Below are 72,089 nucleotides of genomic sequence, written 5' to 3'. Positions count from 1 at the left end.
ACGCATCTCTCCTCTCTCTCTCTCCCTCGTCGGAGCATTACACACAAACTTGACTGCGTGGGTGTCGGGGACGCATCTCTCCTCGCTCTCCCTCTCCCTCTCTCTCTTGCTCGTTCTCTCTCTCGCATGATTTTCTTTTTTTAAATAAACCTTACAGATGTGTTCAATAGACTCACAGGAATTGTGTAAAGTTGCCGAAATAGTGCAAGGAATAGCAATGCATGTCCCCTTTAAATAATAATAATAAAAAAACAAATATATATTTTTTAATACTAATAGAAATATCGATAATTATCGACATCGGCGATATGAAACATTTTATCGTGATAAAATGTTTGGCCATATCGCCCAGCCCTATGACGTACAAGATATACAAATATACAGTACTGTTTATTTACAGACAGAGTTTATTTTTTTTTATTATTTTTTTGCATTTTTACAGCTTTATTGGTCACGCAGGACCGACAGAGGAGAGGGCGAACGGGAGGAGAGGTGGGGAAGACATGCGACAAATAACGACGGGAGCTGGGATCGAACCCGGGTCGGCCGCGTAGGTGCGCGAGGCACTATGGTATGCGCCACGAGGGCGCCCCTACAGACAGAGTTTCTAAAAGAGAATATATACATTTGAGGGCGAGGGAACTGTACATTGTGGGGGGGTTTGGACATTTACAGGGGCCTGTTTCGAATTGCGGCCTCCCGTAGGTGCCCTTTTAGAGCGGTTTTGAAGGTGGGTAGGGATTCACATTATTTTACGGCTGTGGGTAGGGCGTTCCACATTGTTGTGGCATAATTGCAAAACGTGTTTAGTCCCTTGTTTGAGCCGAATCTGGGTTGCACATGATTTGTGTAACTCCCTCTGGTGTTGTGGTTGTGGTATTCACTGACCTTTGGGAAGTATTTCGACATGTACATGGGTACCAGTGTTTCCCACAGGATTTTGTAAGACTGTGGTGGGTGAACCTCGGCCCCTCTCGGGGGGTCCGGGGGAATGCCCCCCTGTAACTTTTTTTTGGTACATTTGAAAGTTAAATGCATCAATCTGGTGCACTTTGAGAGCAAAATAAAGAGGCTAGATCTATGATGAACTTTGTGCTCAAAACACAAAATCGACTAGAGCTTCCCAATCCTCTCCTCGAAGCACTCCAGCCGTTCCATGTATTTGTTAAATTCCACCACCAGCACACCTGATTCAACTTAACTAGCCCTTTATTAGTTGAATCAGGTGTGCTGGTGGTGGAATTTAACAAATACATGGAACGGCTGGGGTGTCTCGAGGAGAGGTTTGGGAACCACTAGAGCATACATTTGAGCCATCGAAGAAATGAAGCAAAAGTGGTTACCTGTTGAACTGGGTTATTTTTTAGAAAATAAATAAATATACTGGATTACTATTACGACTACTACCACTGCCAATACTACTGATACATCCCTATTGGCAAACTTTATATTAAAAAAAAAAGTTGGTCCATTGTACAACTGTGGCGGGACTAATTAGACCGCCACAGTCTAGGTAATTAATGGGAAACACTGGGTACTTAGTGGTGTAGTGTATCTTGTAGACCAGGCCCATTGCAAGTTGCTGTACTCTGTCGTCTACTCTAAGCCATCCTAGGTTGTCAAAATGGGCAGGGGTGAGGTGGGTTTTAGGAGTAAGGTCAAGCAGTAGTCTGACCAGTTTGTTTTGTGATGTTTGTAATCTTGTTTTTAGGCCTTTGAGGTGCTTTGGTACCACGAGGTGCAAGCATAGTCCTTGCAGAAACGTTCCCAGTTGGTTATCATAACATTCCTGTAACCTTGCAGAAACGTTCCCAGTTGGTTATCATAACATTCCTGTAACCTTGCAGAAACGTTCCCAGTTGGTTATCATAATGTTCCTGTAACCTTGCAGAAACGTTCCCAGTTGGTTATCATAGCGTTCCTGTAACCTTGCAGACAGGGCCGCCTCAGGGGGTGTGCGAGCAGTGCGGTCGCACAGGGCCTCGCGGGAAGGGGGGCCTCGCAAAATAAATAAAAAATAATAATAATAAAAAAATATTTTTTATTTATTTTTTTTATTATTTTTTTTTATTTTTTTGCGAGGCCCCCCTTCCCGCGAGGCCCTTTTTCATCACAGACCTAAAATCTAGTTTTGCTTATATGCTTATATATTTCACATTAGACACGTTTGTAGAATGTGTCTGACTTCCTGCCTCTGCGGCTCTGCAGACTGCAGTTTTCCGGTTTCTGCGGATTTGCTGCTCTACAGATTTTAGGATAGTGTTTCCGGCCCGTCCGCCGTAATACCAAATAGAAGAAGAAGAAGACACGCGAGGTAGATAATTCAGCGCTATTCAGAGGAGCGAGGCGAGTGGATGTCTTTTCAAAAGCAGCATGGATCAGAAGAAATTACACCGTGGGCCAAGAAAGTCTCCTTCCAAATTGGCGCCGCATTGATACTGCGTTATGGTGAGTCAACCTATGATTATATTCCCGCCGTGGACCTGTCTCTCTTTCTCTCTCTCTGGAGCCAAACTGGTCGACTAGCTAATATAGTACTACTAGTACTAGCTAACGGTGTGTGCCTGGTGAGAGCACCTGGCTGTATGTAGCCGCATAGCTTGCTTCTGCGTTAGCTAATGGTTAGCACAAGCATCAAACGAACGTTCCCAGCTGAAGCTAAACAGCTAACTGGCTAACAGTTAGCTCAATCAGCTGTTAGCTAATTAGCTGTTAGCTTGTGCTAACCAATAGCTAACGCAGAAGCAAGCTATGCGGCTACATACAGCCAGGTGCCTGATTGAGCTAACTGTTAGCCAGTTAGCTGTTTAGCGTCAGCTGGGAACGTTCGTTTGATGCTATCAGTTAAGCCTTGAGAATAGCAGGGGGTTCTGCCACTCTGACTACGACATCATATTTGACAGAAGATGTAGTCGGGCCTGCACCATGACAAGGCTCTGGCCATAGCTTATTTGTCCCGACAGCGAGAGGCCTTTCGTCAACGTGGAGACCTGTGTTGCGGCCTTTCGCCCTGCGTTCCTTTTGTGCAGGTAAGATTAATGAAAATGTCATGACATTACCCCACTCTTCCTTCCTTCCCCTCCCGAATGTTTTGTTAATAACGATGTTTTTTTCCAGGCAAAACATATGCTACTTCACAACATTTGGAGATACGACATGTGCTGTGTGTGAATGTCTTGGTCGTTTGTGTAGCTTGGGTAGCGTTGGGCCGTTGGCCAAAGCTGTGTGTGGCCTGGTGTCACAGTACCTGGCTAGCCTATTTAGCTGATGTCGGCCATTGGCTCCTTGCTGCTTTGGTTTCTCTGGTATAGACCCTCTTCTTGTTGGATTTAAGTGTTGATCTTTGTCCTTTTGGATCTCTCATACATGCTCTAGTCTCTCTCTAACACACACACACATGACAAACACACATGTTCTCTCTCTCTCTCTCTCTCTTTCTAACACACACAGTCTGCCTATGGCGGCCTTTCTCGATGGCTAGGCTGTGCTCAAGGATCTTCAGTCACAGTGCTCAGGTATTCTGCCACTGTGTACTCTCTGTTTAGGGCCAAATAGCATTTCAATTTCTTTCCAATGTGTCTCTCTCTCTCTCTCTCTGTACACTGTATATTGACTGTAGAACGGGAGCTCTCTCTCGCTCTCTCTTTTGCTATATGTTGACTGTATCATGCCCCGCCTCGGGCAGCGCTATTATTTAAGAATATGTTGACTGTATAAAAAAAAAAAATATATATATATATATATATATATTTTTTTTTTAACCTTTTGGGGGGGGGGGGCCTCGCGTTAAATCTCGCACAGGGCCTCGCATTTCTCCCAGGCGGCCCTGCTTGCAGAAACCTTGCAGAAAGTGGGTTCCCAGTGGGTTATTATGTTCTTGTTGCTACCAAGAGCAGAGTTCTAAAATGTGAAGTGGGCAGGTCTGTGTCAAACTACATTAATAAATACATGTTATGCATCACTTTACTGATCACTAAAGGGCACAAAACAGAGGCATCGCTGATCCTGAAGGAACTGAAATGTTTCAATTTGCAGTAACAGACTAATTATAGGGTTATATTAACTATAACCTAACTATAACTAATTCAACACAGAACACAGGAATTGCAAGTTTAGAACTCTTTCAAACCAAATGATTACTATAGCTATATAAATAAAGTTTATTATATATATATATCAGGTCATCTTGCGAACATATTTGTGTTATCTACTTATCAACAAGGGTAGAATATTACAAGGGTAGAATATTACAAAGACCAATTTCAAATATGTTCTACCCATATACATACCCATGTACATGTCGAAATACTTCCCAAAGGTCAGTGAATAGTACCATGCCCACAACACCAGAGGGAGTTCCACAAATCATGTGCAACCCAGATTCGGCACAAACAAGGGACTAAACATGTTTCACAATTATGCCACAACAATGTGGAACGCCCTACCCACACAGCTGTAAAAAAAACTGGCCCCCTTAAATGTCCAACCCCCCCCCCCTCCTAATAGACAGTCTCCTCCCCACCGTATGTATATATTTTCTCCCACCCACCCACCCGCTCCTAATCCTCCCCATCATATATTATTTTCTGTTAGGATCTCTGGGTAACAGTACTGTATATTTGCATATCGTATATGTCACAAATGTAACAGTACTGTATACCTGTATGTCATGTATGTCCCTATGTCATAAATGTCATGATGTCATGTATGTTGTGTATGTCTGATGTCATAAATGTCACTATGAATTGAAAATGGGGGACCCTGATGTAAACAAGACAAACGTCTTTCTCTGGTCTGCATCCCCTTAGTAACAATTGTGTGTATTGAGCCGTAATTGTACCCATTCTGCAATGTGTTAAATAACGTTTTCATTCATTCAGGTTACAGGAACGTTATGATAACCAACTGGGAACGTTTCTGTAACTTAAGGTTTCTGCAAGGTTATGACGAAAGGGTTACAGCCCCACAGAGCTATCAGAGGTAGCTTCATGGTGTCTGGAGAAATGTAATGTTATTGTGAAGAGAATCACGTCGCTGCAGATGCTAGCAGTTAGTTTAGAAGACCATGGAGATGGTAAAGTACTACACATGTAAAACAGTTGGTATTTTTTTACAATTAAGCTGGGATTGTACAACTTCAACTTCAAGGTTACTCTCGAGTGGCGCTGCTGCAAGGAAGGAGCAATAAGAGGAAAACAATGTGAACATAATACTTACAGATGTTGTGGTGTCCACAGTCTGATCTCTGTTTCCACAAGAAGAAGGTTTTGATCCAGATGTGAAGTCTTGGTCCAGTACAGTTCTGCCACAGAGACGTTAGCAAGAGACTCGTTTCATTGTATCCAACATGTCTCTGGTCCGACTCACAACAAAGGCAACACACTTCTTGATCTTGTTCACAATCGGGTTAAAACTAAGTCAGTAATGTTTGCACGGAGGAGTTGACGGTGACCAATCACAAAGGTGTTCTGTTTAACTTGTCCTTTGATAAAGGTTTTGTACCAGAGAAGCGAGTTAAAAGCTCGAGCATTGTAAATATAGCCTGGCTGTAGATTAGAAACATTTGCTCTTGGTGTCCCCTGGCGATGACGTCATTTAGTTGGTAATCAGCTCCGCAGAGGAGTAGGGTATATCTGCAGAGCCGCAAGCCCAACGTCTGGGCGGTTCTTCGGGGCTTGTACTCTGTTTGACTGGGCGGGGCGTCGGGGCTTGTACCTTGTGTTGTTGGGCGTGGCTTCATAGTGCGCATGCGTGTGGACTGGAGCATGTGAGAGTATAAGAGTGTTTTTTTTCGCCCTCAAATCTGTGTTAATTTTTTATTTTGCATACCGCTGCTGTCGGGACAAAACCTCATAACTCCAAAAACCCAACTTTTCAGCAGATGAAAAAAACGAACACAGATTTGAGGGTGAATAGAGTTAGGAGGTTTAGACAGATGATCTGTTTAATGCTTTCCCATTGTTTAAACGTTGTAAAACCCACACACACATATGGAGGATGATCTACGGAGTTGATTTATATCAAAAAAATATATAAAAAAAATTTAGTTATGAGGTTTTGTCCCGACAGCAGCGATACTCATGTTCTGTGTCTTGATTCGTACTGTATTGTATTCTGCATCTGTTAATAAAGTTTCAATCTGTAAGAGCCTAAAATGTCCATGTACATTTAATAAGTTGTCAGCCTGTAACATTCCTAAAGTAAAGGCACAAGGGTAGATCAATGTCGTTGAAGTTGTGTAGACAATCTTTCCATTCCTGGTAACTGTAATGCATTCTACATTGTTGGCAGTATTTATAGTATGTGGAATCTAGAGATGGAAATATGCAGCATTGCACTTGATATACAGTACTTTCTCACATGGTTGATTATCAAAACAATCGCTTATCAAACCCATTGTGTAAACTGATATATACCATATAAAGAGTGGGTGTCAGACAAGAGGGAAGACTCAGGTTTTAAACTGTGGATACCAAACAGAAGGTAAACATTACTTTGAACTGTACAGTAATCCAGAACTATTTCATTGCACTGTAAATAAACTGATTTTATAGTATGTCACATCATTCATGTCTTTCCCATTCTACTAAAACTGAATCAAACCATAAACAAGGTGGCCTGTTGGGATGTTAGATCCTAATGTGAAAAACTGATTTTATATGTCTGAGGAGAAGACTGGTACTCATCATCAGGTCCACAGACGGGCCTCCCATCTTCGTCTCCACAAAGTACTGGGGGGGTCTACTGTATGTGAGACATAATATTTCCTTTAGAGTGAAAGAAAAATTATATATGTGAACAAGTATGTTGTGTGCCAGGTTTATGTGCAGTCATGGTAAAGTGAGAGGTGACGGGTGGACCACCACTTATGTCATGTGTCCAGGCAGGCCTCAGGTACAAGTCATTTTAACTCCAGCAGCCCATTACGTACCAACCTGTTAGGAATCCAGGTAAGAATGTTGAGTTCAGTTCAAGTATGGCATGGAAGAATGGAGACGGAGAGGGTGCTGCTCTTCTCGAATACGTGTTCTTTTTATTATCAGAAACACTTTGAGCGATAACAATACTTTACCAGGTAAAGCAGGAAGTAGTAATAAGGAAGGATACTTAGAAGACAACTTAAATAACAAGAGAGAACAGGGCGGTGAGAGATCCGACTTCTCGACCTAAAGCAAAGATAACATAAATCATGATAACGGGTGAGATATCCGACTTCTGCCCGTGGACGGCTGTTCCCAGTAACACTGCTGAAGAACCGACAGAAAGAGGGGCAAAGTATTACTATAAAGGCCTCAGTACAGCCAGCAGACCCAATCAGCACCAGTGAAATAAGGCACTAGAGAACACTTAAATTCATACCCTTTAATTAATGAAGCAAACTATAATAATTTATAATAATAATAATAATAATAATAATAATAATAATAATAATAATAATAATAATAATAATAATAATAATAATAATAATAATAATAATAATAATAATAATAATAATAATAATAATAATAATAATAATAATAATAATAATAATAATAATAATAATAATAATAATAATAATAATAATAATAATAATAATAATAATAATAATAATAATAATAATAATAATAATAATAATAATAATAATAATAATAATAATAATAATAATAATAATAATAATAATAATAATAATAATAATAATAATAATAATAATAATAATAATAATAATAATAATAATAATAATAATAATAATAATAATAATAATAATAATAATAATAATAATAATAATAATAATAATAATAATAATAATAATAATAATAATACGCTGTTTGTATAGCACCTTTCATACAAGAATTGCAGCTCAAAGTGCTTCACAGCAGTACAAAAAGACAGGCATAAAATTAGCACAACATTGGCAGATCAAGAGCAATGCATAAAGTGCAGACATAAAGCATAAAATAGATAGCAGTAAAATAGACAAAGTCAAGGTAAGACATAGAACATTAAATCACATCGGTTTTCATATTAGGATCTAAGATCTAGGGTTAACTCGATAAAATAGTTAGTAAAATAGAATAAAATAATGCAATAGTGCATTGCAATAAAATAGTTATCATCGTATTTTTTCGGGAGGCCGGTAAGGAGTGCATTACAGTAGTCGAGTCGGCTTGAGATAAAGGCATGGATCTGGTTTTCAGCGTCCTTTTGATTTATAAATGGCCGTACTTTAGCTATGTTTCTAAGGTGGAAGAATTATGTTTTTGTCAACTTGTTGATTGTGATTTAAAGCTTAGGTCTGAGTCTACCATAACACCAAGACTTAACTCACTCAAATACAGTTAGCAGCTGGATAGACTACAGATGGAAATTAGCTTCTGCTAAATCTGGTGCAAACATATTTTCATGTAACAATGATTAATTGTAAAAAAAAATAAAAAAAGTCATATAAAATCACAGTTTTTCACATTAGGATCTAACATCCCAACAGGCCACCTTGTTTATGGTTTGATTCAGTTTTAGTAGAATGTGAAAGCCATGAATGATGAATTGAGCACATAAAGTGCAGACATACTATAAATTCAGTTTCTTTACAGTGCAATAAAATAGTTCTGGATTACTGTTACTGTACAGTTCAAAGTAGGGGTGTAACGATGCATCGATTAATGGATTCTAATCGATTCTAATGTGTTCGATTCGATGCATCGATTTGAATGTTAGAATCGATTATAATCGATTATAATAAAAAATTATAATAAAGAATCTAATCGTGGTCAAATGAAGAGATTTCATGATGCATTGAATCGTTGCCTGAAGAATCGTAATCGAATCGAATCGTTGTGAGGTCGAATCGTTACATGTCGAACCTAGAACTGGGGAGCTTGGACTGGTCAGATGAACTCAGTGGTACACAGGTTGAAGAAACATGGCTTGGATTCAAAACCAAATTCACAGCAATACTCAACAACATGGCACCCATAAGAACCACCAGGGTTAAAAATCGCGCTGAGGCATGGATGCACACTGAAATACTGGCCGCTATGAAAACCAGAGACAAAAAATGCTCTGAACTTCATAAAAGTCAGACAAAGCTTTCCAAAAGCTCAAACAGTGAACTCCAAGCCCACGTGGTTGAACTAAAAATCCAAAGAAACAGACTAAGAAATGACGTAAACACCATGATCAGAACCGCAAAAAGAAATTTCATCAACGACAAAACCGAGGAAAACAAAAACAAACCCCGCAAACTTTGGAAATTACTCAATAATCAACTAGGCTGCAGTAAAAAACTTAAAACCAGATTCTCAAACATAAACATAAAGACGGACAACACGCTCATCACAGACAAGCTGGATGTAGCCAATTACTTAAACATCTTCTTCACAAACATAGCCACAACACTGGTAAACAAACTACCCTCCCACTCAGGGCATTATGGGGTAGAACACATAGTAGCATACTACAAAAACCTAGGGGTCCACAAAGACGACTTCAAACTTGAAATGGTAACAACCGATGAGGTACTAAAAAAATTGAGCGCCCTCCAACCTAACAAGGCCACTGGCCATGACAACATCCCCTCCAAATTCCTCAGAGACGCAGCAGCCGCCATCACCCCAGTCATCACACACATAATAAACCTCTCTATAAAACAGGGGCACGTCCCCAAGGACTTCAAAATTGCGAGAGTGACCCCTCTGCACAAAAAGGGCAGCAAATTAGACCCAGGCAACTACCGCCCTGTTTCTATTCTTACCTCCATCTCGAAAGTCATGGAGAAAATAGTCTACGAACAGGTCGAAAAGTACCTGGCGGAAAAAAATCGAATCTACGAATTCCAATCTGGCTTCAGAACGTCCCACTCCACTGACACATGCCTCCTCTATTTGAACGACCACATCAAACAAGAGGTGGACGCGGGCAAATACTGCGGCATGGTCATGCTGGACCTACAAAAGGCCTTCGACACTGTCAATCACTCCATTCTAATGGACAAGCTAAAGGCAATTGGTTTTGATAGCTTATCAGTGAGCTGGATGCAATCCTACCTGGAGGGGAGAGAACAGATGGTAGAGGTAAATGGTACTCTATCCCCCCCCCCCTCACAAGGAAGCTGTTGAGGAGCCACGAAGTGACCCTTTTATTTTGACATCCTGTTCTCTCTGTCACTTGTATGATGCGGTATATTGAGCATTTAACATGTATATATAGAGGATTAAATATAAGTATGTATTATAAGCTTGATAACAGGACAAGTAGGCATCTGATCTAAGCACCAAAATGCGCACTGAAAGTCAGTGATTTATGAAGAAGTTATGATTATTAATTAATTATTATAATTAATATTATTATTAATACATATTATTATTATGTATTCTTTCTCCCTACTTGTGTAAAACTGTAAGAACTATAGACTATAAAACTGTAACTTGTGTACACTACCATATCTTGTGTAGCCCTCTCTTACAGTTCTTGAAGCCAGGAATGTGACCTTGAAGGTGGATCGCTGCGGCAGGGTTTAAACCCTTGCAGTTATGGGGCAGAGAGCTATTATACACTTTAAAAAAACTACATATATGATGTGTGAACATATCAATCAGTGTTTAAGTATATGAGTATTGAATTGTACATGTATATATGCTATATCTGCTTTCTGTAAAATTTAGATCATTGCAAACATGCATAAACATGACAAGTGACGTAATAGGGTTTTTCCCAACAGAAAGTAATCTGTTACTTCTCCAGTGGCTGTGACGACTAGAAGGGGAGGAAGGTTCATCCTTACTGAATGTGTTATGTGTTATGTGTTGATTGGCTGGTAGAATGACATCACTGTATTTAGACCAATGGTGAGAGGTCTTGATATGATGCAGAACCTGGCTATATAAAGCCCGGCTCACTTGCTCCGAGTTAGATTTTAGATTTTAGATTTTTTGAGATCTTGTTTTAGCCCCAGGCAATGTTGAGCGATGTATGGAACATATCCTGGGAATTTTTCAGAGTGGAGTCCCTATGCCAGGGGTGGCCAACCCGCGGCTCGTGAGCCGCATGCGGCTCTTTGCCCGTCAATGTGCGGCTCTTCCATCCATAAAAAAAAAAAAAAAAATTACCTTTTTATTTTTTTTTTAACTTTTATTTTTTTATGTCACTCATTCCATAAGGACGTAGAATAAACATTTACAATTTTTTTTTAAATGGTCCATTTGCATGTTCTTGGTATCTGAATCTAGGGACATATATGGATCAGTGTCAGAAATAGTGTGTCTGTTACTAGGCTTGAGTAAATTGTAATGAACCAAAGGAGAATATCAATTCTATTTAAAAAAAAATTATCTTTGACTGTAAATAACACCATGCTAAAATTGACCATACCTGAAAAATCTAAGCAAATGAATAAAGGGAAGATGATTAAACAGAAGGTTTTGTAGATACAGTACTGAATTCTGCCATCTTTTTTATAATGTAAATTTCTCCACCATTTTTCATCATATTGCAACACCGTTTTTTGCAAGACGTTCACAGAAAGGTAGAGAAACTAACTGTGTTCTGTTTTATGGCAATAACGTTCAGGTTTGTGGGAGATAATCCCAAAAAATAAGAGAAATTAAAAAGTAAATCCAGAAGTCAGATGATTGACAGGGGCTGGTGTGAGCTGGGTAGGGTAGTTTGGTAGAAATTTGAAAGCCCTGAGTCTCTTCCTTCAAAAGACTACACTCACTTTTGGCTGTGCCACTTCCTCCTGTCAATATGCGCCGGTTTCCGACTCAATGCCCTGAGATTTCTATAATCTTATATTTCACTAATAACAGTTAAAATAATTGGTAAACAAACATAATGCTGAAAATATACACTTTTACTGTATATCTCGGGCTTAAGAGGTTAACCCTGTGAGGCCTAAATTAAAAAGAAATTAGCAACTTCAGAGGCCAGAGGGTGGGACATATAAACACATTTACTATCAAATAGCATTGTGAGGCTGAACAACAGGACCAATTGACTATACATGTGCTTAAAGGGGAACTATCTTATAAATGGCTTTTTTCAGTGTTTACCATTGTTTCTTAGCTATGTGGACTTATATTAATAGGATATATGTCTCTAATTCTCATATTGGCGAATTCTTCCAATTCTCCTCTCACAATATTCACCCTCACTGAACTGAGTCATCTGAAAATGTGCATATCTGTGATGTCAGAGATTTCTCAGCTGCATAATAATGTGGCAGTTGAAGTGGCAGTTGGCACCAGGCCACACAGTGGTTGGAGCCCAGCCTCAAAACGGCTTAAGATCTTGAGGTAGAAAAATGCGGTTTTTAGTACTTGATTAGAAATACAAAACAATGCATTTAAAAAAAAAAAAAACCTACTGTAGGTGTTCCATAGACTCACAGGAATTGTGTAAAAGTGCCCGAATAGTGAAAGAAATAGTAAAATAGTTCCCCTTTAACATTTTTTAAATAAACATTATTTTTTTAAATGGCTAAAAGTGATTTTGTAATTTTGCAACCGTGGGTCTCACAGGGTACTTTTAACCCTGTGAGGCCCAAATAAAAAAGACATTAGCAAACCTATAAACACATGAAGGGTGCCGTGACTGAAAAAAAAGGTTGAGAAACGCTGGTATATGGTGTGGCTCTTTGTGGTACCACAGTCATTTTTTTGTGGCTCTTAGTCTCTGACTGGTTGGCCACCCCTGCCCTATGCCAAAACTCTGTTTTTTTAGATGCTATGCTATGCTAGAGAGAGATGTTTTGTTTTATACTTATTTTTACTGGATTGGACATTTCCAAGACAGAATCTTTGTAACTTACTTTTTCTAATTAAACCAACTTTGTTAAAATACTTATTGAATTCGTGGACTGCTTTCTTTCGTGCTGTTCTATCACAATGTGTCACGACGCTGGCCTCGCCCTGCTCTCATCTGAGGTAACACGATATAGCTATATTCTGGAAGCCATGCAGATTAAATCAATTGCTGGTTACTGCTTTTAGCTAAAGTTATATAAAGGATATAATATATATATTAAGGCTGTCAAAGTTAACGTGATATTAACGCGTTAACTCCCGATTCTATTAATGCCACTAATTTTTTTAACTCAAGATTAATTTAAAAAAGAAAAAAAAAATTTTTTTTTACTTTTTTTTTTTTTTACTAGACTTCACTCAGGTGTATTATTGATGCTCTCATTGATACTATGTTTGTTTCTGAAGTGTGTGTGTGTGTGTGTGTGTGTGTGTGTGTGTGTGTGTGTGTGTGTGTGTGTGTGTGTGTGTGTGTGTGTGTGTGTGTGTGTGTGTGTGTGTGTGTGTGTGTGTGTGTGTGTGTGTGTGTGTGTGTGTGTGTGTGTGTGTGTGTGAGATATAGAGAGAGAGGGGGGTGAGAGAGATGAGGAAGGGGCAAGAGAGAAAGAGAGCTGGGAGAGTGTGTGTGTGAGAGAGAGAGGGGGTGTGTGATTACTCAGCCCTTGTGTGGGTGAATGTAACAAGTTCCTAACGTTTTCTTTCCCCTATTATTTCATGCACACTTTATTCATTGTTTTAAATTATTATTTTCTTTTAAGTTATTTTGTGCATCACTCTGTTTTGAATTTGATGCAAATTTGCAATGCATGAGGGTCATCCTTTTGTGTTAAATGGCTGCATAAAGCAAGCATTTGTTGACTCGCATGTTGATAAGAGTATTAAAACTTGGAACTTGAAAAATATCTGTTTAAGGTAAAAAAAAAGAAAAAACGATTAATTTGCGATTAATCGCGAGTTAACTATGGACAATCATGCGATTAATCGAGTTAAATGCTGCAGCACCCCCCAGCACCCCCTCAGTTATTGCAAAAAAATATATATATATATAATTTTCTTTTTTTTTATGTTTTTTTTTATGACAGTATTTATATATTTGTATATACTGTAACTGTATAACTGTAACACTGTATATTATAAGTTTATCCTGCTCAAAGCACTTCACCATTTTAATATTGTGTGTATTGAGCCGTACTGTATTGTAGCCATTCTCCAATCTGTTAAATAAAGTTTTCATTAATTCATTACACTACTGTATGTACACAATCATACGTGTAAAACCGAGTAGATTTTCGAGTGATGACAGACTGTAAAAGACTGATTGAATGACAGGTGAAACAACTAATTGTATTCACCTCCCGTCTCCCGCCCTTCCCACGCGCCACGAACCACTGAGCTACTGTGATACAGTGCTTGCGCAGTCAGTCGATTTTAGCTAGTAGTCAGACTTTGCTAGCACAGAATGTCTCACTCGCAGAAAAGAAAAATATCAGATTTATTTTCTAAACGTCCCGCCGGTCCCAGTGACAGTCCCACTAAATCTGATAAACGTCAGAGAGAGACAGAGACGACAGGTTCAGCCTCAGCATCAGGTATTGAAGAGTTAACTGAGTCTGTTCCCCTATACCCCCCCTCGGGCGCCAGGGGCTTCCACTGAGGGGTGATGCAAATAGGGATGGGGTGTTATGGCAGCTCATGATGGAAATAGTGCGCACCGAGTCTGATCCCGAGTTGAAGAATTGGCTCCAAAAGAGAGACAACTGGATGTCCAACAACATCCAAAACGAAATCTTACAGCTGTTTGCCCATGATATTCAGCGACAAATTAGAGGCAAAGCATCCAAAAGCCCATTCTTTGGCTTGAGCGCTGACGGAACCACTGATGTCACTCAATGGAAAAGAACAATTCTCGTGTAATATACAGTTCGCCGATGACAACTTGGAAGCTCAGAACTTCTTTTGGGGTTTTTACAATGCCCGGCCCAGACACAACAGCCGAGACGCTGTTTTTGTGTATAAAATACTTTTACGCCTCGACCTGCCCATGGAGAGGCTGATAGGATACTGTTTTGACGGGGCCAGCAACATGTCTGGGGGGTACAGGCTAGACCAGGGGTTCCCAAACTTTTCAGGCCGCGACCCAAAAAAAACGGTGTCAGAGAGCCGCAACCCCCACTATTATAGGAGGTACAAATTTAAACGGAAATGTATGGTTGAAACATGCAAACGTTCAAACGCACACACACTAATAAGCATTGGAGGCTTTTAACCAGGGCCGGACTGGGGAAATCATTCAGGCCAGGAAATATAGCCCCAGTCAGGCCACTTTTTAAGCAGGGGGTCTGGGGGTTGTTACAAAGACTTAATTTCCTGCATTCTGGTGCAGGATTTTTTTTTATTTGTACCCTTTAAATGCCAGTGTTTGTGATGGCATCACAAATTATTGTTAAAAAACAGGCTAGCATATGTATGATTAGCAGCAAGAGTCCATTCTCTTCGGTTCAAATAACAAACTCAGCAAGACCGACGGCTTCTCAGTTACAGTGGGTGACAATATTGTCACAAGGAAAGAAGATATTACCTACCTGGGTTCCATCCTAGAGGCAAATCTTTCCTGTGACAAAATGGCATCCAATGTAATAAAAAAAGTCAACCAACGAACTCGATTCTTGTACCGGATCTCCTCACTGGTAAACAAGAATACCCTGAAGACTCTAGCAGGAGCACTCATTCAAGGGTACTACGACTATGCTTGCACCTCATGGTACCAAAGCACCTCAAAGGCGCTAAAAACAAAATTACAAACATCTCAAAACAAACTGGTCAGACTACTGCTTGACCTTACTCCTAGAACCCACCTCACCCCTGCCCACTTTGACAACCTAGGATGGCTTAGAGTAGACGACAGAGTACAGCAACTTGCAATGGGCCTGGTCTACAAGATACACTACACGACCAAGGTACCCATGTACATGACAAAATACTTCCCAAAGGTCAGTGAATACCACGATCACAACACCAGAGGGAGCTCCACAAATCATGTTAAACCCAGATTCGGCTCAAACAAGGGACTAAACACGTTTCGCAATTATGCCACATCAATGTGGAACGCCCTACCCAAAGCTGTAAAGGAATGTGAATCACTACCCACTTTCAAAAACACTCTCAAAAAACACCTAAGGGAGACTGCAACTCGAAACTGGCCCCTGTAAATGTCCGAACACAACCCCCTCCAATGTACAGTAAATTACCAAGTATGGTCTTGTCAATAATCCAATGTACAGTGTTTGTTTGTACAGGTGTACAGTGTCCCCCACCCACCCCTCCTACCCAACCCCCCCCCCCCCCCACACTCCTACCCAACCCCCCCCCCCCCCCCCACCCACCCATCCACCTCCAATGTACAGTCCCCCCCCCACCCCCACCTACCCAATCCAATGTACAGTTTCTACGTCTAATGTATATACTCTTTTCTTTCTGGACTCTTTTTGTATCACAAACAGTACTGTAATTGCAAATCTGGTATGTCATAAATGTATAGATGTAGCAGTACTGTCTATCGGTATGTCATGTATGTCACATATGTTACGATGAATTGAAAATGGGGGACCCTGATGTAAACAAGACGAAAGTCTTTCTCTGGTCTGCATCCCCTTAACAATTGTATGTATTGAGCTGTACTGTACTGTACCCATTCTGCAATCTGTTAATACAGTTTTCAATCAATCAATCAATCACAACACAGATATTTATGGATTTTCAGTTTTTTGTAATTGATAAATACAATATTTTATTCAACTTCAGCCCTGATCATAACACCACATATTCATTTTATAATTCTAACCCTTTAAGGCTTTTACCGACATCATTGACTCTGTCGGTCTCATTCAATTCGTTGACCAACCCACTCACAGTGGTGGGAACACCCTTGACCTAGTCCTAGCCCGCGGTTTCACTGTGTCAAATTTGACCGTCTCCCCCTATGTTCCTGCTCTCTCAGACCACTACCTCATCAAATTTCAAATTGATCTGACGGTTTCTTGCCCAGACAGTGTAGAATCCTACATGAGCCGTCGTATTAACGCCTCAACTGTCCCAACTCTAGTTAACTGCCTACCAGACACCCTCTCTCCCTTCCTCTCTTACTCTGGCCCCCTTGATCTCTTTACAGACAAACTTAATGCCGCCCTTCGTAGCACGCTCGACATTGTCGCTCCCCTTAAGCCTAAAATTAAACGTGCTCCGCAAAAACTAACTCCCTGGTTTACGGAGGAAACGCGCTCCTTTAAAAAGGCTTGTCGCAAACTTGAACATAAATGGCGTTCGACCAAACTCGAAGTATTCCGCCTCGCCTGGAATGATAGTTTACGTAACTACAAAAAGGCACTCTCACTTGCCAAAACCTCATATTTTTCCAGGCTCATAAATGAAAACAAAAACAACTCAAAGTTTCTGTTTGACACAGTTGCAAAACTTACGCAGAAACAACCAAGTGCCCTAAACCATGCGTTCTCGGCTAACGAATTCATGAAATTTTTTACCAAGAAAATTGACCTCATTAGAGATGAAATTGTTGCTTTACTCAACAATCAGAGTCCCTCCCAACCTCTGACGGGCATTCCCCCTGACTTTGATTCCAGCCATACGCTATGCTGCCTTGAAAACGTCTCACTTAGTGCCCTCTCTAAACTGGTTGGCGCGGCTAAACCCTCAACCTGTCTGTTTGACCCTCTTCCAGCAACTCTCATCAAAAAACTCTTCCCAACTCTAGGCCCTGCTCTACTCAATATCTTCAACACCTCCTTGTCTACTGGCGTGGTGCCCCTGGCCTTTAAATCAGCTACTTATTAAACCACTACTTAAAAAACCGAACCTCGACCCTCTAATATTGAAAAATTACAGACCTATCTCCAATCTTCCGTTCCTATCCAAAGTGTTAGAACGGATCGTCGCAACGCAACTTACTGACCATTTATCAAACAATAATCTTAATGAATCATTTCAATCTGGCTTTAGAGCCTTACACTCCACCGAAACGGCGGTTACCAAAGTCACAAATGACTTACTGCTCTCTCTTGACTCAAACCTCACTTCTGTGCTCTTATTGCTTGATCTCAGTGCAGCCTTTGACACGATCGATCACTCGATTCTTCTAGGTCGGCTTGAGAATCATGTTGGCATTCGGGGTCTCGCACTAGCTTGGTTTAAATCCTATTTAACTGATAGAACACACTGCGTGGTCTATAATGATTTAACATCTGAGACCCTCCCAGTGCAATGTGGTGTCCCACAAGGCTCTGTCCTGGGCCCTTTGCTATTTTCGATTTACATGCTACCCCTCGGCGATATCATACGCACATTTGGCATAAACTTTCATTTTTACGCTGATGACACCCAATTATATATACCTATTAAGCCAAATGATTCCTCCCAACTACAAAACCTTGAGGCCTGCTTGCTTGCCGTCAAAAAATGGATGTCGCAAAACGTTCTACTCCTTAATGCAGATAAAACTGAGATGTTAATTGTTGGCCCCCCAAACCACAGAGGCCTGTTTCAGGACATCTCCCTCAACTTTGATACCTGTCATGTATCCCAGAGCTCCACCATAAAAAACCTCTGAGTCATTATTGATTCCTCCCTCTCATTTAATGCACATATAAAAAATGTCACCAAAATTGCATTCTTCCATCTTCGTAATATCGCAAAAATTCGCCCCATTTTAACTCTGGCTGATGCTGAAACCCTGATTCATGCTTTTGTCTCATCACGTCTGGACTACTGTAATGCACTTTTTTCAGGCCTACCTAATTCATGCATCAAAAATCTTCAACTCGTGCAAAATGCGGCTGCACGGATACTAACTAGAACTAGAAAATTTGATCACATCACACCAGTTTTGTCCGCCCTACACTGGCTTCCTATCCAAGCCTGATCTGACTTTAAAGTTCTACTCCTCACCTACAAAATTTTAAATGGGCTTGCACCGCTCTATCTATCCGATCTCATCTCCCGATACTCGCCCGCTCATGCTCTGCGCTCACAAAATGCGGGGCTTCTATCGATCCCTAGGGTTAAAAAGAAATCCGCCGGCCACAGAGCCTTTGTCTACCGCGCTCCCTACCTGTGGAACAAATTACCTGACGTCATCAGGGGCGCCTGCTCTGTCGAAGCTTTTAAATCCCTGCTTAAGACTCATCTTTTCTCTCTCTCCTTCAACCTACCCTGATCTCACCTGGTCGGGGACTGACCTTTAGATTAATCTGTCTAGTTTAGTTAGGGTACAGGGTACTACATGGTACTACAGGGCACTACAGGGTACTACATGGTACTACATGGCACTACATGGCACTACAGGGTACTACATGGTACTACTACATGGTACTACAGGGCACTACAGAGTACTACATGGCACTACAGGGTACTACAGGGTACTACAGGGTACTACAGGGTACTACATGGCACTACAGGGTACTACATGGTACTACATGGCACTACAGGGTACTACATGTCTGCTCTTTTGCAGCACCACAAACATGGGAACTCTCTAACTCTCCCCCCCCCCCTCCCTGCGCCGCCCCTGTGCCTCAAATAGATCCGCTATCAGCTCTATCTTTAATCTTTCAAAATGTTCATTTGCTATCGCTATTAGCTCTATCTTTAATCTTTCAAAATGTTCAGTTGCTATTGCATGCACTCATCTGTGTTTCACTACACACATGAGTGCATGCTTACCAACTGTCCGTCTGCAATACTACTATCACCAACATCTAAGAAGGGAGATCCCCCCTTGAATGGCCCTTCTAAGGTTTCTCTCCTCCACACTGCCTGTGGAGCTTTTTTCCCTATTGTTAGGTTTTAGTGAGTTTTTCCTTACCTTTGCGTGGGGTATGTCTGGGAGTGCTTGCATTCTTTCATTTATTTGCATTTATCTTAAATTTTTTGGACCTTATGGTGTTCTTGTTCTGTTCTTGACTTATTGTTATGTTTTCTTCTTGACTTGTTTAAAGAAGACCTGTACGGCCCATGGGGACATTAACATGTGTTGTCGGGCCTTATAAATAAATTTGATTTGATTTGATTTGATTTGATTAAATGCCAGTGTGTGTGATGGCATATATTTGCAATATATCAAATGCAAAGTACATTTTTCTGGGGGGGATTATTACAGGCTACACAGGAAAATTCGCAGAGTCAAATTTACTCAAATTGAGTAAAATTTTACTCCCAAAAAGACAGTATTGGCTCCGACTCCAAATAGAGTGAAAATGACTCTTGTCACAGAGTTAAATCTTCAGAGTTATTTCTACTCCATTTAGTGTTAACATTTAACTCTACAAAATACCAATTTACTCCATTTAGCATAAAGTAAAAACAACTCTAACATCATTTCACTCAACACAGAGTTGTATTTACTCCGTAGAGTTGTGATCCCATCAGTAATTGCCTCAATATAGAGTTATAATTCCCTCAATATGGAGTGTTTTTTTTTATCTATAGCGTTATTTTTCACTCAATATAGAGATATTTTAAGTTATATTTCACTCAATATAGAGTGGTATTTTAATCAATATAGAGTTATATTTCACTCAATAGAGTTATATTTCACTCAATATAGAGATATTTTAAGTTATATTTCACTCAATATAGAGATACTTAAAGTTATATTTCACTCAATATAGAGTGGTATTTTAATCAATATAGAGTTGTAATTCCCTCAATATGGAGTTGTAGTTCACTCAATATAGAATAGATTTCACTCGATATAGAATATCATATTTCACTCAATATAGAGTGGTATTTTAATCAATATAGAGTTGTAATTCCCTCAATATGGAGTTGTAGTTCACTCAATATAGAATAGATTTCACTCAATATAGAATATCATATTTCACTCAATATAGAATTAAATAATAATTTACTCTGGAATAATACATTTAAAATAAACGGGGGCAAAGCAGAAATCAGTATTTAACAATGCACTTTTATTTGCAACATGCAGGCATATCCTTTGGGATGCAAACAGTTTTACAACAGCGTGTGAGAATCATGACTTCAAGGGGCGATCGATAGAAAAAAAAAGGTCATTAATAAAATAAGATTCATCAATAAGCTTGTGCAATCTTTGTTTTCAGTTGCCAAGAAATTTGAAATTCCTAGTACCTTGGACTTAAAGGTCTATGATGACTTAAAACACTGAAGTCGACAAGGAGGCGTTTCAGTTAAAGAAACCAGACATGGGTGTGTTGGAGATTTGTTCACCCCAAGTTGCTTATTAACATGGAGCCTAGCCTCATCCAAAATGTCACACAGGTACTGTATATGTTTGTACTTTGAAATGATCTTTGTTTCTATACGCCCAATGTAATGTAACATAGTAAAAAAAGAAAAAAAACACGTCTGAGGAAGAACTTGCTTGGTGTGGATCCTTCCTAATCTTTTTACATTACACTTGTCACAAACATTCCTCTCTTGCTAATCACACTTGGTATATGTCTACGTGATTGTTAGATTCAGTGAGCCCCTCTGCAAACAACTCCATTATATACAAAAATCACCATGACTTCAAGGCTTCATGGGGAGAGTAATCGATAGAAAAAAGGTCATAAATAAAAGACAATTACATTTTGGCCTCTGTAAAGTGACAGCAGCATCTGCACCCTTTTAAAAAGGGATAGCTCACCCAAAAAAAGAAATCTACCAATTACACACCCCATGAATCCTTGAATTCATGGAGATTTGTTTGTTTGTCGCATTCCTGAGCCAATAATTCAAGCCAGTCATCAAATTATTGGCTCAGGAATGCAACAAAAAGAAATCACCATGACTTCAATTAAGGCTTCATGGGGAGAGTAATCGATCAATTACATTTTGGCCTCTGTAAAGTGACAGCAGCATCTGTACACCCTTTTAAAAAGGGATAGCTCACCCAAAAAAAGAAATCTACCAATTACACACCCCATGAATCCTTGAATTCGTGGAGATTTGTTTGTTTGTCGCATTCCTGAGCCAATAATTCAAGCCAGTCATCAAATTATTGGCTCAGGAATGCTCTTTGACATCAACTACATGAGGTCCATCTGTAGTACACACAACTTTAAATGCATAAAAATGGTCATCCAGAGACACGGTTTGTAGTGCAAATGTAAACAACAGTAACCTCTCATCTTTAAGAACAACACGGTGGATTTTGTGAAAAACTGGAACCTCACTAAGAACTTTAAGACAAACAACTAAACCTGGACGATACATATTTCCATGGTGTTTGGCCCATCTAACATTTAACACCTTGGTGTCACTTGGTACCTGAAGAGTCTCCGCTATCTCACAGCCTCTGTCCATCACATTTAATGCTACCATTTTACTTGGACCAAGCACCAGTCTGTTGGGATCAAATGTCTGCCAATTGTATGCTACTTGACTTTGGTGTTTCTTTGCCAACGTTTTAGTTATATTTTTGAAGCTTTTTAGTTGTTTTTTAAAGAAATTATGCTTCGCTTCATAGCGCATGCACCAGACATGCAAAAGTGGTCCAATTTTACGAATACATGTAGGATAGTGCACCATAAAATGATGCTTTGGTAGTAGCCTCCTGTTGGGAAACAAATGCTTGAATAACCCGTGGTGCTCTGCAATCAAGTGTTTTAAATAAATAGTAATGCCAGTTGATAACCTGGGAGAAAATACAATATCTGCTATTTGAAGCAACAGCAGAAGCAAATACCAGTGTTGATCATTTGGACAAACCAAGTCTCCAAAGATAAGTGGTAGATTGCGAAGTAAACACCAAGATTGGATTGCATTTAACCCCAAGTCATTTGAGGTCTCTACTAACTTCAATGCAGGTGGCTTGTTGTTTTGTTCCAGGTAACCATAGTTAAAGCTCTTAATTCTCAAGTCTATTTCCTTTGATGTTGTGTAGTTTTTAATCAAGTGTAGTATTAGCAGTTTCATTTCATATTGTGCCACGCCCTCCAAGATATCATGCATAATATCGACAGAGAAATTGTCACATGTATTGAAGTACTGCAAGGAATTTAGAATGCAAGAACGTTTAACTCCCATCACATAGGGAAGACCAATAGTAGTCTCCATTGTGTGGCAGTGTTCTGCATGAAGTGCTTGAGTTCGCATAACTATCTTGGGTGAATCTTCTTTGAATTCTGTCTGAAAGTCCTCTTTCTCAGCAAGACAAAAGCGGCAACAATATCTGGCACTGAATGATTCTACGAAACCAAACAAACCGTGAATACCAAGGTTGTCACCTGTAACTTGGACAATAGTTCCATACACTGGCTGATCATACAATGGGACCTTAATTCCATCCTTCTCCAGTATTTTAATATCTTCCACAAGTGGAGCAAGTATTTTAGAAAAGCCATGTGTTTTAATGTCTTGGGCATGGAATAAAGCGACCAAATGAATATTAAGCAGAATTGAGTTGTACTTTGGAGAAAAATTACGCAAGGTGAAATAGATTGCTCCTAATTTATGTATTCCCTTTTTACTCCCCAACGGATTCGCGCATTCAAAATCATCATAGAAAAGCTGCACCTGAATTGCATGCTTCTGTTTTGAAAATAGAGGATGACTCTTGAAAAACTCTCCATCACACAAGTCATTAAGAAGATCTTCTCTTAAACTGGAATCACTCTGCATCATCTCTTCTATATTAGGGTGTTTGTAAATAAAGTCTAATGTTTTCAAAATTGGGATATAAACACATTTATCAGTAACAACAGCCTGATCATAAGTTCCAGTAGTCCGATTGCGCAGGGTATCAAATCTTGTACCAAGGACATATTCAACTGGGTCTACCCTTCCCCACTTCTCTGTAAAATATTGCCTTCTCTTAGTTTCAGAATTTAAGATACAAAAGGGATTTTCAATTTCTTCAAAACACTGATCAATTTTACACTCAACCTCACTTTTGATAGGTTCCTGTAAAGATAGACACTGCTTCACATATTGTTTTGCTTGATTATGGATATTATCAACAATCACTTCCATTGAAGTTACCAAAGAGTTGATTATTGTTTCACCTACACCTGCCACTTTAAGTTCAGCTACTGTTGCAGCACAGCTGTCTACAAGACTATTATTAAGAAGGACTGGAAGGACTGGGTCAGAAGGGGCACTGCCTGATGGAAAGTCATCAACATAACTTTCAGCTAAATGTTCAGCTGTAGAGCGGCCTTCACCAGGATCATCACATGGTTGATGACGTGCTTTAAGATGCTTTCGAAACCCAGAAAAAGTGCAAAAGACATGTAAACAACCAGGCTGACCACATTTAAGACGAAGTGTCCTTCCTGAACAAAGTCCGTGGATCATCCTCAAGTGCCTCATCAGTGAATTGGCATTTGCCTGAGAGTTTTTGCAAATGAAACACAACATCTTATCAAAAAACACTGGAGCATCAGAGGCCTCAAGATAAAATATCTTCTCAGTATCAAAAGTCTGTGCAGCATCAGAGGCCTCAAGATAAAATATCTTCTCAGTATCAAAAGTCTGTGCAGCATCAGAGGCCTCAAGATAAAATATCTTCTCAGTATCAAAAGTCTGTGCAGCATCAGAGGCCCGAGATAAAATATCCTCTCAGTATAAAAAAGAAATCAGTGCAGCATCCGAGCCCTCATCTCTTTAACCCTGGGGTTGACATTAGTGGTAGCAGCATCGATCTTGTAAATGGCGGTTTGCAAGAAGTTGTACATATTGGCCAGATCCCGGTTGTATGAGGTACCAAAGACAAAATGAGCTTTGAAAAGCTCATCAAAAGAGGCAAGAGAGTCTGGTGATTGCATGTGATTGCATGTTTGTCAATCACAATGAAGTACTTGTGAATCACACTCCTCTGGGTCCCCACAGCAAGCAGATAGGGTTGAAGGCTCTCCGTGATGCTGTCCAAATGCCCCTGGATACTGGTCCCAGTCTGTGACAAGAGAACTTCATTAGTCTTGCTATTAAAATTAGTTACGGTTTGCAAACCGTGGTCTTTGCATGATTTCAATCATGCAGGTCAATATCAGGGACAGAACTAGGGATGCACGATAATTATCAGGCCGATATCAGCAATTATGACGTCATCCCGATAAAAGTATTGATAGCTCTGATAATAAAAAAATATATATATATTTTTTTTACTTTTTTCTTTTCATGTCAACGTTCACACGCACAATATATGCTTATTTAGGATTTGACTTGATTCAACAACAAAGCAGTCGGGGCAATGGCAAGCCAAAAACGGTCGAAAATGTGGTTATTTGAAGTTTGGATTTTTTTCTTCTCACAACTGAGGTAGGTAGATTACATTTTTAGAGACTAAAGTACCGAAAAAGGTACCGTTGGGTACCGGTATCGATTCACAGGTACCGGTACCGTATCGGTTCAAATGTGAACAGCATCCCTACTGACAAAGCACAATACCTGTTGGTTTTTAGTTGTTCAGGGAAACACATTGTTAATGACATTGACGGATTGTGAATTTTGTGATCGACTCAAATTATATTTATTTGGAAAAATAAATAGTCACTTTATTTGAAGAGTCAAAACTGTTCTCTTGGCTTTGTTTTGTTCATATAGTAACGCTCATGTCATGATAAATCTGGTTAGGTCAAAACTACAGGAATATACATAAAAAAATAAATAATTATAATACAATAAATATATATATCGGTTATCGGTATCGACCTTGAGGAGCAGAAAGTTATTGGTATCGATATCGGGGTCAACAAATCAATATCGTGCACCCCTAGACAGAACAGTGATCCTTCTTATACTTTAATTTAACTGTAACTAGGGATGCTCGATATTGGCTTTTTTACCGATATACCGATATTGTCCAACTCTTAATTTCCAATACCGATATCAACCGATACCGATATATGCAGAGTTTCCCCCCCAAAAAACTGAATAATTTCAGGTAATTAACATTACATATGTCTTGTTGTGGAATTAACATAACATTATGCATACTTTTGACAATAAATAAAATCAGAATTTGTTCTTACTTGCCTGGGTAAATAAAGGTTGGTTATAGAAATGTAAAAAGAATAATTAATTTTTTTTTACCGATATTTTCCTATATCACATTTGAATGCCAATATCGGCCGATAATATAGGCAACTATAACCTTACCTTTATGAACTTCACAAGGGAGTCAATGGCTTCTCTGGCTGAGAGCTTTCCCGGTCTCTTGTTGCGTCCCTGAGGTGATGGTGGCAGGAGGTGGACAAGGAGCAAGAGGGAGGACATCTCACTGTCCCATGCTAAAAATACAAAAAATTTAATAAAAAAAATCAGAAATACATTTGACTAAAAGCTGTGTTTCCATTTGTTTAAAAAACAATTCACCCTTCCATTATTATATTCCTTTAATTCAAGCATACCATTGTTCAGTTCTATTGTGTCTGTTGTGGATTCAGCATTCTGAAGCAGGTCTTGAAGGTCGCCGGTCTGGGTGAGGCCACGGCTTTGTTCAAGGACTTTCTGCCTGCAGAAAGTAGGCCACTTCTCCAGGAACTTTGCAGAGATGTCATCACCAAACATCAGACTGAAATCCTGCTCAATCTGCAGACAAGATGGAATAAAACATGGTTGACATTTTTTTGTCATACATTGTTAAATAGTAGGGCTGACCCCTATTAATCGATTAGTCGACTAATCGGTCGAAAGGGGCCGTAGTCGACTGGCCAACCTCTTAGTCGAATATAATATTATAAAAAAAAATATATATATATATATATATATATATTATAATTTTTTTCAAAAGAAAAGAGGCATAGAAGCGTGGCTAACGCTAATGGCAGGCATACCAGAGGCTAACTGCCTACGAAAACAGGCACAGAGGCACTGAAAGAGGATTTCATCAGTGGACCAATTGTATGCTTTTGCAGAGGACAAGAAGCCTTCAGTTGACTCCTTCAGACATTAAGCACCCCCCACAGCCCAAATGGAATGATAAAAAAAAAATATATATATACTTTATTTTTTATTTTTTTTAACAATCCTAGTCGACCATCCAAATCCTTAGTCAGGGACAGCCCTATTAAATAGGTTCACCCTATGACCAGGGATGTGATCTAAATTGTTTAAAAAGGTCATTTTTAATTTCAGTTAGACTTTAATGCAAGCCACATACCATTCCTGTGATGTCTAGGAATCGTGGAAAGGTGGTGAATATTTCAGAGGACTTGATTGGGTCATGCATCATTTCTTGGCGATGGGTGAAGGTCTGTTTCATCTTCTCCTTGATGATTGCTTCATCAGTTGTATGCTTCATCAGTGCACTGGCCTCACGAAACTGGGTGTCTGTGGTTAGCTGGTTTTCCTCAGAGAAGGGGGCTCTGTCGCCAGAACTTGGACCACCTGTAACAGTGTAGAAACCACACATACTGCTGCAATACTTTCCAGTGATATGCATTTACTATAATGATCCATCTTCACAGTTGCTAGATAAACAGTGGACTGGGACAATCAAAATTACATACCGATCAGTGGCTGAACATTACGGCTCTTCTTTTGTCCCTCTGATGCTATATTTTGAAGTGATTTCACCCTCCATGCCAGAAACCCACTCCCATCTACTGGATTGTAATACTGCTCCTAAAACACAAGCAGTAAAGAAAAAAAAAAAGTGTTATTTGGTTTAAATGGGCATGTGTAAATGTGTTTATTTCTCTCCTTAAAACTTAACACATGCCCTTCTCTGAAGAATTGCTAAAATCAAGGTCAACAGGTAGGACATCTGTGGTTCTGAAATTGTTGAGGTTAGGAGAAATGGTCAGCATACAGAAATGTTAACAAATATTTAGTTGAAATCGTACTCCGCACAGCCCTTTTAAGCAATTCCAGAGAAGTGAGGAGTAAAGGGGTTGGTGTTTTATGTACCATGCATGTGATTGGATAATGTTATGCATAATGTTGTGTTAATTCCACGACAAGAGATATGTAGCCTAATGTTAATTACCTGAAATTATTCCTTTTGGGGGGGGGGGGGGGGGGGGGGGAGAAACCCTGCATATATCGGTATCGGTTGATATCGGTATTGGAAATTAAAGAGTTGGACAATATCGGTATATCGGATATCGGTAAAAAAAAGCCAATATCGAACATCCCTAGAAATTATATAACAAGAATGACCTATAAACATAATAATTGTTAGACTAGAAGTCTTTATTTGTCATGCAGTTTTAACACACACGCAAGATGGGCGACCCACAGGAACACACATGCACTGAGTCGCCGATGAAATGTCTCTCTGCACTTTTCCCTGATGTACTTACATATCCCAAATTGCCCTGGGGATCGGCCAGGTATGGGAATAAGGCAGTGATGCCCTTTGCGTAGTCTTCTTTAACACGCCTTGAAGGACTCGTCCTACAGTGCACACATACACAAGTATGAGATCCAAACAAAAGTATTGCTGTGCCAATGCCTTCTGCACAATCTATGTAAAGCGCTTTGGATAACCATTTATCATTTACCAATTCTGCAAAAAGGAGGATCTTAGTAAAACCAAAAATGTGTATTGGGTGCGTAATGTTTAGATGACAACATAATTACCCATGCTCTTTTGCCATGTGCGCAACCAATATCTTCACCATGTCGCGTCTTCTGGTATCCGTTAGGGTTTTTGTCCGAGCATAATCGGCAATGATCCTCTCTCCTCCAGCTGTGTCCCTCAGAATCTTTTCAGTCATCTAAGCGGGAGTAAAAAGGGGGGGGGGGGGGGGACACACATGGATAGACAGTCATATTTTTAAGCATTGTTCCCACAGGCCCCTAAATTTGGTGGCCAAGTATATTTAACCCTTTCACTGCCACACTACAGAAGGTTAACCCTTTACTATCACACTACTGACGGTTACCGTCGGTAGTGTGATAGTAAAGGGTTAACCTTCTGTAGTGCGGCAGTGAAAGGGTTAACCTGCTGTTGTGCGGCAGTGAAAGGGTTAAGGTGACAAATGTAAACCATGACCCCCCCCCCCCCCCCCATTTTCTCCCCAATTGTACTTGGCCATCCCCAATGCCCATGCTACCCCTTTATCAGAGTCACCATCTCCATTTCAAACAGTCATATGCAAAGCTTACCAGAGTGATACGAGTCAGGTCAGCACCGTTTCTTGGAGCAGGACTAGACTGCAAAATGATGGTGTCATCAGACTCCCCCTCATTGTCTGCACCAGAGCTGAGAACGGAGCTTTGGCTGGAGTTGCTTGCAGAGGTCCTCACTGAATCTAACAATCATGTAGACATATAAGTGTGATTAGATAGGAATGTTTGTGACAAGTGTAATGTAAAAAGGCCACATTAGATTAGGAAGGATCCACACGTTACATTGGGCATATATACAAAGATCATTTCAAAGTACAAAAATATACAGTACCTGTGTGACATTTTAGGTTAGCCAGGACACATAGCCTTTTTACAACGCATCCGCGTTTCCGGCGCTCTGATTGGCCAGGTCATGTGACATGTGCGCCCAATAGCGTGTTTGCCCATTTCCGCGTCGAACAGCCTGCAAACTACCTGGCGTTCTATCGCCATGCTCTAAGACAAACTCTAACCTTAACCAACTTCGAAGAGTGCCCTTAACCAGTGTAGAAACTTGCCGTCCCACGATTGCCGCTCATGTCACATGACCTGGCCAATCAGAGCGAAAAAAACGAGAACCCGGAAACGCGGATGCGTTGTAAAAAGGCTTCAAGCAGCCAGGACTGTATGGATGAGGCTATAAGGCTCCATGTTAGCAACTCACCTTCAGGATTTGAGTCTTGGGGTGAACAAATCTCCAACACACCCAGGTCTGGTTTCTTTAGAAGAAATTGAAACGCCTCGTCGTCGACTTCAGTGTTTGAGTCATCATAGACCTTTAAGTCCAAGGTACTAGGAATTTCAAATTTCTTGGCAACTATAGACAAAACAAGATTGCACAAGCTTATTGATAAATCTGTTGTGCAATTTATTTAATTTGTATTAATTAAAATGTCATAAAATGGGATATTAAAATAGCCACTGAAAATGTGATCATATGAGGAAGATTGACAGCCTTAATTGACATACTTAACACCGGTTCCTGACAGGCAGCGAGCGTGCGAACTGGAGACGAAATCGTGCGCGACACTGTCCTGATATGAGGCGGCGCGTGTCCGTGTGTGTCTGTGTGTGTGTTACCTGGAAGCACACGGGGGCAAAGCAGCCTGCGATTCTTGACCAATAAAAAGTGTTTAGGGGTGTGACTCGGCCGCGTAATCGCTCAACTAGAGACACAGCGAGCGAATATTTGAGGGGGGAACGACATCGCCGCTCAGTTTGCTGTCGCTCGCGTCAGGATAGTCTGATTGAAACGAATACATTTTAATCATTTTCGCAATCACGCTCGCTCGCGTCGCTGCCTGTCAGGAAGGGGTGTAAGACATTGATTGGTTCACTCTATCCTAAATAAAATGGATTGTGCTTTGTACTGTAGGCCTACAGCTTAAATTAACATGCAGGGAAAGCCTAAACTGATACCCAGTATGTTGTTGCATAGGGCAGTGGTTCTCAAACATTTCATGTCAAGGACCCCCCCAAATTGACAATTAGCCCACAGACCCCCATTTGAAAAGATGTGCCATGGACCCCCATAAGACAATATTTGTACGGCTCTAGCAGTGATTCTCAACCATTTTAATTCCAAGGGCACCCATTTAATGGCATTTGTATCTTTGGGACCCCAATTTATATTGTAAAATCAATGTTAATTTAACTCTTGACGGTGTACAATGGACATTGGGGTCCATTTGTACACCGTCAGAGTTACAGACCAATAAGGGTCCATTTGGTTCCTAACTATCAAGGCGGACGCCATTTTGAGAACCAACGGCACGCTGTGCAAAATGTTTCACTCACCACACTCCAAAAAAGTTGTGAAGGTCAATTGGCCCTCAAAACAGATGAATTTCTGCCGGTCAACGTGTTTAACACGTACAGCCTGCATCTGATGGCAAATAAATAATAACAGTTACTAAGATGATACATATAGGGCACAACAACTCATGCATTATGAGGAGTGTTACAATTAGAAAATATTACAAAAGCACCATACAGTAAATTTCGCTGAGTACATTTTACTCAAACTGAGTAAAACTTTACTCACGTCTTGGGCTCAAATTGACTCAGTTTGAGTAAAATTTACTCTGTGAAATTTACTGTGAGGCTATCTAGTTCCACAAGTTTCCATTATATTATACATGGAGGCAGAACACACATACCTAACATTACGGTGATGGAGCGTCTCACAAATCTTTGTGCACGTGCACCCATTAACGAGCGACAGTGAAAAGTGTCTGGGCGGAAACAAGCGCTAACAGTTTGGTTCCGCATTAAGACTAAAGAGTCAATCCACAATCTAGAGGCGAATTGTTGGGCATTCATTCAAATTAGTCAACCCAGTACAATGGTTCAAATAAACACTTGTTGAACCGAACAGTGCGTCAAATTAACTTGTTATGTCCATTTACCGCTAGTAAAAACAGTCAACCTACAGCACATCGCGGCAAATTTACGTGACTCTATTTAGAGTAAAACACACGTTGTCTCTGCCGCCGTTTCAGCAAAGTCCGCAAACATGTAACATATAATTGTTCCGTCTCCTGTACTATGTCTACTTGTCTTGTATGTTCTTAATACGTCCGTTTTTGTATGAATAGTTATATCACTACTTTTAACAACAGCCTAGGCCTACAGGTATGGTCTCAGGCCTATACAGGTATAGCCATGCAGGTGAAAATTAGCTTCTGGCTAACACTAGCTCATATACATTTTACATGAAAACCGACATGTTGATTAATGTGCACTGTCCCCGATAGCAATACTGTTGATAATTGAATACTCGTGTTGCACCGACGTACCTGTTCTTAAGTTATTGTCCATAAAACTGTAAAACGTTTATTTAATAGCGTGCGTGCTAGCAGCTAACATGCTAACATCGTGATAGATGGCTCTGTGGCTGTAATGTAACAACAGCCTACAGCCATGGTCTACAGGTATGGTCTCAGGCCTATACAGGTGGAAATTAGCTTCTGGCTATACACTAGCTCATATACATTTTACATGAAAACCGACATGTTGATTAATGTGCACTGTCCCTGATAGCAATACTGTTGATAATTGAATACTTGTCCATAAAACTGTAAAACGTTTATTTAATAGCGTGCGTGCAAACGTATAGCAGCTAACATGCGAACATCGTGATAGATGGCTCTGTGGCTTAGCTGTAATGTTGCAAATTAGTTACACACATTGCTGTTTAATAAATTAACAAATAACAATAATAATCTTACCTGGTATTTGGCATCCAACTTTCCAAGGAAAAATATCGCTGTATTGCGCTCTTGCTGCACACCGGAGCTTGAAGCGACGGACTTGCCGAGAGAGAAAGATGGCGTCCTCACATTTGGAAATTATATTGATAGTAGGCGTGACCAATGCTGTATTACTCCAATAGAAACTCTTCTGGAACTTTACTCTCACTCTATTGGCCACAGGCAATGATTATGCCCCAAATGGAGTAAATATGACTACTTGAGAGGAAAATAATAACTCCGTAATAATTACTCTGGGAAAATGACTCCCCAGTTTTTCCTGTGTAGCATGTCTCAATGATTAGCAGTTTTTCGTAAGGATCCCGCCTCCACCAATCACATGCGGCTCCCTTTGTGTGTGTGTGAGAGCAAGAGAGAGAGAGAGAGAGATAGTTCTCCAACTTGTGTGAGTTGCAGTGATCTCCTGGTTGTTCCCCACCTAGGTTATCTAACTATTGCGCTGGTGCAACTAGAAACACTGGCCTGGCCTGCTTCTAAGTTCAGTGGCCTGACTGCAAAAAAAAAAAAAAAAAAAAATGACATTTTTCTTTTCTTTTTTTATCATCTGGCGACCCCCCAGCACCCCCTACCGATTTAAAGTTCCAACGTGGCTGGTCCCCTCCCCATCATATGTATATACTCTGTCAGGATCTAGGGGTAACACAGTACTTATTTGAATACCGTTTAAGTCACAAATGTATCAGTACTAAATACCTATATGTCCCTATGCCATAAATGTCATGTATGTTGTGTATGTCATAAATGTCTATATGAATTGAAAATGGGGGACCCTGATGGAAACAAGACAAACGGCTTTCTCAGGTCTGCATCCCCTTAACAATTGTGTGTATTGAGCCGTACTGGATTGTACCCATTCTGCAATCTGTTAAATAAAGTTTTCATCCATTCATTCATTCATTCATTCATTCATTCATTCATTCATTCATTCATTCATCATTCATTCATTCATTCATTCATTCATTCATGATGATGTCGGGTGGGTGGGGAGGATCACACGTGTTAGATATCAATCTGATTGACAGTACAAGAAAGCCAATGGTAATCATCCATTAGAAGAATATATTGGTCTACAATTGTGTCCATCAACGGGTTTCGTGACCATCAGCCAATGGCCATGCAGTATCGTGTGGCCCGGCCTTCAGAGGGCGGGTTCAGTTCTCACATATAAACGGGGAGTCCTCTGTTTCGCGCACTCTCAACTCGTCTTCCCTTGTTGTGATAGGAGTCGGACTTGTTCTTCTACCTCCAGACAAAATGAGGGAAATTGTCCATCTCCAAGCCGGTCAGTGTGGAAACCAGATTGGAGCCAAGGTTAGTAAATATTTGGTGTTTAAAAGTCTTTCTCTGGTCTGCAGCTTGTGACTGCAACTTGTTCCTGTTTGCGGACGACTCAGCCCTGCTGGTCTCTGACAAGAACAAGTTACAGGTTGAAAAAAACCCTCAGCTCGGAACTAGGCAGAATCTGCATATGGCTCGCTGATAACAAACTATCATTACACATGGGCAAAACAGAGTCCATTCTCTTCGGTTCAAATAACAAACTCAGCAAGACCGACGGCTTCTCAGTTACAGTGGGTGACAATATTGTCACAAGGAAAGATGAAATTACCTACCTGGGTTCCATCCTAGAGGCTAATCTCTCCTGTGACAAAATGGCATCCAATGTAATAAAAAAAGTCAACCAACGAACTCGATTCTTGTACCGGATCTCCTCTCTGGTAAACAAGAATACCCTGAAGACTCTGGCAGGAGCACTCATTCAGGGGTACTACGACTATGCTTGCACCTCATGGTACCAAAGCACCTCAAAGGCGCTAAAAACAAAATTACAAACATCTCAAAACAAACTGGTCAGACTACTGCTTGACCTTACTCCTAGAACCCACCTCACCCCTGCCCACTTTGACAACCTAGGATGGCTTAGAGTAGACGACAGAGTACAGCAACTTGCAATGGGCCTGGTCTACAAGATACACTACACGACCAAGGTACCCATGTACATGTCAAAATACTTCCCAAAGGTCAGTGAATACCACGATCACAACACCAGAGGGAGCTCCACAAATCATGTTAAACCCAGATTCGGCTCAAATAAGGGACTAAACACGTTTCGCAATTATGCCACATCAATGTGGAACGCCCTACCCAAAGCTGTAAAGGAATGTGGATCACTACCCACTTTCAAAACCTCTCTCAAGGGACACCTACGGGAGACTGCAATTCAACACTGGCCCCTGTAAATATCCTAACCCAACCCCCTCCAATGTACAGTCATTTACCTAGTATGGTTTTGTCAATAGTCCAATGTACAATTTTGTTTGTTTGTACAGTGTCTCCCCCCCCCCCCCCTCAATGTACAGTGTTACTTGTTTATACAGTGTGCCCCCCCCCCCCCCCCCCCCCCAACCACCTCCAATGTAAATTACCCAGTATGGTTGTCAATATCCCAATGTACCCAACCCCCCCCACCCAACCTCCTCCAATGTACAGTTTCTACGTCAAATGTATATACTCCCTTTTCTTGACTCCTTCTGTATCACAAACAGTACTGTATTTGCAAATCTGGTATGTCATAAATGTATAGATGTAGCAGTACTGACTATCTGTATGTCATGTATGTCATATATGTCCTGATGAATTGAAAATGGGGGACCCTGATGTAAACAAGACGAAAGTCTTTCTCTGGTCTGCATCCCCTTAACAATTGTGTGTATTGAGCTGTACTGTATTGTACCCATTCTGCAATCTGTTAATAAAGTTTTCAATCAATCAATCAATGCATCCCCTTAATAACTGTATTGTGCTGTACGTACCCATTCTGCAATTGATTGATTGATTGATTGATTGAAAACTTTATTAACAGATTGCAGAATGGGTACAATACAGTACAGCTCAATACACACAATTGTTAAGGGGATGCAGACCAGAGAGAGACTTTCGTCTTGTTTACATCAGGGTCCCCCATTTTAATCTGTTAATACAATTTTCAATCAATTGGGCTTGGAAGAATAATACGTTTTTGTTATTGCTCGTATATTATTGCTTAACCTTCTGTGAATTGTCGCAGTGAAAAGGGTTAACCGTTTGGTAGTGCGGCAGTGAAAGGGTTAATGCTTACCTAATTCAATGACTTATCTCTTTCAGTTCTGGGAGGTGATTAGTGATGAACACGGCATTGACCCAACGGGCTCATACTGCGGAGACAGTGACCTGCAGTTGGACAGGATCAATGTCTACTACAATGAAGCATCGGGTAACTTTTAATTTTGGGAATTCCTAATTGGATGATGATGACATTCCATTTAGCCGAGTTCAATTGCTGTTGTGTTTTTCTGACTTGCTCTCCCCTCTCTTTCCCCTAGGTGGTAAATACGTGCCCCGTGCTGTGCTTGTCGACCTAGAGCAGGGGTCAGCAACCTTTAGTATCAAAAGAGCCACTTTTCCCCCATCCCACAAAATAAAATGCTCAGGGAGCCGCACAACCTATTTACCCTTGAAATGAAGATAACAGTGTATAACGTTTTATATATCCCTAAGCATACCCCACATTTAGCATAAAATGCCTGACAATTGCATACCCAAAGTAATTTGCGATTTATTATACTTTATACTTATAGCACACAGTTTGTTGCATTAATGGGATTATAAAAGCAACAAAAAGAAAAATGTTGACTTTTTAATTGCTGTTTTTACCTGTTATAACAAAGTAAAACCTCAAACTCGTATGAAGAGGAGAAAAAATACTGGCTGTGTAGACCTATTTTTTAATAAAACACAGAAGAGGAGACAAAACACTGGTGTCTGTAGACCGACTTTGAAATAAAACCCTGAACTATTCAGGTATATTTGAGTCCTTCCCTTATTTGTGGAACATTTATCAAATAAAAAGTAGTCCACTTTGAAAAAAGACTACCATGTGTAGACCTACTTTGAAATAAAACACAGAAAAGGAGAAAAAACACTGACATCTGTAGACCTACTTTGAAGTCCTTCCCTTATTTGTGGAAAATCTATAAAATTAAAAGTACATTTTTCGTTGTTCGCAAATTTTGCACCACATATCAGGCATACAGGCAAGCCTTTTGTTGACTAAATATCTTAGTTGATGAAATATTGTTTCATTTCAGTGTCACAGTATGACATCGATCTCCAAAATAAGAGAAAAAAAAGCAAAAAAAAAAAGAAAAGTAAAAAAAAAAATTTTTGGGGCCAGGGAGCCGCAGCTGATTGGCTAAAGAGCCGCATGCGGCCTCGAGGCCGCAGGTTTCCGACCCCTGACCTAGAGCCAGGGACTATGGACTCGGTGAGATCCGGACCCTTCGGCCAGATCTTCAGACCAGACAACTTTGTGTTCGGTAGGTAATGAAATTGTCATAGATTGTGTGACAGACATCCCGCTTGGGGACCAGGTTTCCATGGTGCCAGTTACCCAGGTGGGGTATCTCCCAGGCCTTTCTGTGTGGAGTTTGCATGTTCTCCCCGTGCTCGCAAGGGTTTCCCCCCCCGATAAGATAAACCCAATGGAAAAACATGCACAACAACAAGATCGCTAACGCTGTGGCGTCCTTGACGAAGACGGACAGGAGCACTTGGATTGGTCTCCTGGCGCGGCTCACGTTGTGCCTGTCTGCTCCCGGCTGCCCTTGGGGGGGAAGGACGACGGGATGGGTTAATCGCAGATACGAATTGCATGCATGCATCGCATGTGTGCCAATTGATGACCTCGGAGCAGGTCCTAAATTATTATTATAATGTGTTTGTGTTATAGTTGCAGTGCCATGTTTGGCCACTAAGTGGCGCTCTATTGTTTGTGCCTGATGTAGCTACAGGTTTAATTTGATTTAACCTGAGCCAGTGACTTCTTCACTTCCCGTTCAAACTGACGTCAGACGGCAGCATCAAGCATAGATATATATAGAACACTAGATAGCTTAAGGCGGAGTCACCAGCGTCACTGAACCGCCGCCATCTTGCCCAGGTCAGCCTTGAGTGAGTGAGCTGCACAGACAAAAATACTCATAACTCGCTGAAATATTGACAGATTTACAAACTGGTTGGTTTGCTATAAACATCAAAGATGTAGTTATGATACTGCATACTTATAAAATATAAATATACTTATATACATATAAATTAATAATGCTTGTAATAAACCAAACCGTTTGTAAATCCGTCAATATTTCGAGTTATGAGTATTGCAGCTCACTCACTCTCACTCACACCAGTCTGTGCAGCTCACTCACTCTCACTCAAGGCTGACCTGGGCAAGATGGCGGCGGTTCAGTGACTTCGCTCTCCATTGGCCGGCAGCGCAGGTAAGCTATCTAGTGTTCTATATATATCTATGGCATCAAGGGTCAACTTGTTATAGTAGTTTCCCTAGTAACGATGTGGCTAGTCGTTTTAATATAGTTGTGTATATTGAATAATGCTGTATGGCCATAGTCCTTATTGTATAATTTGTAAATAATAAACGAGTTTGTGCCAAATCCCAAAAGCAATGTCACTCTAAGCTATTGTGCTAAGCTATCCTGGTACTGTTCATGCTGACAGTTGACGTCACACAGCCAGACATGTTACATTTAATGTTGCCACATGTCCTGTGCAATGGTGTAAAGTATTTTTACTCAAAAGCACTGTACCAAGGTAAATTTGAGGGAACTTTGTACTTCTACTGTACATTTTAATGAACATATTTTTCAGTTTACTTTGAAGAAATATAATTTGTCATGCGAGACGTGTCATAGATGAAGCTGATTCACATTTTAACTTGTCAAACTTCAAGAGGACATTGATGGGAGCAACCATAACTGTAGTAGAAAAGACTCACGCACATCCCAAATGTAGTCACGGGTGCTAGACTCGAAATAGATATGTAATGTTTGTGGAAAAAAAAGTCTGCACACCGTCTATAGTGTTCCCAAGTTTTAATGTACTTGAACACAACGTTTCGGCCTGTGGCCTTTTTCAAGTGTCAACGACATGTGAAAAGGGGTGGGGTATATATACATATACAAATTAAAGGTCAAGGTTGAGCCAGGTCAAAGTTCAAATCAATTAGCCTATAGGCTACACATTTACAGACCATATTGTAGCTCAAGTGCCTAGAACATACGGTACATAGTAACAATAACAGTAGTACGGTAGTTTAGTAGTTAAATGTGACACACCTTCACATTGAGAAACACACACAAAATTGAGAAAATATATAATAAGAACTTAAAAAACAGAAAAATTTATTAGAAAAACACAGAATCAGGACAGAATGTGTGTATTTACAGGAAAGGTTTGATGTCAAACTCTTCGTTCAGTCCAAGAGGGGCCATAGTCTGCAGGGTGTGAATATGGTAGGTCTCTCTCTGCAAAAGTAGTTTGCCATGGTCTCCTCCTCTCGCTGGTCTCTCTACCTTTTCAATGCCTGTATCTTAATGTGCTGATATTGTGTCCTGCCTGTCTAAAGTGTACTGCAACCGGGTTATGTTCATCACCACATCTGATGTTGCTGCGGTGTTCGCTGATGCGTATTTTGAGTTGCCGGTTGGTTTTACCTACATAGTACAGGCCACAAGGGCATTTGATTAGGTAGATGACATGAGTGGAGCTACAGGTGATGAAGCCACGGACTCTGAGGGTTTTACCATTACGTGGATGTGTGTAGGTCTTACTCTTAATAGTGTAGCCTTTTTGAATTCAAAACCTACAGGAGAGCAGACCAGGCTGCAGAAACAAATTAGTGGGGGGGCATAAAATGTTCTCGGGGGGGCACAATGGTTTTTCAACACAGGTTCCCTTTTATACGTTTCAGCTGGGACAACGGCGCTGTGGCTTGCTTGGCGCTGCCCACGGTGCTGAACTAAACAGCAGAGAGGCAATTGAAAAATCTAATTTCTCTCTATCTTAAGAACTTTCACTTATACAAAAACAGACTGAACGGATATATATAACAGACCTGCTGGGGCAGCGGACTGAGAGCAGGGGACACAAACAGGCTGGATAAGATGGTCAAGAAGGCCAGTAGCGTGGTTGGGGTGGAGCTGGACTCTAGCGAGGGTGGCGGAGAGGAGGAACCTTGCTAAGCTCCAGACCATCAGGGAAAACCCCTCCCACCCACTATACACAGACTTGGCTGACAGGAGGAGCATGTTATAGGCTCACACTACCTAAATGCAGCACTGAACGGCACAGGAAGTCCTTCATTCCGACAGCCATCAGACTATACAATGCATCACTGTGCCTCACTGCATCACTGAGCACAGAGTGACAATTACCATCTTCCTGGACTCTTACTTTTTAAACAGAACTGTGCATTATTACACCTACTGTAGACTTCAGTATATTTTTACTGTATTTATTTACTGTATCTTTTATTCTATTTAATTTTATTCTATTCTTAGGCCATTTGTTTTGTTATTCTTATTTGTGACTTGTTCTGTCTAAATGTTTAATGTTGAGTGATTTGCAGTGTCAAATTTCCCTCAGGATAATACATTTCTATTCTATATCTTTGAAAAGTCTCCATTTATTCAACACTTCTGAATTCACTGACAAACAACTGAACTGACAAAAATAAGGTGCATAAAAAAGCAAACAAAATTCCTCCACAGGCTACTCACCATCATTAGTAGAGCGGCAAGCGGCGTTTGGGGACAGAGTGAAATCTTCTTAAAACACTGCCCCTCCACTCATTCCTGAACTTTTTTGTTACGTCCTTCTCAAATGCCAACTGAATTAAATTGGCCTTAGTTGCGTCGATGAAGCATACTAAGGCGATGTTCTGTAAAGACGTTCTTGAGAAAACGAATTCTCACAGAGTGCCGTGCTAGCTTCAGTAGTGTTGTTGTTGACATCAGTGCCCACTAGGGCTGTCCCCGACTAAGGATTTGGATAGTTGACTTTGATTGAAAAAAAAAAAAAAAATTACCAGGGTAGGCACAGCTGACTCAGTGGGCGGGCCCGGCCCCCTAATGCCCGCCCATGGCGCCCGGACTGCAGGAGAGTATGTAGTGCAGCACAGTGGGGACTGGTCCTTAGTGGGTCTAATTCTAGGTTGTAGGCATTCGTCCTGTATAGCCACATCAAAGCGGTTAGCAGCTTTATCTATCCATTCTGTAGGATATCCTCTCTCCTGGAATCTCCTGCTCAGGTCTGTGGACTGTCTCTGATATAGACTATCGAGGCTGCAGATTCTCCTGGCTCGGTGAAACTGGCTGACCGGGAGGCTCTTAATGAGGTGGGTGGGATGGAAACTGTCACCCCGTAGTAAGGTGTTTCGGTCAGTAGGTTTGCGATATAACCATAACTGGACCACACATAAAAACTAGAATATATATATACACATTACATTTTTATACTTAATAAAGAAATACTTTATATTAGTGGCTAGTTCTAGCTGAAGCCGAACTAGAATGGAGAATTAAGACGACTCCTTCCCTCCACTAGTCTCAGGGTCCACCTTGGGCAAGTGTTGGTACCCTCTCTAGCCTCCCTACCTAGGGATACAGGGGCCGCACTGCCTTGTGTGTGTGCATAGGGATCCGCAAAGGCTAAGGGGAGAACCCTGAAAGAAAACCGCACTGCCTTGTGTGTAGGAATACACAATGGCTAGGTCCTCACCGACAATGGGGTTACCTGTAAGGAAGGGCATCCGAGGTATAAAACTAGCTACAAACCAAAAATAATTACTCCAGTGGCGTGGAGTCATTGTCCGTCCAACTTCACTGTAGTGGGAAAATATGGATGTAAAACGAAGATGATTATTCAATATCACTTTCTTTCTCTTACCAAGGTAGAATTGTGAATTTTAAGACCTTCATCTGGGTATTTCTACTTTTTTTACTTGGTAAATGTAAATAAACTATGTTCCACCACTGGTCCTGTGAGATTAGTGCTGATGTGTTGTTGTTGTTTGCAGGCCAGAGCGGTGCAGGTAACAACTGGGCGAAGGGCCACTACACGGAAGGAGCGGAGCTGGTGGACTCCGTGATGGACGTGGTGAGGAAGGCGGCGGAGAACTGCGACTGCCTGCAGGGCTTCCAGCTCACTCACTCCCTGGGCAGCGGCACGGGCTCCGGCATGGGCACCCTGCTCATCAGCAAGATCCCTGAAGAATATCCAGACCGCATCATGAACACGTTCAGCGTGGTGCCGTCGCCCAAAGTGTCGGACACAGTCGTTGAGCCTTACAATGCTACGCTGTCGGTCCACCAGCTTGTAGAAAACACAGACGAGACCTTCTGCATTGACAATGAGGCCTTGTACGACATTCGCTTCCGCACCCTCAAACTTACAACCCCCACATACGGCGACCTCAACCACCTGGTGTCGGCCACCATGAGCGGTGTCACCACCTGCCTCAGGTTCCCCGGACAGCTCAACGCCGACCTGCGCAAGCTGGCCGTCAACATGGTCCCGTTCCCCCGCCTCCACTTCTTCATGCCCGGGTTTGCACCGCTCACCGCCAGGGGCAGCCAGCAGTACAGATCCCTGACGGTCCCAGAGCTCACCCAGCAGATGTTCGACGCCAAGAACATGATGGCCGCCTGCGACCCCCGTCACGGACGCTACCTCACCGTGGCAGCCATTTTCCGCGGCCGCATGTCCATGAAGGAGGTCGACGAGCAGATGCTGAATATACAGAATAAGAACAGCAGCTACTGCGTTGAGTGGATCCCCAACAACGTGAAGACCGCCGTCTGCGACATCCCTCCCCGCGGCCTCAAGATGGCGGCCACCTTCATCGGCAACAGCACAGCCATCCAGGAGCTGTTCAAGCGCATCTCCGAGCAGTTCACCGCCATGTTCCGGCGCAAGGCCTTCCTCCATTGGTACACCGGAGAGGGCATGGATGAGATGGAGTTCACTGAGGCGGAGAGCAACATGAACGACCTGGTGTCGGAGTACCAGCAGTACCAGGACGCCACCGCCGAGGAGGAGGAGGAGGAGGAGGAGGAGGGCGAGTTCGAGGAGGGAGAGGAGGAGGATGTAGCTTAAATTGGGTGTAATGGTGCCTCTACCAAGCTGTGTGTTTCCATCATCTGTCCTTATGTTTTGTCACCTTTTTGCTGGCTCTTCTCTTGTCTGTTGAGTAGTTCAAAGAGTTCCACTACAGCTACCACAATTATTATTTTTTACATGTAATAATAACGTAATCTTGGTGTAAACTAGTGATTTATCTGGTCTTCAATTCACTGATTCTTGACACAAATGACTGAAATGCAAGGTCTCAAATGATTTTATTAGGAAATTTCACAAGTGAAGTGCGATATACTCGGCTTGTGTGGAAGATGGTGCTTTTTCACAAAACGAATCCAGTCCATGGCAACCTAATGCCAAATCATGTGCTAGTTGTATGATTCATAACGTGGGGGATTTGCTTTTGAACCAGATTAGTGCACTTATTTCCCTTGATGGCCAAATAAGCCACCACTGCTAAATGACAACTTTGTTAAGTCACAAGACTAGTAAAGAACATTAACTTCACATTTTGAGATCTGCCCTCGGTAGCAATGTATCCCCAAGGCCAGATCAGGGCAAATTTACCAGAACTAAGTAAATGTATTGCATGAAATGATCATCTGATATGGGTATTCCTCTGGTCTGGCATAGGGTCATGTGACTTTGACTAGGTGACATGTTCCTCACGCAGCTCTGATCGCCCAGTCTACACTTTCAGCTTAAAGGGGACCTGAATTTATTTCCTGTGTCAGTTTGCTAATAACATTTTATTTGGGCGTCATGCACCGTATCCAATGAGGTTAAGGTAGGGTGGGTTTACAGTAGGCGATGGTCTAAAGTAACCCATCTGTACTCGAGTACAATTTCCAGGCGCTTTACTTCAGTATTTACATTTTAGGGAACTTTGTACTTTTGTCAAAGGAAATATTGTCCTTTCTATTTATCCAAACCCATCGGTCACTAGTTACTTTGCATAGAAAACAAGGCAAAATTTGAAGCTAGTCAAATAATCAGCCAGCATAACGACCATGTGACACTTTAACACAACCTTTACAAGTCGATGGATGAAGAATGAATGCTTCAGACCACTGAATACACAAATTATATATGTCATGTACATTTGATACTTCAATGTCAAACGTCTCAACCTTTACTTATGTAGAATTTTCAATGGAGGACTTTTACCGGAGTACCATTTTTATCTGGGTATTTATTCTAATACTTAAAATAGTGGTACTTCCTCCACCACTGCAGATGAGATACCAAGTTTTTAGGGAGTCCTATTTGCTAATATCAATAGCTGACAGAAAATGTATGAGACAAATTAAGAGCACACTGGGACAACAACGGCTGAAAGCACTGATGAAAGATAATAGACAGGTAGCTAGCTGGTCATATTACTGACATATCCTCTCTCTGATACCCAGTCACAGAGCTCAACGGGGGAGGCCCTTGTGTGGTTTACATTGCACAGCGTGTGCTGTATGTGTGACCTAGATATTATGAGCATATAGTGTTTGCCACATATATTGAACATGGAGCCTATGCGCTGTAATGACATGCAAGCTATAGTGTCTTTGTTTTGTTGAACCACTATTCATTCAGCCCAGAGAGCTCTAATATCTGCTATTCGCTCGCGGAACTAATCTACATAAAAATGTGAGGTATGCACGGATGCTGCAGGACTATGAATGGTGGAAACGCCTTGCGGCCATGCGTTCGAAGGCCCGGCCGCCCGTCGTCCTATAGGCAGCAGCTCTGGAACGCTGGCGTCACGGACACATTCTCGCCCGCCATTCAGATTAACCCTTTCACTGTGACAATACAGAATGAATGAATGAATTTATTCACACACACACACGATACATTACATGTGAGTATCCTCATGTGATATAACAATGTCGCAAATTGTGTGCATGTGCCAGGTCTCCCAAGAAGCTATTTAAAGCTTTTGGAGGGAGCCTGAACACAGATACAAACAGAATATAAACAACAAAAAACGGTTAACCGTCTGCAGTGTGGTAGTGAAAGGGTTAACCTTCTGTAGTGTGGTTGTGAAAGGGTTAACCCTTAGTCGTGTGGCAGTGAAAGGGCTAACCTTCTGTATTGTCACAGTGAAAGGGTTAACTATTAATAAGCCGCTCCGCCCTCATTCCACAACTCACTGTTTTTGAAGGACCCAATGCCCCCCCCCCTCCATTCCAATGTATACTCCTCAATCCTATAGTATGCAGATTAATTATTTCAGATGTAAAACTATAGGCCAAGGATTCCATCTTCAGCCCAGGACCCAATTTGATTAAATTCAGCATCATCATCCTGAGATAGATTGATTGGTGGGTGTAATTCAAAGAGTTCCACTATATATTAAAGATAGATTGATTGATTGAAAACTTTATTAACAGATTGCAGAATGGGTACAATACAGTACAGCTCAATACACACAATTGTTAAGGGGATGCAGACCAGAGAAAGACTTTCGTCTTGTTTACATCAGGGTCCCCCATTTTCAATTCATCAGGACATATATGACATACATGACATACAGATATTCAGTACTGCTACATCTATACATTTATGACATACCAGATTTGCAAATACAGTACTGTTTGTGATTCAGAAGGAGTCAAGAAAAGGGAGTATATACATTTGACGTTGAAACTGTACATTGGAGGAGGTTGTGTGGGGGGGGGGTTGGGTACATTGGGATATTGTCAACCATACTGGGTCATTTACATTGGAGGTGGTTGGGGGGGGAAACACTGTATAAACAAGCAAAACTGTACATTGAGGGGGGGGGGGGAGACACTGTACAAACAAGCAAAATTGTACATTGGACTGTTGACAAAACCATACTAGGTAAGTGACTGTACATTGGAGGGGGTTGGGTTAGGACATTTACAGGGGCCAGTGTTGAATTGTAGTCTCCCGTAGGTGTCCCTTGAGAGTGGTTTTGAAAGTGGGTAGTGATCCACATTCCTTTACAGCTTTGGGTAGGGCGTTCCACATTGATGTGGCATAATTGCGAAACGTGTTTAGTCCCTTATTTGAGCCGAATCTGGGTTTAACATGATTTGTGGCACTCCCTCTGGTGTTGTGATCGTGGTATTCACTGACCTTTGGGAAGTATTTTGACATGTACATGGGTACCTTGGTCGTGTAGTGTATCTTGTAGACCAGGCCCATTGCAAGTTGCTGTACTCTGTCATCTACTCTAAGCCATCCTAGGTTGTCAAAGTGGGCAGGGGTGAGGTGGGTTCTAGGAGTAAGGTCAAGCAGTAGTCTGACCAGTTTGTTTTGAGATGTTTGTAATTTTGTTTTTAGCGCCTTTGAGGTGCTTTGGTACCATGAGGTGCAAGCATAGTTGTTCTGAAGGGCCAGATTAACACTGAGAATCTACGTTTATTATTTTATATAACTTGTATATTATTTATATATATAAGCTATATACCTTTAAGCCTCCGTTTGAATCATAGCATTATTCGCTCGCCTCATTGGACACTGCCCTTGACACTGGCGGCGCCAGCAGTCGCGCCCCCCAGACAAGTTCAAAGACGTGTCCAGACAAGTTGAGACATGCCCTTGGCCAGCGCATTGATTCCGGTCAAGTAATTCGGTTGCGCTCTAGAAATCACTTTGAGTATATATTGTGGAAGGCGCAGCAGCCGTAGTGTGCAGCAGTAACGAGAAGCGTGTGAACCTTATTGAAGTGAAGTGCGAACCTAACCTAGCAAGCAGCTGTAGTGTGAACTTAACGTAACGAGTATCAGAACACGAGGTGAAGTAACCTAACAGCAGAACGATTGGACATGTGAGCAGTGGAAGTCTACCCGCGGTGTATCGTTACGGATAGCTAGTAGCTCCTTAGATACGACCCTAATATTGTAGAACCATTGTTGGTGTATTATAGTGAATTGTGTAAGCGAAGTACCGTGGAGAAGAGCATAGTTAATACCATTGGCGTTTGGATTTAACTACACCTGAAGACCTGCATCGGGCTAGCTTCGAGGACGAAGCTAGCTACCTATCATCACTGCCGTCGGGCTTTGGATTAAGAGCTATTACCCTGCTATCGAGCACTTGGATTACAAAGACTGGATCCGTACGAGACCCCTTTTTCTTCAGTGACCAGCAGGAGTATCCGACTATTCTTCAATACCTCTGGAGCTTACCACTCTGTGGGGGAAATCACCAGTCTCCAGCTATACCCCTCGCTTGCTCTGTATCGCCATCTCACTCCATGCAGCGTTCCGGTCGAGTATTATTAACCTAGGAATTATTCATTCCCACTGACTTTGATACTCTGACATTCTACTATCATTTGCCATAAAAGAGCAACGTACTAATTTCAGTTGTATATTGATATTGCTATTAAAATACTGTAAACGTTATCTCTTTGTCCCCGTGCCGTCTATTGAGTGTCTGCCATATTTAACTAACTGTACTGTCTGGCAAGTAATAATATTTAGTAGTGGTTTAATCTAAACAATCTTTAATACAGTCAGGGTTTTGTAACCCCTCAGTTACAATAGTCGTAGTACCCTTGAATGAGTGCTCCAGCCAGAGTCTTCAGGGTATTCTTGTTTACCAGAGAGGAGATCCGGTACAAGAATCGAGTTCGTTGGTTGACTTTTTTTATTACATTGGATGCCATTTTGTCACAGGAGAGATTAGCCTCTAGGATGGAACCCAGGTAGGTAATTTCATCTTTCCTTGTGACAATATTGTCACCCACTGTAACTGAGAAGTCGTCGGTCTTGCTGAGTTTGTTATTTGAACCGAAGAGAATGGACTCTGTTTTGCCCATGTGTAATGATAGTTTGTTATCAGCGAGCCATATGCAGATTTTGCCTAGTTCCGAGCTGAGGGTTTTTTCAACCTGTAACTTGTTCTTGTCAGAGACCAGCAGGGCTGAGTCGTCCGCAAACAGGAACAAGTTGCAGTCACAAGCTGGGTGGGTTAAGTTCAAAGAGTTCCACTATATAGACAGCTACCAGAAATGGGTCTGTGACCCGAAATTAGAGAGAATGATGGTACAAAGTTGAAAAGTCTAATAATAATAATAACTTTATTTGTATAGCGCCTTTCATACAGGGGATTGCATTTCAAAGTGCTTTACATCAGTAAGAAATAAGACATAAAATCAGTGTAAAACAAGCGGCAAGAGCAAAGCATAAAGTGGGATAAAATAATGCAGATATATTAATCAAATCATATCAGAACCTCACGTTCCAATAGGCTTCTTGAATTTCTGTAATCTGTTACAAAACATGATAATGGTCATAGTATGCACCCAGCGGATAGTGGGGCGTAGAGATAAAAGTAAAAATAAGTAAAATAATAGCAAGGGTAATAAAGTGCGGACACATTTTTTTTACAGTGCACTACCCCCTCAGTGCAGTGGCATGACATGGCTGGTTTTTGGTCGGGTGGGTGGGGAGGATCACACGTGTTAGATATCAATCTGATTGACAGTACAAGAAAGCCAATGGTAATTATCCATTAGAAGAATATATTGGTCTACAATTGTGTTCATCAACGAGTTTCGTGACCATCAGCCAATGGCCATGCGGTATCGTGTGGCCCGGCCTTCAGAGGGCGGGTTCAGTTCAGTTCGCGCACTCTCAACTCGTCTTCCCTTCTTGTGATAGGATTTGTTCTTCTACCTCCAGACAAAATGAGGGAAATTGTCCATCTCCAAGCCGGTCAGTGTGGAAACCAGATTGGAGCCAAGGTTAGTAAATAATATTCTGTGTTTAAAAGTCTTTCTCTTGTCTACATCATCATGCCTTCTCTATTTGAACGACCACATCAAACAAGAGGTGGACGCGGGCAAATACTGCGGCATGGTCATGCTGGACCTACAAAAGGCCTTCGACACTGTCAATCACTCCATTCTGATTGACAAGCTAAAAGCAATTGGTTTTGATAGTCTTATCAGTGAGATGGATACAATCCTACCTGGAGGGGAGGGAACAGATGGTGGAGGTAAACGGTACTCTATCCCCCCCCCTCACAGTGAGCTGTGGTGTTCCACAAGGAAGCATACTACAAGCTACTGTTCCTAATTTATGCAAATTACATGTCGTCAGCTTGTGACTGCAACTTGTTCCTGTTTGCGGACGACTCAGCCCTGCTGGTTTCTGACAAGAACAAGTTGCAGGTTGAAAAAACCCTCAGCTCAACTAAGGCAATCTGCATATGGCTCGCTGATAACAAACTATCATTACACATGGGCAAAACAGAGTCCATTCTCTTCGGTTCAAATAACAAACTCAGCAAGACCGACTGCTTCTCAGTCACAGTGGGTGACAATATTGTCACAAGGAAAGATGAAATTACCTACCTGGGTTCCATCCTAGAGGCTAATCTTTCCTGTGACAAAATGGCATCCAATGTAATAAAAAAAGTCAACCAACAAACTCTATTACCGGATCTCCTCTCTGGTAAACAAGAATACCCTGAAGACTCTAGCAGGAGCACTCATTCAAGGGTACTACGACTATGCTTGCACCTCATGGTACCAAAGCACCTCAAAGGCACTAAAAAACAAATTACAAACATCTCAAAACAAGCTAGTCAGACTACTGCTTGACCCGACTCCTAGAACCCACCTCACCCCTGCCCACTTTTGACAACCTAGGATGGCTTAGAGTAGACGACAGAGTACAGCAACTTGGTCTACAAGATGCACTACGTGACCAAGGTACCCATGTACATGTCAAAATACTTCCCAAAGCTCAGTGAATAGTAATACCACGATCACAACACCAGAGGGAGCTCCACAAATCATGTTAAACCCAGATTCGGCTCAAACAAGGGACTAAACACGTTTCGCAATTATGCCACATCAATGTGGAACGCCCTACCTAAAGCTGTAAAGGAATGTGGATCCCTACCCACTTTCAAAAACACTCTAAAAAAACACTGCAATTCGAAACTGGCCCCTACAAATGTCCTAACCCAGTTGTACAGTAAATGACCAAGTATGGCGTCAGTATTCCAGTGTACCCAACCCCCCCCCCCCCCCACCTCCAATGTACAGCACCCACCCAACCTCCTCCAATGTACAGTTTCTACGTCAAATGTATATACACTTTTTCTGGACACTTTTGTATCACAAACAGTACTGTATTTGCAAATCTGATGTCATAAATGTATAGATGTAGCAGTACTGTCTTATCTGTATGTCATGTATGTTATGATGAATTGAAAATGGGGGACCCTGATGTAAACAAGATGAAGTCTTTCTCTGGTCTGCATCCCCTTAATAACTGTATTGTGCTGTACGTACCCATTCTGCAATCTGTTAATACAATTTTCAATCAATTGGGCTTGGAAGAATAATACGTTTTTGTTATTGCTCGTATATTATTGCTTAACCTTCTGTGAATTGTCGCAGTGAAAGGGTTAACCGTTTGGTAGTGCGGCAGTGAAAGGGTTAATGCTTACCTAATTCAATGACTTATCTCTTTCAGTTCTGGGAGGTGATTAGTGATGAACACGGCATTGACCCAACGGGCTCATACTGCGGAGACAGTCAGCTGCAGTTGGACAGGATCAATGTCTACTACAATGAAGCATGCGGTAACTTTTAATTTTGGGAATTCCTAATTGGATGATGATGACGTTTTTAGCCGAGTTCAATTGCTGTTGTGTTTTTCTGACTTGCTCTCCCCTTTCTTTCCCCTAGGTGGTAAATACGTGCCCCGTGCTGTGCTTGTCGACCTAGAGCCAGGGACTATGGACTCAGTGAGATCCGGTCCCTTCGGCCAGATCTTCAGACCAGACAACTTTGTGTTCGGTAGGTAATGAAATTGTCATAGATTGTGTGACAGACACAATGTGATTGTATTTGTGTTATTTAGTTGCAGTGCCATGTTTGGCCACTAAGTGGCGCTCCATTGTTTGTGCCTGATGTAGCTACAGGTTTAATTTGATTTAACCTGAGCCAGTGACTTCTTCACTTCCTGTTCCAACTGACGTCAGACGGCAGCATCAAGGGTCAACTTGTTATAGTAGTTTCCCTAGTAACAATGTGGCTAGTCGTTTTAATATAGTTGTGTATATTGAATAATGCTGTATGGCCATAGTCCTTTTTGTATAATTTGTAAATAATAAATGAGTTTGTGCCAAATCCCAAAAGCAATGTCACTCTCTAAGCTATTGTGCTAAGCTATCCTGGTACTGTTCATGCTGACAAGTTGACGTCACACAGCCAGACATGTTACATTTAATGTTGCCACATGTCCTGTGCAATGGTGTAAAGTATTTTTACTCAAAAGCACTGTACCAAGGTAAATTTGAGGGAACTTTGTACTTCTACTGTACTACATTTTAATGGAAATATTTATCAGTTACTTTGAAGAAATATACTTTTTCATGCGAGACGTGTCATGGGTAGATGGGGAGCATGTCTATGTTCCCCGGGTTCCAGGGACCGAAATTAGAGAGCGCCACCCGCCATTTGCGCTCAGTTTTTACGTTTGGCGCCTCCCACTGAGACGTCTGAGCGCCGTGTGGCGCTCAATCAAATAGTCATGTGAAAACCGAAAATCATGATCAAATTTAGCGGAGTTCTCACTCGCTGTCTCAGCAGACATGAAGCGCGCACCGCGCACTGCTGCTGCTACCCCCTCCCCACCTGTTTCTGTATGCTGCATGTAAACAGAGGCTATTGCCTCCGAGTCACCGTGACGTTAGTTAGCACTTAGCACTGCTGCTCCTACCCCTGTATGCCTGCATGTAAACAGAGGCTATTGCCTCACCGTGACGTTAGTCTAGTCAGTGTGGGACCTTCGTGAGATAACGTTAGCTACCGTTACAAAATGACCCAGTCAACTATTCACTTAGTTTAATACACGAGGCATTGTGTAACGTTATCCAGCCGGCTAGCTACGGATAGCTCCCGACATCAACAAATCCTCCAGCAATAGTCCAGTGCATAATACCTCCGTTGGCTAGGTAACTAGTCACTACGAAATGTCGCAGTAAACTAAATAGTTCACTGAGGCGTTGTCCCAACGCCATCCAGCAGTAGCTACAGATAGCTCTTGGCATCAATGTCCTACAACATAACAACAACAACATGCGTATTCGAGTCCCTGGTTTACATCGCATGAGTGAGGGCTGCTGACTAGGGTCCAGGTGCAGCGCCGGAGAATTCTTTTGCATGCTGAATGTAGCGTTTAGGGTCCAGCTGCACCCCCGGAGAATCCTTGCTGGAGCTGGAGGCCACTCGAGTATACACACACAGTGGAGCTGTTTGCAGACAGCGAGGTGGCGATGTCTCGCAGATAACACAACCACAAGTATTGTTGTGAAGGATCAGATTAAACCGAATATGTATATTTATTTATATATATATATTTAATTGTATTTGTATATCGTTTGATATCCCCTGTATATTCCTTGTACAATATGCATTGAATATCCCCGTTTCTACTAAACAGCCCATAATAGTTTCATTCTACCATTGGACGAGAACCTGGCGCCAGGTTGCCATACCCCTAGGTCCAAGTTCAATCGTGCCGCCTAACATGTCGAGGCAAACCCCCGGTTCCGCGCAGTAATATGCCGGGCGAAATACGAATGGTACTATTTGTTCATAGCGCATATATATATGGCGCTCGTAAAGTAGAACTTTCTTTTAGTCCAGTTCTTTACCCTCCAACAGAGTGACAGACGCAAAAGCCTCCCCACGAAGCACGTGCGGTGTAGTAGGGCCTACTTGGCCCAGAATAGGCATTGAGATATCGTGTAGATTAATAGTTGAATGGTCATAGTTTGGCACCATACCGTCGAGTTGGACGTATTCTATTAAGCTAATAATAGTCTATTTATGTATGGTGCATCGTTCGGTTCGAGTTCTACAGTTATCAGTGCCCCCATCGTTCCTGACGTTATCTGGACGCTTATCCAGGCTGGTCAGACCCCTAGTGGTGATTGCATCCGAGGAGCTCCGGGTCAAGAGCGACTGGACCTGTATATTGGATTACTCTACCCGACGACGGCGAGCCTTCCACGGCTCTTGGATTATGCTTTGTGTGCTTTGATTATTCCATGGATAAAGGCCAACACTGTCGAGTGTTGGAATTACCCCCCGGAGAGGACTCCAGGTGAGGCGGCGCTCTACACGTGAGGTCGCACCACGTCTCTCCGTTGTGGACCGGCAGATACCGTTCCACAGAGGGTCCAGCTGTATTCGTCTGCTGCCCGAGGTTCTGTGGGCACTGTGTCTAAGACTTTGGATTCTCCCAAGACACCGTCGGCCAGATGGGATACCGCCAGCGGCTTCTCTAACCCCCCCCTCCTACTGTCTTACAACCAGCGGGACCCCCCCCCCCCTTAGTGTATCCAGCTATAATCATTTAAGTACCATCGCTATCGTTTCCTAAATATTCCAGGTTGTATACTTACTCCCTGCGCAACCAGAGATTGGACATTCAATGTTGATTTACCTACGAATACTCATTTGCCATAAAAGTGCATATTCAATATTTCAAATCATAAATGTAATTAAGTGAATGTTGTATACACCCTTTGCTGTATTAAATATTCGATTTGGTACATTTGTGTTGGTTCGTTTCATCAGGTGGGAAAGTGTTCATCATACTTATATCTTGTACTGGGTGGCCAGAAGTTAAAGTACATGAGGTAGTGGTATTAAATATCATATCTAACAATACAGTCAGGGAATTGTACCCCTCAGCTACAAGTATGATTATATAATATATATATTTTATTAAAAAAATATATATATAAAATAATAATAAAAAAAAAATTTATCAAAAAAAAGTTGGCGGGTAAGAAATATGCTTGGCGGGTAGATTCTTCCCATCTACCCGCCACTGGCCGGTGAGGCAAAAAGTTAATTTCGCTCCCTGCCGGGTTCTATGTTCGCCGCTTTGATTGATTGAACATCTTGGACCACCAGCCCTGATTCCAAACTCTAACCTTAACCAGTTCGAAAGAGGGCCTAAGCTTAACCGTTCGAAACAAGGCGGACATTAATAATTAAAAAAATTATACTTCAATCTATTATCAATCAAAGCGGGGAACATAGGACCCGGGGAACATAGGGATGATCCCGGTAGATGAAGCTGATTCACATTTTAAGTCTTGTCAAACTTCAAGAGGACATTGACGGGAGCAACCATAACTGGACCACACATAAAAACTAGAATATATACACATTACATTTTTATTCAGTGGCTAGTTCTAGCTGAAGCCGAACTAGAATGGAGAATTGTGAATTTTAAGACTCGAGGTTTTCATCTGGGTATTTCTACTTGGTAAATGTAAATAAACTATGTTCCACCACTGGTCCTGTGAGATTAGTGCTGATGTGTTGTTGTTTGCAGGCCAGAGCGGTGCAGGTAACAACTGGGCGAAGGGCCACTACACGGAAGGAGCGGAGCTGGTGGACTCTGTGATGGACGTGGTGAGGAAGGAGGCGGAGAGCTGCGACTGCCTGCAGGGCTTCCAGCTCACTCACTCCCTGGGCGGCGGCACGGGCTCCGGCATGGGCACCCTGCTCATCAGCAAGATCCGTGAAGAATATCCAGACCGCATCATGAACACTTTCAGCGTGGTGCCGTCGCCCAAAGTGTCTGACACAGTCGTTGAGCCTTACAATGCTACGCTGTCGGTCCACCAGCTCGTAGAAAACACAGACGAAACCTTCTGCATTGACAACGAGGCCTTGTACGACATTTGCTTCCGCACCCTCAAACTTACAACCCCCACATACGGCGACCTCAACCACCTGGTGTCGGCCACCATGAGCGGTGTCACCACCTGCCTCAGGTTCCCCGGACAGCTCAACGCCGACCTGCGCAAGCTGGCCGTCAACATGGTCCCGTTCCCCCGCCTCCACTTCTTCATGCCCGGGTTCGCACCGCTCACCGCCAGGGGCAGCCAGCAGTACAGATCCCTGACGGTCCCAGAGCTCACCCAGCAGATGTTCGACTCCAAGAACATGATGGCCGCCTGCGACCCCCGTCACGGACGCTACCTCACCGTGGCGGCCATTTTCCGCGGCCGCATGTCCATGAAGGAGGTCGACGAGCAGATGCTGAATATACAGAATAAGAACAGCAGCTACTTCGTTGAGTGGATCCCCAACAACGTGAAGACCGCCGTCTGCGACATCCCTCCCCGCGGCCTCAAGATGGCGGCCACCTTCATCGGCAACAGCACGGCCATCCAGGAGCTTTTTAAGCGCATCTCAGAGCAGTTCACCGCCATGTTCAGGCGCAAGGCCTTCCTCCATTGGTACACCGGAGAGGGCATGGATGAGATGGAGTTCACTGAGGCGGAGAGCAACATGAACGACCTGGTGTCGGAGTACCAGCAGTACCAGGACGCCACCGCCGAGGAGGGAGAGTTCGAGGAGGGAGAGGAGGAGGATGTAGCTTAAATTGGGTGTAATGTTGTGTAATTCACTGACCTGTCAGATTACCTTTCCAGTGTGTTTCCATCATCTGTCCTTATGTTTTGTCACCTTTTTGCTGGCTCTTCTCTTGTCTGTTGATGAGTAGTTCAAAGAGTTCCACTACAGCTACCAGAATTATTATTTTTTACATGTAATAATAAAGTTTCTTTTGCTTAATCTTGGTCTTGGTGTAAACTAGTGATTGATTATCTGGTCTTCAATTCACTGATTCTTGACACAAATGACTGAAATGCAAGGTCTCAAATGATTTTATTAGGAAATTTGACAAGTGAAGTGTGATGTACTCGGCTTGTGTGGAAGATGGTGCTTTTTCACAAAAGGAATCCAGTCCATGGCAACCTAATGCCAAATCATGTGCTAGTTGTATGATTCATAACGTGGGAGATTTGCTTTTGAACCAGATTAGTGCACTTATTTCCCTTGATGGCCAAATAATCCACCACTGCTAAATGACAACTTTGTTAGGTGTTAAGTCACAAGACTAGTAAAGAACATTAACTTCACATTTTGAGATCTGCCCTCGGTAGCAATGTATCCCTAAGGCCAGATCAGGGCAAATTTAAATAAATGTATTGCATGAAATTATATGGGTATTCCTCTGGTCTGGCATAGGGTCATGTGACTTTGACTAGGTGACATGTTCCTCACACAGCTCTGATCGCCCAGTCTACACTTTCAGCTTAAAGGGGACCTGAATTTATTTCCTGTGTCAGTTTGCTAATAAAATTTTATTTGGGCGTCATGCACCGTATCCAATGAGGTTAAGGTAGGGTGGGTTTACAGTAAGCGGTGGTCTAAAGTAACCCCTTAAGTACAATTTCCAGGCGCTTTACTTCAGTATTTACATTTTAGGGAACTTTGTACTTTTGTTTCTATTTATCCAAACCCATCGGTTACTTTGCATAGAAAACAAGGCAAAATTTGAAGCTAGTCAAATAATCAGCCAGCATACAACCATGTGACACTTTAACACAACCTTTACAAGTCGATGGATGAAGAATGAATGCTTCAGACCACTGAATACACAAATTATATATTACATGTACTCACTGTGAGGGGGGGGGGATAGAGTACCGTTTACCTCTACCATCTGTTCACTTACTGTGAGACAGACAGACTTATTCACTTACTGTGAGACATTTTTGCACACAATTTGTTCCCTTCTATCACTGAATTTCCCCAAGGGGATCAATAAAGGAATATCTTATCTTAACATTATTGTTTAAGCATTTTTGGTTGAAATAAAGTTAGTTATAAGGTTTTTAATTTGTCGTTAAAAAAGAACTACAATTACCTGTCGTTCAGTGCTGTCGCCTAATACACGCCACGGCCATTGTGTAGTTCCTCAGTGAACGAAAACATAAACGTTATCTTTCTACCTTTACAATTAATTGTGATTTTTTTTATGTTGAGCTTTAGATTGTGGATGAATACACACAGAAAGGTACACCATGCCAATGTTCATGCTTTATTTGTTTTAAACGAGACGATTTAGAAATGTGTCCATTGGAAATATATTGGGATTTCAAGAGGGGTGGACCGCGCATAGCAATAACAAGAAAATGTATAGCATCAACTTAGTTTGTTTGCAAATTTGTGCAATAATACTTCACAGCAGAAAAAAGACAGGCATAAAATGAGTGCATAAAGTGCAGACATATAAAATCACAGTTTTTCACACTAGGATCTAACATCCCAATAGGCCACCTTGTTTATTCTATTGCAGTTTTTAAAATAGTCAAATAAAAATAGTCAAATAGAATAGACAGAATAAAATAGTGCAATAGTGCAGTGCAATAAAATTGTAGAATAGAATAGACAGAGTAAAATGATGCAACAGTGCAGTGCAATAAAATAGTTCTGGATTGCTGTTTAACAGTTTAAAACCATCTTTACCTTCCCTGTTTGATATCCACAGTTTAGAACCTGACAGTCTTCCCTCCTGTTTGATACCCACTTTGACCCTTCTTCGAACCTCCCTCTCAGGGCAAACCTCCCTCTCAGGGCGCAGTTCCCTCTCTCGGGGCAAACCTCCCTCTCAGGGCGCAGTTCCCTCTCTCAGGGTGCAGTTCCCTCTCTCAGGGTGCAGTTCCCTCTCTCAGGGCGCAGTTCTAGGCCTGGGTCACCTACACAGTTTTAAAGCCTGACAGTCTTTCTTCCTGCTTGATACCTACACAGTTCAATACCTGACAGTTTAGAGAACCTGTAATAAAAAGTTAAATAGTTAGTATAATAGTGCAAGTTAGTATTATGTGCAAATCAGTAGCGGGGACAGTGATAAGGTACATGACGCATCTGGGTTGTCACAGGCTGTTAGTGCTATTTGTTCAGGAGTCTGACTGCCTCTTTGTGTATCTGTGTACTCAAATGGAACAATACTGTGTGTGTGTGTGTTTGATGAGGAAATATTTATAATGTTTAATTATTGTAAGAGAATGTACACAGTATGTATTGTGTGAGTGTTTGCCTTGGTAATGTAAGCCAGTGAAATGTTATGAACTGAAATGACAGAGGTGTGGGTGCGACCGTAGGAGCAGGCTACAGCTTCTCTAGATAAGGAACAACTACCGTATTACACCACCGGGGGTTACTGTGGCTATACTGGCTTTCACCAGCCAATTTAATCACATCTCAGCAGCAGTAGTGGAAAGTAACTAAGTACTTTTACTCAAGTACTGTACTTAAGTACAATTTCGAGCTACTTGTACTTCATGAGAGTATTTTCATTTTAGGGAACTTTATACTTTTGCTACTCCACTATACATTTCAAGGGAAATATTGTAGTTTTTACTCCACTACATTTATCTGAACCCATCAGTTACTAGTTACTTTGAAGAAAAGGATTTAGCATAGAAAACATAATATATACAAAATAAAAAAATTATGAAGATTATATACTTTCACATTTGAAGCCTGTCAACTTCAAGAGGACGTGATCAGAGCAGCATAACTGGACCACATACCACTTTAACATAACCTTTAACCAGCGCAGCATAACTGGACCACATACCCACTTTAACATAACCTTTAATCAGAGCAGCGTAACTGGACCACATACCACTTTAACACAACCTTTAATCAGAGCAGTATAACTGGACCACATACCACTTTAACATAACCTTTAATCAGAGCAGCATAACTGGACCACATACCACTTTAACATAACCTTTAATCAGAGCAGCATAACTGGACCAGATACCACTTTAACCTATAGACGTTAATGGATACACAAACGCCATGTAGAACGTGTACCTTTACTTTAGATACTTAATAGCAGATAGAAGGATAGGGAACATTGTAATATCTGATCATGCTCCAGTTGAATTGATAATCACATCCATAGAGGAAGGGCAGCGGTCCTTGAGATGGCGCTTCAACAACCTAATGCTGAATGACAAGGTATCATGTGCATACATTAGTCAAGTCAAGTCAAGTCAAGAGAACTAAATATAGAACTATATTTAAGGAATTCTGGGAACTTAATGAGGGATCAATAGATGATAGTGGCATAATGTGGGACACATGTAAAGCATACATGAGAGGACGACTCATACAATACAGTGCATTACTAAAAAAGGCAGAGAAACAGAAAATGACAGCATTAGATCAAGAAATTAAAACACTCTCGAAACAGCACAGCCAAAGACCAGACCCAGAAACATGGAGGAAACTGAACAAATCCAAATATGAGTTGAACAACATATACCAAAAAAAGGCTGAGTACCAGACCAGGTACCAGAGGTAGAAAGGCACCATCGGACTCTCCGACCCAGACCAGACCCATCGGCACCTCCTCGCCCGTACATTATACGGCTGCTGAGATGGAACGACAGGCAGGACATCTTGAGAGCCGCGGGGAAGAAAAAGAAGCTGACATGGGGAGGAAGGCCGCTTCACGCATTCCAGGATCTACCCGTGGAAATTAAAAAGCAGCGCGCCGGTTATACCGACATCAAGAAGAAATTGTGGGACGCGGATGTCCGTAATGGTATACTGTACCCTGCGAGGCTGATAGTCACCATCGACGGCGAAACATCCATCTATAATAACCCCACGGATGCAGCGAAAGGATTGAAGATCAAGCTTCCTAATATTTTTGGCTAATGGACAGAGCATAGAGGTATGACACGCCCACCACTCACTGACAGTTGACAGTTGACAGTAGACATGACAACTGAGTTATTTAGTGTGGGTGAAGAGCAAGATCCCGTGCAAGGTATGCAATGAACATTAAGGGCAGCCTCTTTCATTATACTGTTTATTATTATAATACATTTTTTTTGGTTTGTGTGTATGAAGGTATATATATATTATTTTGTTTTCTGAGGTTATGTATTGCACTGCCCCTATAGTAATAATTTCGGATGCACGGATCATGCATTTAATTAAGGACATGGTCTGATCACTGCGTGCGGATAACTGTGTTTATCAGTTTGTTCACGGACAGGGGATGGACACAGGTTCTATCTCCCTTATATTATGTGTGTGCCCTTTTATTGGCACTTCTTGTATGGTTTGTTATGTGTTTTGTGTGTATTTCCCCTTGTTGGTGCAGACCATTGATAACTTCAACATATATTCAGTATTTTCCTTTTTATCCAACCTTTTCAACGAGCTAAAGCGCAATATAATTTTTGATGGCCACAATTAACATGATTAGTTGGAATGTAAACGGGGTTTCAAATAAAACAAAGAGATATAAAGTCATTAGTCATTTGAAATCCCTGGACTGTGATGTTGCGATGTTGCAGGAGACACATTTGAAGGATGAGGACTCTATTAAGTTGAGACAGAGATGGGTAGGCCAGGCCTACTCAGCACCAGGTACCGGGGCATCTAGGGGCGTCAGTATTTTAATAGCAAAACGACTGACGTTTAGACTATTTCAAAAAATTATTGACAAGGATGGCAGGTTTATCATTCTATCAGGTTTTTTACAAAATACTAAATGCACGTTAGTAAATGTCTATGCACCCAATATTGGTCAGGCCGAATTTCTATCCAAATTGAGTGTGGCATTATCTCATTTTGCGGCAGACCACATTTATTTAGGAGGTGATCTCAACCTAGTTAGTGACCCGGCAGTGGATAGATCGGGCCACCCACTCATATCAGATGGTGCATTGTCAGCAGCGCTCAATGAGTTGCAGGTATCTCTGGCTTTGACAGACATATGGCGGGTAGTAAACTCTCTTGCCCGAGAATATACTTTCTATTCACATGCTCATAATTCGTACTCAAGGATTGATTACTTTCTTTTTTCACAATGTACAGTTGAGAATGTGATAGAGTGCAACATCCATAATATTATAATCTCAGATCATGCCCCCATGTCAGTGCGCTTAGCTCTCTCTGTAAACAATCACAAAAGTAAACAATGGAGATTTAACAACTCTTTGCTAAAAGATCAAGAGTTTGTATCTTTGATAAATGAGAGAATAACTGAATTTATAAATATTAATCTAAAATCTGTCCCCTCAATACAAATGGTGTGGGAAGCATTCAAAGCAACTTGCAGAGGGTGGATTATTAGCTATTCTACAGCCAGAAAGAAGAAAATGATAATGAAGAAAAACAACTTAATATTAGAACTTAAGGCTGTAGAAACACAACACATGCTTAACCCTGGAAATATACAACTGAAAAATACTATGTTGATTCTTAAGACAGAGTTGCAATCAATTATACATGAGGAGACAGCGTTTGCTCTTTTCAGACTCAGTAGGAAATATTTTGAATCAGGAGATAAAGCCGGTAAGATGCTAGCACTAAGATTAAAACAATTAGAAAATCGCCAATCAATACCATTTATATGTGATAGTACAGGTGCAGTTATTTATGAACAAACAGAAATTAATAAAGCTTTCAGTGATTTTTATAGTAAACTCTATCAGTCAGAAGGATCTAAAAAACAGGAAGACATGGATATATTTTTTAAGGACATATCCTTACCCACATTACAAGAGGTAGAAAGGGAGCATTTAGAGGGTCCTATCAGAGAATCAGAAATCATATCTGCCATGAACCTCCTTTCAACAGGGAAAGCACCAGGGAATGATGGATACACCTTAGAGTTTTACAAACAGTTTCAACACAGGCTAACCCCACTGCTTACACTAGTATTCAATGACATAATAGTTCATCAATCCATGCCTCAGAGTATGTGCCAGGCTACTATCTCTTTGTTACCTAAACCTGATAAAGATCACTCACAAATGGGTAATTATCGTCCCTTAAGTTTATTGAACAGCGATTATAAGCTATTTGCTAAGATCCTGGCCATGCGCATAGAGACAGTCATGCCTTCACTGATCCACCTTGATCAAGTAGGGTTTATTAAAGGCCGCCACGTTTCTAATAATATGAGGAGACTATTCCATGTCATGTCAAAAGCGGGCAACCTACAACAACCAGCGGTAGCTTTATCCTTGGATGCTGAGAAAGCTTTCGACAGAATAGAATGGCACTATCTGTTTTATGTTCTTACCAGATTCGGTTTTGGACCCACGGTCATACATTGGGTGATGGCGCTCTACAACAAACCACTAGCTTCAATTAAAACAAATGGCATTATATCTTAACCGTTTCAGCTATTCAGGTCCACCCGACAGGGTTGTCCGGTTTCTCCATCACTCTTCATCCTCGCCCTCGAACCGCTGGCATGTGCCATACGAGCAGAGGAGAAAATCACGGGCATCAATATTGGGGGGCATGACTTTAAAGCTAATCTGTATGCAGATGATGTACTATTAACACTAACACAACCCTGTCAATCAATCCCACAGGTGATGAAGCTGATTAAAGCATTTGGGGAGTTTTCAGGATATAAGGTGAACTTTAATAAGAGTGAAGCTATTCCTCTGAATAACCTGACCCATCCTTCACATATTGGATCTGCCCCCTTACAGTGGAGATCACAAGGTATGAGATACCTCGGAATAAACATCCGGACACCTATAGACACGATTTTTTATTCTAATGGTCCACACCTCTTGAAGACAATTAGGGAGGATATTAAGAGATGGACAGTGTTACCCATTTCATTATGGGGTAGAGCAGAGATAATAAAAATGAATATTTTACCTAGAATATCATTTCTAATATCAGCTGTTCCACTCAAATTCCCCTCGTATTGGTTTAAAGAGATAAATAAGCTATTTACAGGTTTCTTATGGAGGGAGAAGACACCTAGAATCAGCTACAAGAAATTGATGAGACCAAGAAATAGCGGTGGACTTAGTATTCCGGATGTTTACTCATACTATCTCTCTTATAATGCCAGATTCCCCTTGTCATGGGGTTACATATGCAAGACCGAAATAGGCAGTTGGAAATGGATTGAGGAGAATATTTTATCAGAACTTAGTAAGACGGTATCCTTGGTATCATTATGGTTTCACCCCAAACCTAATTTTAAAATGGATAACCCGATAATAAGATTTTCATGTGAGATAATCAAAACCCTACAGAAACGGCTAGCCTTCAAAGGGATCTCTTTACCTTCATGCCCCATATGGTCTAACCCCCTGTTAATGGCTGGGGGCAGCACACTAGTAAATACTTCATGGCAGGGTAAAGGAATACATCAACTAGGACAGATTGTGAAGGATGGAGAGACGATACCTTTTAATGAATTGAAAGATCTGTATAATTTAAGAGATAGTGAATTCATGTTGTACTTTCAGTTGAGATCTGTAGTAAGATCAGTATCCATGAAAAATAGAGATATGGGGATACATAAGGATTTGGATGACAGACTAAGAAGGATCGCTTCAGAAAGGAGGTCAGTATCTAAGATCTATAGGTTACTGTTACTTAGCTCATCAGATGGCCTGGCCTCCATTAAACAGCAGTGGGAGAGGGATTTGAAGGTCTCCTTGACTGCTCCACAATGGGAGACGGTTTTAAAAAATACAACAACATCATCAAAATGTGTAAGATATAAAATGATACAATTAAAGGTAGTTCATCGAGCTTATATTACACCATGTAAAATAAAAAAAATTGATCAAGCCATCTCAGATTTGTGCTGGCATGGATGTGGGGAGGTAGGAACACTCATCCACATGTTGTGGCATTGCCCCACAGTGAAGAGTTTTTGGCACAAGGTCATTTTAAGACTATCCTCTATTCTCAGTGTTAAGATACCCTTATGTCCAAAAGTCTGCCTCTTGGGCATAGGGGTAGTTGGTATACAATCAGCACTTACGCAACGCATCATTACACTAGCACATATGTCAGTTAAGCGTACTATCATGATGAACTGGAAGATCCAAAAGCCAAATTGTTTCTGCATGGACACCTGGATGAGGGATTTCATGGACCTATTGACAATGGAACGAGCAGCCTCAACGCTCGCTGAACATGACCATGGAGAGGACGGTCCCTGGATCTATATAAGGACATATTTGGAGAATACTTATGACTGAAAGCAGGAGTGTTTGATCTGCACCCCCCCCCCCACCCCCCCCCCATTTTGTTAGTATGTTTTGTCTGTATTGTACCGTTTGTGAGTTTTGTTTTGTCTGTATTGTACTGTATTGTATTGTTTATTGTTTGTGAGTTTAGTTTTGTCTGTATGGTACTGTATTTATGTTGAGCTGTTTTGTGTTTCAAACTATTAATAAAAAAAAAAAAAAAAGGCTGAGTTTGCTCTATTTAGGACCAACCAAAGATATTATGAACAAGGGGAGAGAGCGGGTAAAATATTAGCGAATCGGGTAAAACAAATGCAAAATCTAAATATTATATCCTCAATTCATAATAAAGACAAAATTATTACAGACAAAAAGGAAATTAACAATGTTTTCAGGTGCTTCTACCAGGATTTATATACCCCACAAGCGGCGGTGGATCAGGTAAAAATGGATGCGTTCTTCACCAAGATTAAGCTACCATCGCTATTGAAACAACAAGTGAAGTCAATGGAGGGGGATGTCTCCATAGAGGAAATACACGCGGCAATCAAGTCAAGTCAAGTCAAGTCAAGAGTTTTAATTGTCACGGCATACAGGTATACAATGAAATGCGGGTGGTCTTGCCCGCAACGATGTGCAATACAGTGGTACAACATATAATAGAATCAAAAAATGAAAAAACAACATTGTGCAGTAAACAGGTAACAGGTAACATGGAGTGACATCTCGGTATCTGTACATAGTTATTTACAGAGCATATGGGACATGCTAGTTAGCTTTGGTAGTGCAATACACTGTTCCTGTTATTCTAATTTAAAGTGTCCTTTCCTTTGGCCATAAGTGTGCGTGTGTGCGACATGAGTGTGTGCCCGCTCATGTTAAAGTGTTAAGTGGCTGCTCGTGTGTGAGCGTGCACAGCGTGCGTGTCGTGTGTGTGTTCATGTGTGCTTGTGTGTGGATAGTTCAATGTTCTGAGCACTCAATGTTCATTGTTCATGGCTCTGATGGCCTGGGGGAAGAAGCTGAGCCTAAGCCGCTCTGTCCTAGTAGCTGGGGTTCGCAGGCGTCTGCCTGACCTCAGCAGCTGAAACAGGCTGTTATTGGGGTGGTGAGGGTCTTTCATTATCCTGCAGGCTCTGGATTTGCACCTCTTGTTGTATAGAACCTGCAGGGGGGGTAGTGCAATACCCGTGGTACGCTCGGCTGAGCGCACCACTCTCTGTAGGGCCTTCTTGTCCTGTGCCGTGCTGTTTCCATACCAGGCAGTGATGTTTCCGGTCAGGATGCTCTCTACAGCTCCTGAGTAGAAGGACTGGAGTATCTTCCCCGATACTCTGAACTTCCTTAACTGTCTCAGGTGGTAGAGGCGCTGTTTCGCCTTCTTCACTACTGTGTCTATGTGTGTTGACCATGTCAGGTCCTCTGAGATGTGGACCCCCAGGTACTTAAAGCTTGTCCACGGTAGCCCCGTTAATCATCAGTGGTGTGTGCGTCTCCTGCTGTCCTCTCCTATAATCCACGATCAGCTCCTTGGTTTTACCAATGTTCAGGAGCAGGCTGTTGTCCTGGCACCAGCGTTCCAGTACCTCAACCTCCTCCCGGTAGGCCTTCTCGTCGTTGTCCGAGATCAGCCCCACCACCACCGTGTCGTCTGCGAACTTCACTATGGAGTTGGAGCTGAACTTGGCCACACAATCGTGTGTGTAGAGTGAGTACAGCAGGGGGCTCAGAACACAGCCCTGGGGGGACCCGATGCTCAGGGTGATGGTGTTGGAGGTCTGACCCCCCACCCTGACCGCCTGGGGTCTTTCGCTCAGAAAGTCCAGTACCCAGGCGCTCAGGGCGGAGCTCAGACCTAGCTCGATCAGCTTGTCCACCAGTCTGGTGGGGACTATGGTGTTGAACGCTGAGCTGTAGTCAATGAACAACAGTCTCACATAGCCCCCCTTCTGACGGTCAAGGTGCGAGAGGGTGCTGTGCAGTACCTGGGAGACCGCGTTGTCGGTGGACCTGTTTGTCCTGTATGCAAATTGCATAGGGTCCATATCACTGGGGAGGGAGGCACAAATGTGGTCCTTGACCAGCCTCTCGAAACATTTCATGACCACAGAGGTGAGTGCCACCGGTCTGTAGTCATTTGGACATGTTGGGGAGGGTTTCTTCGGTACAGGGATGATGGTAGACATCTTGAAGCAGGCAGGGACCACTGACTCCGCCAGGGATTGATTAAATATGGGATAAAATCAGTAGCCTTAAATTAGGTAAAGCACCAGGAGACGATGGGTTTACTCCCGATTTCTACAAACAATTCAGTGATATAATTTCTCCAAGATTATTAAAAGTATATCAAGACTCGCTATTAAAAGGGAGCTTGCCCACTAGCTTGAGATCGGCCACTATTACGTTGCTACAGAAAAAGGGCAAAGACCCTCAATACTGTGGGAACTATAGGCCTATTTCCCTGAGTAATTTAGAAGAAAAAGTATTAGCAAAAATACTAGCAAATAGAATAGAGGATGTACTACCAAGTTTGGTACACTCAGACCAAGTGGGTTTCGTGAAAGGGAGAAATTCAGCTGATAATATTCGCAGACTCCTACACATAATGTGGAAGGTTAGGAACGATGTAGAGCCTACAGTGGCCTTCACATTAGACGCCGAAAAGGCCTTTGATAAAGTGGAGTTTGCGTTTTTGTTTCACACGCTAGAGCGTTTCGGATTCGGACCATCGTTTGTTGGATGGGTAAAACTGTTATACACAAATCCGATGGCCTCTGTCCTGACTAACGGGATCGTATCCTCGCCCTTCAACCTAGGACGGGGGACGAGGCAGGGCTCTCCGCTTTCTCCCCAAATGTTCGCGCTTTTCCTCGAACCACTTGCCATTGCACTAAGAACAAATCAAGACATCAAAGGGGTAATGACGGGACAGGTGGAACATAAACTATTTTTATATGCAGATGATATTTTATTGGTGTCCAGCAATCCCCAAACAGCAGCTGGGGTCATTGGAACAGTTATCGAGTCATTCGCAGCAATATCTGGATACACAATCAACTGGAGCAAATCAGAAGCAAGTGCTGTCCCTCTGATATCAGGAGGGGATGGCAGTTCAGGTGGATGCCATCAGGATTGATATATTTAGGAATAAAGCTGATCCCAGGTCTGAAAGAGATAGTACAAGCCAATATTGCCCCTATAATCGAACACGTTAGTGCTTTAACCCAGAATTGGGCCAAGATGAATATGTCCCTTCTTGGTAAGATAAACTTAGTAAAAATGATATTGGCTCCCAAATTAAATTATATCCTATATATGCTTCCACTAACCCTCCCAACTCAGTTACTCAAACAATATGACAAGGTAATTAATATATATTTGTGGAGGGGCAAAAGGTTGCTATTCGGTCGGGCCAAAATGTATGCAGCTAAAGAAGATGGCGGCTTATCCCTGCCTAAACTAGACTGGTATCACTATGCGTTCTCACTCTCCCAGCTCTCCAAAATGAACCACTCGTCTGAGGAGGCACCTGCTTGGATCAAGATGGAGGAGGAAATGGTATATCCCTCATCTCTGGAATACTTCCTGACACAATCAGACAGACCTATACCTTTTAAGAACCCTCTCCTGGCATTTACCAGAGAAACTTGGAATCAATCACACAGGCTAACTAGAGCTAACCCATATCTAACTGCAAGAGCCTCTATATGGTTTAATAAAAAAACTAAAGATTGGTAAGAAATCAGTCATATGGGAGGACTGGGTTAAAAAGGGGATACATGTACTAGGTGATATAGCCGGGGAAGATGGGGTATTACCGTTTGAGGATAATATAAATGATTTTGGCATAGATAATAAAAACGTCTATAGATTCCTGCAGATTAGACATTGTATATCGTCATCAGTAGTTGGGGCAAAATGTGGCCCGATTACTGCAATTCAAGAAATATTTTATAAAGGATGGCGTAGGAAAGGCGGTGCGTCAAGGTTCTATGATGTTATAAGGGAACACAATGCACCCAAATTGGCGGGTCTGAGGTTGAGCTGGGAGAACGATAGACGTGAGGATATTACTGAGGAAATATGGGAGAAGCTGGTGTCCAAATGGGGTAAATTCTCTCTGGAGGCACAGTCACAACTTATCTTTTACAAAGTCTTAAACAGAAGCCATTGGACGCCTAGTAAACTAGCCAGACTAAAACTAAGAAACAGTGACATCTGCTGGAGATGTGAGAAGGAGACAGGTACTATTATGTTATACGAATGTGAGAAAGTTCGGAAAATGTGGGATCAAATTGTGATATTCCTAAGTAAAGTTCTGAATGTAAAGGTGAATAACTCCCAAGCAGCATGCGTATTGGGTATAGTACCGAAAGAGATTAAACTGTCTAAATACCAAGGAATGTGGTATAGAATGGCCATGATATCAGGATGTAGAATTGCCTTACGACATTGGATATCACCCATTGATATTACTTTTAAAGAATGGATGGAGCTAATGTTCCGGACAGCATCATATGAAAGGGTAACATATAGAGTTGCAGGGAGAGAGGATATCTTTGCTGAGATATGGGATAATTTTCTACACCTAACTGAACGGTCTGGGGACGAATGATTGAGACAGGGTTTCAGTATTATCAATGATGAATGTGAAAAGTAGGATCTGACCTGATGGTACCTATATTTTATTTTGTATTATGTATGTATATACATATATTGTATGTCCGAATGGTGTATCTATGGCATAGCCACTTGCTCTATCACACTCTCACATACGCATATCTAGCCGCATACGCATGTCTAGGACACACACTCTTATGTACACATAACTGAGCTACGCACACTCACATGGCTGAGATATACATATCTGAGGCACACATACTCATATACTCACATATAGGAAGCAGGCATACACACACATACTTACACACATATCTGAAGCATACGCTCTCACTTACACATATCGGGGATATACACATACATATGGGACACACACACATACATAGCTGAGACACACATACATATACACATCTGAGATACACACTCACACACATGTCAGAGACATACATGGGTACGAGACACACACAAAATGTAGGGTCAGTCACGTATCTGAGAAATACACACATACACATATGAGACATACACACATACATACGTGAGACACGTACCCACATACACATATCTGAGACACACATTCATACACATTCTCACACACACTTACATATATCTGAGACACATCCTCTCACATGCACTATGGAGAAAGATGGCATCCCGATAAGAGATGCAGCACATACTTGCATCGCAGGTAGAATCGGACTACATGTAACGTATATGCATCTTGGTTATATATGCACAATATATAGTAATGTTTTTTTCGTAAGTACTTTTTTAATTTCCATGTCTGTTTTTGGTATGTCTGTATAAGTCCTATGTACGTTTTGTATGTTTACAAGAAAAAGAAACATCTTCGACTTTGCATGTTATGCTGATGAAAGTTCTTCCATGAAGATGTGTAACGGTTTGGTTTGTTATAAACGTCAGAGATATAGTTATCATACTGCATACTTATAAATGGACTTTCATATGAAAATTATTTCAACATGTCCAAGCATGAATCATAGCCACGTTTGTAACATTTGTAATAAACCAAACCGTTTGTAAATCCGTCAAGATTACAGTGAGTTAAGAGTATTTCTGTTTGTGCAGATCACTGACTGTCACTGACAGTTGACTGTGACAAGATGGCCACCGGTGAACTACGCTGGAGACTCCGCCTTGCACCATCTAGTTATATAATATCTATGGTCATAGCAGCAACCGTACGGGCTGCCTGTTACTGTTCCGCAACTGTAGCTACTTCCGGGGTAGGCCCTGATTGGCCCCGACAGGCACGTGACAGGCACGGCCACGCCCCGCGGCAGCCTCAGGACGCGCAACGAGTTCACAGGCTTTCCGCCTTCATTGTTGTATGAAATAGTATAGAGACATATGTACAGCATCGCAACGGCAGTCATCAGTCATAATAATCGTGCCGCAGTCGGCAGTCATGCAATCATTTATCATTTAACATTTGAAAGGCATACATTGTTGAAGGCAAGATCTACGCATTGAAGCGTTGAGAGAAAAAGACAGCCAAGATTGTACTTTAAACTAAATGACTTTTATTTGCCTGTATTCTAATTACATGCGCTGCTTTGGTCCAACATTAAAACGTCAAAGTAGAACTATTAGGCTGTCTTTTTCTCTCAACGCTTCAATGCGTAGATCTTGCCTTCAACAATGTATGCCTTTCAAATGTTAAATGATAAATGATTGCATGACTGCCGACTGCGGCGCGATTATTATGACTGATGACTGCTGTACATATGTCTCTATACTATTTCATAAATGATAAATGATTGCATGACTGCCGACTGCGGCGCGATTATTATGACTGGCCTTTCAAATGTTAAATGATAAATGATTGCATGACTGCGGCGCGATTATTATGACTGATGACTACTGCGATGTGATTATTATGACTGATGACTGCTGTCGCGACGCTGTACATATGTCTCTATACTATTTCATAAATGATAAATGATTGCATGACTGCCGACTGCAGCGCGATTATTATGACTGATGACTACTGCGGCGTGATTATTATGACTGATGACTGCTGTCGCAACGCTGTACATATGTCTCTATACTATTTCATAAATGATAAATGATTGCATGACTGCCGACTGCAGCGCGATTATTATGACTGGCCTTTCAAATGTTAAATGATTGCATGACTGCGGCGCGATTATTATGACTGATGACTACCGCGATGTGAAAGGCGCCGCAAACTGCTCTTCCTGCCTCTTCCTGGGCGGCGTTGAAGGCGGAAAGCCTGTGAACTCGTTGCGCGTCCTGAGGCTGCCGCGGGGCGTGGCCGTGCCTGTCACGTGCCTGTCGGGGCCAATCAGGGCCTACCCCGGAAGTAGCTACAGTTGCGGAACAGTAACAGGCTGTGTGCAAGGTGCACTCTCGGTAGAGCTGTGTTAAGCCATGGTGTGTCGTGGTAATAAATATAATTTACTTCATAAAGTATTCCCTCCATTCAACAATAACCAACTTTTATTTGCGTTGTGTAATTTTAATTAAAAACACTTGCTTCTCGTTCTTGGGTGATTTATTCTGTATTCTGGGCAACAGACAAAAAATATCCTGGTCAGTCAGGTAGTCGGCTCATCACACACCCAAACACCGCTCACTACAGAAGGATTAGGAATAATTAGCATACTAGCATGTTAGCTAGTTATATGTGTAACGGATGGTATCGTGAAGCGCAGTCAAGAAGGGCTGGGGTGAGTAGCGGTGCTATGGGTTAAACTCACTCTCACATCCTCAAAAGACGCATACACGGTACAAAGAAGTGGATTCACCTCTTGGTATAGCGGTCTGTGTTGTTGCACACGGCGTGGCAGACCAGTGTTTGAATCTCCCTCGGGGCATCGAAGTTTGAGGTGACGTTGTCACAACCGTTACATATGCATTTTCAACACAATCTAACTAAATTAATATTTTAAAACATGTACCATACGGTTGCTACATTCTATAGTTTAATTTCAACATGCCTACATTAATAATTCCAACTAGTAGTGAATGAAAACTTTTATTTAAAATGGACACCACAGCTACATTGGACCAGTCACAGTGGACAGACCAGATGTGTTGTTTTGCGTATTTATAGCACAAGTGCTAGTTTTCAACACTAGTCCATTGAGGCTTTTCTAAAAGATAGAATAAAATGAACAGTATAATACAGAATTAAAATCACAAATCAGAACAAATAGTTACCAGAGCAAGAGTCCATGATCAAAATAACAAAACCAGTCCGCGTCTACATATGTGAGCACTGCTGCTTTGATTTCAGCCATACCTTGAGTCCTCTGCTGAAGACGTTGGCATTGGACTCCAGTGAGTTTTAAGCCAGTAGGCAGACAGTTCCATAAGTTTGCCCCGTTAACAGAGAAGGCAGACTGTCCAAACGAACTCTTGCACATGGGAACAGTACAGTGACCATTATTGGAAGCTTGTGTGTTTGCTCTGCTAGAGCTCCAACGTCTAAAAAAAAGAATAAGTAAACGCTATTCTATTGGTTCTTAGTTACCATGGCAACAAGTGGAATCACTATCAACTCTGTTACACTAGCCATGCACTGACATTCTGGAGTTCACTGTGCTTTTTCTTTGTGGGAAAATAGTCATCCGCAAAGAGAAACAGGTTACAGTTCCATGCTGATTTCATGTCACTAACATGTATTAAAAAGAAGAGGGGACCTATTTTGATTGATTGACCTAGTAGTTAATCTGTCTGTCACTACTTAGAAGGTTATTATAGGTAATCAGGTTAATTGATTGACCTAGTAATTAATTGGTCTATCACTAGTTTGAAGATTATTATAGGTAATCAGGTTAATTGATTTACCTAGTAGTAAATCAGGAGAGGAGGAGAGAGCAGTAATAGAGGCAAAACGGCGTTATAGGGATAAAGTTGAACTTCAGTTTGAACAGGCTGACTCTAGAGGTATGTGGCAGGGCCTCAGAACAATGACGGATTACAAAGGCACCTCCCTCAAACTGAACAGTGACATCTCCTTAGCAAATGATCTCAATACCTTCTATGCGAGGTTTGAGGCTGTGAATAACAACACCAGCCTACAAGCCACGGCAATGGGGGGGGGGGGGTCTGCTGATGGAGACTCAGTGTTCAGGGTAACAGAGCATGAGGTGAGGCGGACCTTTAAAAAAAGTGAATATCAGGAAGGCAGCAGGACCGGACGGCATCCCCGGCCGCGTCCTAAAAGTCTGTGCCGACCAACTGGCCCCGGTATTCACTGACATCTTTAACCTGTCCTTAGAACAGGCTGTCATCCCCACCTGTCTGAAGAAGTCCACCATCATCCCTGTACCCAAAAAATCTACGCCCACTTGCCTCAACGACTACCGCCCTGTAGCTCTCACCTCCATAGCCATGAAGTGCTTTGAGAAGCTAGTGAAGGGCTACATCTGTTCCTCCCTCCCCATCAACCTGGACCCCCTGCAATTTGCATACCGCCCTAACAGGTCCACGGAGGACGCCATAGCCCATGTGC

The 72,089-nt window shown here is 41.7% G+C and overlaps 2 protein-coding genes across 2 annotated transcripts; both read left to right on the top strand.

The window, feature by feature from the left end:
- Positions 1 to 33,394: 33,394 nt before the first annotated feature.
- Positions 33,395 to 42,130, top strand: LOC311226620 (tubulin beta-1 chain-like; the record flags this gene model as incomplete). The annotated part of the gene is made up of 5 exons (XM_084312038.1): positions 33,395 to 33,451; positions 35,285 to 35,393; positions 35,503 to 35,548; positions 36,404 to 36,495; positions 41,052 to 42,130. 5 exons carry the CDS (start codon positions 33,395 to 33,397, stop codon positions 42,128 to 42,130), a joined length of 1,383 nt encoding a protein of 460 aa, XP_084168164.1.
- Positions 42,131 to 47,756: 5,626 nt separating this feature from the next.
- Positions 47,757 to 54,712, top strand: LOC311227550 (tubulin beta-4 chain-like). The gene is made up of 4 exons (XM_084313271.1): positions 47,757 to 47,828; positions 49,573 to 49,681; positions 49,788 to 49,898; positions 53,458 to 54,712. Exons 1-4 carry the CDS (start codon positions 47,772 to 47,774, stop codon positions 54,513 to 54,515), a joined length of 1,335 nt encoding a protein of 444 aa, XP_084169397.1. The 5' UTR covers positions 47,757 to 47,771; the 3' UTR covers positions 54,516 to 54,712.
- The last annotated feature ends 17,377 nt before the right edge of the window (positions 54,713 to 72,089 follow it).

Source organism: Notolepis coatsorum (genome assembly GCF_963971535.1).
Source record: "Notolepis coatsorum genome assembly, chromosome: 4".
Classification (NCBI taxonomy): domain Eukaryota; kingdom Metazoa; phylum Chordata; class Actinopteri; order Aulopiformes; family Paralepididae; genus Notolepis; species Notolepis coatsorum.
The sequence above is the reverse complement of the archived record's forward strand: the minus strand, read 5'-3'. Positions and strand labels throughout refer to the sequence as shown.

What these genes read in the sequence shown, in the direction of transcription:
- LOC311227550 (XM_084313271.1), top strand. Translation starts at nt 47,772, where the DNA reads ATGAGGGAAATTGTCCATCTCCAAGCCGGTCAGTGTGGAAACCAGATT. An exon ending in CTACTACAATGAAGCATGCG is followed by an intron (nt 49,682 to 49,787) that starts GTAACTTTTAAT and finishes TCTTTCCCCTAG; the next exon opens with GTGGTAAATACGTGCCCCGT. An exon ending in ACCAGACAACTTTGTGTTCG is followed by an intron (nt 49,899 to 53,457) that starts GTAGGTAATGAA and finishes TGTTGTTTGCAG; the next exon opens with GCCAGAGCGGTGCAGGTAAC.